Consider the following 67,146-nt stretch of genomic DNA (forward strand, 5'->3'; position numbering starts at 1 on the left):
AGCCTCTGCTCTGCCCTGGAGCCTCTCCCAGCTGTACCTCCACAGCCTCTGCTCTGCCCTGGAGCCTCTCCCAGCTGCACCTCCACAGCCTCTGCTCTGCCCTGGAGCCTCTCCCAGCTGCACCTCCACAGCCTCTGCTCTGCCCTGGAGCCTCTCCCAGCTCCCCCAGAGCAGCAGTCAGCTCCTGCCCTCTGCCTCCCCAGGGCCTGGCTCTCAAAGCTGCCTCCTCCTTGCCCCCTCCCCTTCCTTCAGCACTGAGCCCACTCGGAGCCACAGGTTACAAGCCCCAGGGAGCAGCTCAGCAGTTCAGGCTGCTGAATGCTGCTGCTTTGGAACAGCAGCTCTGGGTCTCCACAGAGGTGGGAGAGGCCCTGGGGCAGAGCTGCACCAAGCTCTCCTAGCCCTGGGGAGCTGAGCCCTGCAGCAGCCTCAGCTGCAGGCCACTCCCTGGGGAAATTCAGCCCTTTGGCTCAGGAGGATGAGAAGAGGCCCAGGGGTGGGGGGCTTGGGGGGCTTGGCAGAGTGGTGCTGAGGAACTGGTGCCCCAGAGCTCGGTGCCTTCCACCTGCCCCCCTCCCAGGCTCAGATCTCTGCCACCACAGCCATTGATTCGTGGGGAGATGCTTCCCCTCCCGAGTTTCTCCTCCACCTTCCCCCACAGCAACTCTTCCTCTGGACACATTTGCCAGTCCCTGGCTTAATAAAAGAAGCAGGCAGGGAGTGAAGCACAGCCCCCAGCAGGCTGAGAACCTCCACACACACACTCCCAAATGTCACTTTGGAAGTTTAGCACTTCATCTTTTTTAGCTGAGAAGGGTAAAAGATCCTCCTCGATGCAAATTAGCTCTGCAGCAGAGATGCCAAAGCTGCTTTTGCTTCCTCCCCCAGTCGTGGTAAGACTCAAAGATTGCTGCATGATTAAGCCCTGGCAGCTTTCCCTCCCCTCCCTTTTCTCTCTTTTCTCCCCCCTCCCCTAAAACAAACATGAGATCATGGAAATAAAGGCTCTGGGGAAGTGAGGTCCCTCCTGCTGCTGGGAGCTGGAAGCTCCAAGGGACCCCAGGTCAGCAACTGGAAAGAGCAGCCCTGCAGCCTCCCCCTGCCAGGCCTCCCATCAGGCTGGGAGGGCTGCAGGAAGGAGGCTGGAGGTGAAGTGGAGAGAGGGAAGAGGCTGGAGCTGGGGTAGGGATGCTTGGGGAGGGGGCAAGTGCAAAGGGCCTCAGCAGCAAAACCTTCTCCTGGCTTGGGGACCTCCTCTGGGCACTGCTCAAAGGGCAAGCTCAGCTCCTTTGGTTCCCAAGCACAGGCTGGGGGTGGGTTCAGACCCAGCCCAGCAGCCACAGACTGTGCTGAGCTGCTCCAGGGTGGATGAGGTTGGGTTCAGACCCAGCCCAGCAGCCACACACCAGGCTGGGCTGCTCCAGGGTGGATGAGGTTGGGTTCAGACCCAGCCCAGCAGCCACACACCAGGCTGGGCTGCTCCAGGGTGGATGAGGATGGGTTCAGAGCCAGCCCAGCAGCCACAGACTGTGCTGAGCTGCTCCAGGGTGGATGAGGTTGGGTTCAGAGCCAGCCCAGCAGCCACAGACTGTGCTGAGCTGCTCCAGGGTGGATGAGGCTGGGTTCAGACCCAGCCCAGCAGCCACACACCAGGCTGGGCTGCTCCAGGGTGGATGAGGTTGGGTTCAGAGCCATCCAAGCAGCCACACACCAGGCTGGGCTGCTCCAGGGTGGATGAGGATGGGTTCAGAGCCAGCCCAGCAGCCACAGACTGTGCTGAGCTGCTCCAGGGTGGATGAGGTTGGGTTCAGAGCCAGCCCAGCAGCCACAGACTGTGCTGAGCTGCTCCAGGGTGGATGAGGATGGGTTCAGACCCAGCCCAGCGGCCACAGACTCTGCTGAGCTGCTCCAGGGTGGATGAGGTTGGGTTCAGAGCCAGCCCAGCAGCCACAGACTGTGCTGGGCTGCTCCAGGTTGGAGCTGCAGTGTTTGTCCTTCCCCCACCCAGACCAAACCGAATTCGTTCTTTGGGCTCTCTGCCGCTCCCGGGTGCTGCAGTTCCAGTTTCACTTCAGCAGGGGCCGGGAGGCTCTGGCTGCAGGCAGAAGCTGCTGGCCTCGCTCCCCGGGCAGCGGAGAGTTAAACCTTCCCCCCGGAGCTTCTCCTCCGGTGTTTCCCAGCTCTCCCCTTCGCATCCCGACTCCGGGCAGCTTTGGAGCTTCTCTCGCTGCAGCCTGCTTCAGTAAATATTTAGTCAGCAATTAGTCAGAAGCTTTCCTTCTTCCTTTCAAGTGCAAAGTCCTTTCGTGCTGCAGCCGTCCCCGGGCGCTGCTGGAGCGGAGAGGACCCCGAGCCGCAGGCTCGCCCTGCGCGGGGGCTGGGAGGCAGCGCTGGAGTCCGCCCGGCCCCGGGGCAGGGCGCTCGGCAGGGCCCTTCCAGGCCCTGTGCCTGCTGCTCCAGGAGGCAGAGCTGGGAGCTGGGGGCAAGAGCAGGAGAAGGAGAAATGTATCAGCCCAAATTGATTCTTCTACAGTCCAGGCACACGCAGGCAGGCTGGGGAAGGCGCTGCTCAGCATGCGAGTCGCTGCTCTTGCCCACTTAGACAGCTCCCTGATAGCAAGATTGATGGCTTCCTGGCACAGATGATTTCTCACTGTTGACCATAATGGGACTCCAGATGATTACTCAGATGGAGACATCTCTACTCTGCATCAATGTTTGGGCAGATGAGTTCTGCCAGAGTCCTAAGTGACTCTGGGCCCTGCCTGCACCCTGCCTCCCAGGGTTAATCACTCAGTGCATTGGACAAGCTCAGGAGGAGAGGATTCCCTCTGTGGCCAGCAGAGCCAGGGAGCTTCTCCTCCCCTCTGCTCTGCCCTGCTCAGACCTCACCTGCAGCACTGCAGCCAGCCCTGGGCTCCCCAGCTCAGGAGGGACAGGGAGCTGCTGCAGAGAGCCCAACAGAGGCTCCCAGGATGAGTGAGGGACTGCAGCACTGCCCTGGGAGGAGAGGCTGAGAGCCCTGGGGCTGCTTAGGCTGCAGAGGAGAAGCCTGAGAGGGGATCTAAGGAATGCTTCTGAATCTCTGAGGGCTGGGGGGCAGGAGGGAGGGGACAGGCTCTGCTCAGCTGCACCCTGCCATAGGCCAAGGGGCAAGGGATGGAGACTGCAGCCCAGGAGGTTGCAGCTCAGCAGGAGGAGGAACTTCTGCCCTGGGAGGCTGCCAGAGCCCTGGAGCAGGCTGCCCAGAGAGGTTGTGGAGTCTCCTGCTCTGGAGCCTCTCCAGCCCCACCAAACAACTTTCTCCTCATGTTGAGCTGAAACCTTCTCTGCTCAAGCTTGAACCTGCTGCTTCTTGTCTCATTAGTGCACAGCACCCACAAGAGCTTGGCCCTTTGACCCCCAGCCCTCAGCTATTAGACATTGATCAGATCCCTCTCAGCTTTCTCCTCTCCAGACCAAACAGCCCCAGGGCTCTCACTCTCTCTTCACAGGGGAGATGCTCAAGGCCCCTCAGCATCCTCCTGGCTCTCCCTTGGACTCTCCCCAGCAGGTCTCTGTCCCTCTGGAACTGGGGGCCCAGAACAGGACCCAGGATTGCAGCTGTGGTCTCAGCAGGGCAGAGCAGAGGGGGAGCAGAACCTCCCCAGCCCTGCTGGCCACACTTCTCTTGCTGCACCCCAGGCTCCCCTTGGCTCTCTTGGCCCCCAGGGCACATTGCTGTCCCTTGCAGAACTTGCTGCCCCCCAGCACCCCAAGGTCTTTCTCCATGGAGCTGCTTTCCAACCTGTCCTGGTGCCTGCTGCTGTTCCTCCCCAGATGCAGGACCCTGCACTTGTCCTTATTGCGCTCCAGGAGGTTTGCCTGCAGCCAGCTCTCAGCCTGTGCAGCTCTCCTTGGATGGCAGCACAGCCTGGGGGTGTCAGCCACCCCCTCCCCAGTTTTGTATCACCAGCAGAAGGCAAAGGCTGCACAGGGTCCACCTGTGGCAGCAGAGGAGCTCTGGGGGGCTGGGGCTGCCTGACCCCAGCAATCTTGCTCTTCATCTGCTCTTGACACTTCTGTGTGGGATCAGGAGCCACTTCCCCTGGTCTGTGAGCTGCTGCACAGCAGGGAGCTGCAGGACTCACCCACGGGGGGCACACAGCCCTCCCACACAGCCTGACCCTGCTATTTCTGCCTGAAATGTCAGCTCTCAGTTTAGCAACCCCCTCCTGCCTGGAGCAGGCTGAAGGACTGGGATCCATCAAGGCAGCACCCCAGGCAATGTGGGTGTGGGACCACAGCTCTGGGGGTGCTGCAGCTCAGGAGCAGGCAGCCTGAGCTCCACTCCTCAGATGCTCTTGCAGGCTGCTGCCTAGAGACAAGTGTGCAGCCCCAGGGCTCTGCATGCAGAGGATCCCAGGGGCACAGCCTGGGGGGGTTGGGAGGGGACCCCCGGGGATGCTCCAGCCCAACCCCCCTGCTGCAGCAGGGTCACCCAGAACAGTTTGCCCAGGATGGAACCCAGCTGGGTTTGGAATCTCCCCAGGGAAGGAGCCCTCAGAGCCTCCCTGGGCAGCCTGCTCCAGGGCTCCAGCACCTGCAGAGGAAAGAAGATCCTCTCTGGACTCACAGAAGGGTCTGGGCTGGAAGGGAGCTCCAGAGCTCAGCCAGCCCAAGCCCCTCTGCACCCAGCAGGGACATCCTCCCCGGGAGCAGGCTGCCCAGAGCCCTCTCCAGCCTCCCCTTGAGGCATGGAGCCTCAGCCACCTCCCTGGGCAGCCTGCTGCAGTGTTCCAGCAGCCTCCTGGGGCAGAACTTGTTCCTCACATCCAATCTCAGTCTGCTCTGCTCTCCCTTCAAACCATTGCCCCTGGGCCTGTCCCTGCAGGCCTTTGGGAGCAGTTCCTCTGCAGCCTTCCTGCAGGATCCCTCCAGGTGCTGGCAGCAGCTCTGAGGTGCCCCTGGAGCCTCCTCCTCTGCAGGCTGCACAGCCCCAGCTCCCTCAGCCTGTGCTCCCAGCAGAGCTGCTCCAGCCCTGGCAGCATCTCTGTGGCCTCCTCTGGAGCCCCTCCCTCAGGTCCAGGTCCTGCCTGCATGGAGGGCTCCAGAGCTGCCCCCAGGCGAGCCCTGGACCCCCCAGCACACAGCTCCAGCCTGTCTGGGCAGGCAGGGCCTGGAGCACTGCAGCCTGTGTGGGACACAGCCTTCCCTGCCTGCAATTTCCTTCCCCTGCCTCCTGCTCCATCCTTATCTGCAGCCCTGCTTTGCTATCAGCGATCTGCACCCCCGGGGGGGCTGTGCTGTGCCTGCTCTTCAGGAAGCTCCCTTCAATAAGCTGGGAGATGGAGCTCCTGCTCTTTGTCACACTCAGGCAGGTTTGCCAAGCCCAGACTCATCCTCTCAAGCCTCTGTCTGCCTGCCCTGGCCGAGGGAGGCTCTGGCAATGTGCTGTCAGATCTGGAGCCCCCCAGGTGATCTGGCTGCCCTCACAGACAGACAGACAGACATCCAACCACCTCCTGCCTGCCCCTGCCTTGCCCCTGAGCCTTGGCCTCAGGGTCACCAAGGGTGCTGGCACCCTGGGAGAGGCTGCCCAGGGAGGGATGCCTCCTTCCTGGGGGTGTTCAGGCCAGGCTGGCTGAGCCCTGCAGCATCCAAGGCTAGCTGAGAGGAATGAACTCCCAGGTGCCCTCCAGCCTGAGCCGTTCTGGGACTGGAGCAACTCTCTCCTGAGGGAAGAGTGAGAGAGCTGGAGCTGCTTGGTGTGGAGAAGGCTGAGGAGGACTTGACCAATGCCTGCAAACACCTGAGGTGTGGCTGGCAGGGGCAGGGAGCCAGGGCCTGCTCAGTGATGGGCTGAGGAGCAGTGGAGCAGAAGCTGCACCTCAGCAGGAGCTGGAGCTTGCCTGGTGTGAGGCTGCTGGAGCCTGGGGCAGGCTGCCCAGGGAGGTTGTGGAGTCTCCTGCTGCAGAGCTTCCAACCCCACCAGGATGTCTCTGTGCCCTGCCCTGGGTGCCCCTGCTCGGGCAGGGGGCTTGGGCTGGGGGATCTCTGGAGCTCCCTCCCAGCCCCTAACCCTCTGGGATGGTTGTGGTGGCTCTGTGCTGCCCACCCCTCCAAACACCACCAGCCCTGGGCAGCAGCAGCCCTGCCACGAATGCCTTGTGCCAGGTGATCTGTGCCTGGTACCAACAGGCAGAGCAAAGGCAGCTCCCAGAGAGCTCTCCCCGGGGCAGCCAGCTGCAGGCAGAGAGGAGCTGCTGTGGGCAAGGCAGGGGAGAAGCCAGCCCCAGCCACGAGAGCTGCTTGTGCCTGGGCTGTGCTCTGCGCAGGGGGCAGAGCTGCCTCCCTCCTGGTGGCCGGGGGGAAGCTGCTCCAGCAGGCACTGAGTGAATCACTTCCCATGCGCGGCCAGGCAGCGCCGGGGGCTGGGCTTGGCTGCCTTGCGGCGGCAGAGATCACCTTGAGCAGCAGGCAGAGCAGGAGCTAAGCCTATTGCCCCCTGCTGCAGACGCTGAGGCGCTGCCCGGTGTGTGGAGCACACAATCCCACTCTGGGTTGCATGCTGGGGACATAAACTGCCAGCACTGGACACCAGCAGCAGCCCTGAGCCCAGCAAGGAAAGCTCACTGAGGGTGCTCCAGGTCACTGCAGCTTGCAGCTGCCTTGGGCAGCTTCTTCTGGGGGTCTCCCTTCCTCCCTTCCTTCCTCCCTCCCTCCCTCAGGGCCCTTTCCCCATTACTTCCCAGCTTCTTCCACTTCATCACTCACTAAAAGGCTTTCAGAGCTCAGCAGAAACATTTGGATGCAGCATCTCCTGCCCTGAGCTGCTCCTGGGGCTGGGGGCAGCCCTGGCACCTCCCCTCTCACACAGCAACCCTTCCTTCACAGCCAGGGCGAAGGAAATCCTTCACTGGCAGCTGCTTGAAAGGGCTCAGGGCTGGGATGGGCACCAGGCAGGTGCCAGGGGCTCCCCAGGAACCTCTCTGCATCCCAAAGGGAAGAAGGGAGAGAGGCTGAGGGGGTGGGGAAGAAACTACCCCAGCTGGGATGGAGAGAAGAACAATGCCATGGGTGTGCCAAGCTGCCCTGAGGGGCACAAAGTGCCTCAGTGAGCAGGGGCTGAGCTGGGCAGGGCCAGCTCCGGGCAGGGCCAGCTCCGGGCAGGACCAGCTCCGGGCAGGGACAGCTCTGGGCAGGGACAGCTCCGGGCAGGGACAGCTCCGGGCAGGGACAGCTCTGGGCAGGGACAGCTCCGGGCAGGGCCAGCTCTGGGCAGGGGCAGCTCTGGGCAGGACCAGCTCTGGGCAGGGACAGCTCCGGGCAGGGACAGCTCCGGGCAGGGACAGCTCCGGGCAGGACCAGCTCCGGGCAGGGGCAGCTCTGGGCAGGGACAGCTCTGGGCAGGGACAGCTCCGGGCAGGGACAGCTCCGGGCAGGACCAGCTCCGGGCAGGGCCAGCTCCGGGCAGGGACAGCTCCGGGCAGGACCAGCTCTGGGCAGGACCAGCTCCGGGCAGGGACAGCTCCGGGCAGGGACAGCTCTGGGCAGGGACAGCTCTGGGCAGGGCCAGCTCTGGGCAGGGACAGCTCCGGGCAGGGACAGCTCTGGGCAGGACCAGCTCCGGGCAGGGACAGCTCCGGGCAGGGACAGCTCCGGGCAGGGACAGCTCTGGGCAGGACCAGCTCTGGGCAGGGACAGCTCCGGGCAGGGACAGCTCTGGGCAGGACCAGCTCCGGGCAGGGACAGCTCCGGGCAGGGACAGCTCCGGGCAGGGACAGCTCTGCTCTGGCTCACAGCAGGACCCAGCTGCTCTGCATCCTTCCTGACCTGACTTTCTGAGCTGCTCAGGCCCTCTGCAGAGCACAGGCTGGGCAACACTCTCCTGCAATCCACAGCCCCTCAGGCCAGGCAGGGCCCTGGGGCTGGCAGCAGGCAGGGAGCAGCTCCTGGCTGAGCCCTTTGCCCCTTCAGGCCTGGGTGGCCAAGGCAGCAGGCAGGGCAGCACTGAGCAGCAGCCATGAGCTGCCTCGCTGGGGATCTCTCTCCTGCCCAGCAGGGCCCCGCGCTGGGGGCATCACCTACCGCTGCAGCTCTTAATTGCCACTGCTAATTGCCGGCTGCGAGCCGCCGGCTGCCGCCCGCCGGGGAGCCCAAGGTGATAAAGGGAAGAGAACAAAGCCGGCAGGCAGCTGCAAAGCCTGGGGGCTGCGGGGCAGCAGAGCCCCGGGGGTGGGCAGCCTGGGGGCTGCGGGGCAGCAGAGCCCCGGGGGTGGGCAGCCTGGGGGCTGCAGGGCAGCAGAGCCCTGGGGGTGGGCAGCCTGGGGGCTGCAGGGCAGCAGAGCCCCGGGGGTGGGCAGCCTGGGGGCTGCGGGGCAGCAGAGCCCCGGGGGTGGGCAGCCTGGGGGCTGCGGGGCAGCAGAGCCCTGGGGGTGGGCAGCCTGGGGGCTGCGGGGGAGCAGAGCCCCGGGGGTGGGCAGCCTGGGGGCTGCGGGGGAGCAGAGCCCCGGGGGTGGGCTCTGGGGACACGGCGGCTCCCTGGCAGCACGGCCAGGTCCGGCAGAACCTGGCAGCCCAGCAGCTGGAAGAGCCACGGCTGGGGACAGGGCAGAGGCAGCTGGGGGAGGAAGGAGAGAGGCCAGGGGTTGGAAGGGCAGCTGAGGAGGGCTGCAAGGAGCCTGCAGGGACTGTGCCCAAGGCCGGCAGGGACAGCCCCAGGGGCAGTGGCTTCAAACCAGAGCAGAGCAGATTGAGATTGGAGGTGAGGAACAAGTTGTGCCCCAGGAGGCTGCTGGAGCACTGCAGCAGGCTGCCCAAGGAGGTGTCTGAGGCTCCATCCCTGGAGCTCTCCAAGGTGATGCTGCAGAGGGCTCTGGGCAGCCTGCTCCGGGGGAGGATGTCCCTGCTGCCTGCAGATGACTTTTGGAGCTCCCTTCCGACCCAGGCTGTCCCTGGAGCCTTCTCTTCTCCAGGCTGAACAACCCCAAAGCAGAGGCCCGGGTGGGGCACACCCCACCTGGTGATGTGAGCCACCAGGGGGGCAGGGAGGCAGAGGGGGCAGCTGCAGGGGGGAGCAGGCAGCACAGGGGAGCCTCAGCTGCCCCCCAAGGCATTGCAGCCCCTGGGGGCATCTTCAGCAGCAAGCTGAGGGATGCCCAGGCTCAGGCCTCTCCTTCCCTGCCCACTGTGCCAGGAGGGCTCTGTCCCTGCTGCCTCCCATCCCCATCCCTGTGCTCCTCAATCCAGCTCCAGAATGCAGCTCCTGAGCCCAGCTCCCATCTGCTGCTGAGCCCAGGCTGGGCCTTGCCCAGTGCCTGCCCCAGCAGCAGTGGTGCCAGTGCTGCCCTCCTTGCCCCCAGGGCTTGCTTCCACACTGCTCTGTGGCTCTGGGTCTCTACCCCATGGCATTGTTCTTCTCTCCATCCCAGCTGGGGTAGTTTCTTCCCCACCCCCTCAGCCTCTCTCCCTTCTTCCCTTTGGGGTGCAGAGAGGTTCCTGGGGAGCCCCTGGCACCTGCCTGCTGCCCAGCCCAGCCCTGAGCCCTTTCAAGCAGCTGCCAGTGAAGGATTTCCTTTGCCCTGGCTGTGAAGGAAGGGTTGCTGTGTGAGAGGGGAGGTGCCAGGGCTGCCCCCAGCCCCAGGAGCAGCTCTGCCCTCAGCAGCTCCTGCCTGCCCCAGAGCAGAGAGCCAGCCCTCATCTGCCCTCCCAGGGCCACCTTCCCGTGGAGCTGCTCAGGCTGTGCCCTTCTGCCAGCCTCCATCTGAGCCCCAGGCTGGGGATTTGTTTTTAGGTAGCTGAGAGAAGTGTTGAGGAGCAGAAGGGCTTCAGCCTCCCCTTGAGCTCCCCACAGCAGTGTCCCCATTTGGGTGGCAGCTCCGTGTTGGCTCCCAGCGCTTTGGGAGCCTGTTAGCACTTCCCAACCCATTTAGCATGGCTTAGGTAATGCTCTTCTACTCATGCTTAAAAACAGAAGCTGATGTCAGATCCCCTGCCAGAGCCTTTTATGGCTTGTATCTGTCAGCTCCATGCTGAGGGAGCCTTCAGTGCCTTGGAGCTCAGCTGTTCCCTCAGCCTGTCCTGCCCTGCCTTGCTCACGCCACACACAGAGGTCCTCAGCACCAAGATGAAACCTGGAACCTCTCCTGACCTCCTCTGCAGAGCCCTGGGCTGGCTTCCTTCACCAGCAGGCTCCAGCTGAGCAGGAGGAGAAACTCCTGGCAGCGGTGCCCAGGGCCAGCACAAGGGGCAGAGGGCACAGACTGGCACCCAGGAGGTTCCATCTGAGCTGGAGGAGAAAGTTGTTTGGTGTGAGGCTGCTGGAGCCTGGAGCAGGCTGCCCAGAGAGGTTGTGGAGTCTGCTCTGGAGAGCTTCCAACCCCCCCTGGGCACTGTGCCCCTGGGCAGGCTGCTGGGGGAGCCCTGCTGGAGCAGGGGCTGGGGCTGGGTGGTCTCCAGAGGTCCCTCCCCACCCCGCTGGGGGTTTTGTGATCCTGGCTCTGATCCCAAGGGTGCCTCAGCACCAGGTGATGCCTGGTGTGCCCCTGCCAGCCCCCCTGCCACAGCACTGCCCCCAGCCCCAGGCAGGCGGCTGATGGCCTCCCCCTGGCAGCCCTGCTGGGCCCTGTGGCTGCCCCCAGCCCAGGAGCAGCCTGCCAGGGCTGTGCTGAGTGCCCAGGGAGCCTCCCACAGCCAGCACACCGCCTGAACTTCATCCCCTCGGGTAGCCTTCAGCCCCCTGCCCCCTCCAGGCACCGGGAGATGGCTCAGCTGATGCTGCAGCCCAGCTCTCAAGTGGGCTAAGAGAAGACCAAACAGACCTGGGGGAGGGAGGAGGGGGAGGAGAGCCTTAAAATAAAGTTGTTGGGGGAAGTAAAAAAAGCAAGCAGGCAGCCTCCAGAGTGGCTGCTGGGGAGGTGGGGGAGCCCTGAGCTGCCCAGATGACAGCAACACAGCCCCTGGGCTCTGGGGGGCTGGAGAGGGGTCCCCAGGGGGGCAGGCAGGCCAGGGGCAGCCTGGCTTGGGTGGGCAGCAGGGCCAGGAGGTGACCACCCCCTGTGCTCAGCACTGCTGAGGCCACACCTGAGTGCTGGGCTCAGCTCTGGGACCCTCACTCCAGGAAGGACCTGGAGGGGCTGGAGCCTGTCCAGAGCAGGGCAATGAGGCTGCAGAAGGGCCTGGAGCCCCTGGCCCGCGAGGAGGGGCTGAGGGAGCTGGGGGTGTTGAGGCTGCAGGAGAGGAGGCTGAGGGAGAGCTCCTTGCTCCCTCCAGCTGCCTGCAGGGAGGTTGCAGTGAGGAGGGGGCAGCCTCTGCTCCTGGGTGCCAAGGGCCAGGCCCAGGGGCAATGGCTGCAAGCTGCAGCAGGGGAGGCTGAGGCTGGAGCTCAGGAACTCTTTGTGCCCTGGAAGGCTTCTCAGAGCTTGGCAGAGGCTGCCCAGGGCAGGGCTGCAGTCCCCATGCCTGGAGGGGTTTCAGCAGCTGTGGAGCTGTGCTGAGGGCCATGGGCTGGTGGTGCCCCTGCAGGGCTGGGGGGGCTTGGAGCTCTCTCCCCACCAGCTGGATGCTTTCTATGACTCTGTGCCAGGAGCAAGCCCCAGAGCAGGGCTGGAGAGTGCTGCCAGCTCGCCCTGCACAGCTCCCTGGGGCTGTGTTCTCCTCCTCCTGCTGCCAGGGCCATTAGGAGCTGCCTGTAAATGGCTGGGGCTGGTGAGCTGCTAATTGAGTGAAGTTGGCTGCCTGGCTCTGGAGCTGCTCTGTGATTAGCTCAGGCCACTGCCCCCCTCCAAGGGAGCAGCACAGGAAGAGGTTTCCCCGGGTCAGGCCAGGGCTGCTCAGTGCTCTGCCAGGCTGGTGGCCCCAGCCCGAGGCACTCCCCACAGCTCTCTGCCTGCTCCCCTGGGCAGCCTGAGAAAAGCCAAAGGAGGACAAACCAAAACCCAGGGCAGGAGCTGGGATCAGCCTCCTGAAAGCCCAGGGAAGGGCAGCTCAGGCCTCCAGGTCCTGCTGAGTGTTGGCTCCCTGTGTCCCCAGCTGTCCCCACAGGCTGGCAGCCTGCTTGCAGAGCTCCTCTCAGGGCACAGTGTCCTTCCAGGCTGGAAATCCCCTGGCCCTGCCCTGTGCCTTTCTTGCTGTGGCTCCCCCAGCTCTGCAGACCAGGCTGAGCTGTCCCTGGCTCAGCCTCTTCCTGCCCAGGACACGACTCAGACTGCTGGGAGCCGGCAGGGAGGTCTCAGCTGGAGCAGAGAGCTCCTGGGCTGCCCACAGGAGGGCTGATGGCTCCCACTGCCCTTCCACTCACATGCCTGAGGTGCCAGCAGAGCCAGCTCTGGACCTGAGGCTGGGAGCAGCCTGCCTGGCTACCCACAGCAGCAGGGGGGAGCGTCAGGCCCAGCCTTGTGGAGCCTTCCCTTGGCAGGGGGGCACAAGGCTGCATGGGCTCCAGCACAGCCTGGGAGCAGCTGGGTGGTGCTGAGCTCCTTCCCAACCTCAGGGGCTGCACAGCAGGGGAGAGGCTCAGCCTGGCCTGGCTGGGGCTGTCCCTGCTGAGTGTGGGGAGGTTGGACTGGAGGAGCTTTGGGGGCCCCTTCCAGCCTGGCCCACTCTGTGCTTCCCTGGCCCCGAAGGAGAATACTCTGGCAGCATGCAGGGAGTGACCTCTGTGTCCTGCAGCTCAGACTGGCAGAGTCTGAGGCCAGCCTTGCACTTCCAGCACCACAGACCTCCACACAGAGGCTCTGCTCCCCTCAGTAGTGTGCAGGCTAAGACCTTTGCCTGCACCACCCCAAAGGAGAGGCCAAGGGGAGGCATGAGGCAAAGCAGAGCTGGGGAAGGGCTGGGGAGAGGCAGCTGCAGGCAGGGGCTGGGAGCCAGCAGGGGCCAGGGGCTCCAGGCCCTTCTGCAGCCTCACTGCCCTGCTCTGGACAGGCTCCAGCCCCTCCATGTCCTTCCTGGAGTGAGGGTCCCAGAGCTGAGCCCAGCACTCAGGTGTGGCCTCAGCAGTGCTGAGCACAGGGGGGTGGTCACCTCCTGGCCCTGCTGCCCCTCCTGCTTCTAGCACAAGCCAGGCTGCCCCTGGCCTGCCTGCCCCCCTGGGCACTGCTGGCCCCTGGCCAGTGCCTGCCACCCAACACCCCCAGGGCCCTCTCCAGGCTGCAGCTTCCCAACCATCCCTCCCCAAGACCAAGCTGCTCCCAGTGCAGCCCCGGAGCTCAGGCTGCTGCCTGAGGAGAGCCAAAGCCCCCGGGGTGGAGGAGCCTGGCTCCCCTGCCAGCCCAGAGCTGACTTGGCAGCCAGAGGAGCAGCTGCCAGGGCTGGGCTGGAGTCGTTAGCAGGATCAGAGCCCTGCCAGCGCAGCAGGAGCCGGGGAGGGAGACCTGCTCTGGGCCCCCCAGCTCCTGCCGCTGTGCTGTGTCTGTAGTGAAGCACAGACGAGGAGCTGCTCCCCGGGGCAGAGGCTCCCTTCAAGGGCTGCAGCAAATCAAGGTGGCAGGGGGGATCCAGCGTTGTGGCTTGCCACTCATCCTCTCCATGACAGCCCCGCGGCAGGCAGGGGGCTCCCCGCCCCGCGGGGGGGATGGGCAGGACCTGCACAGCACGGAGCTCAGCCACGGCCCCTGGCACAGGGGCAGCCGCTGCCAGCCCCACAGAGGGCTCTGCAGGCAGCAGGATCCGGGGGCTGGAGGGAGCTGAGCTCACGACAAGCTTCAGACAGGCTCGGGGTTGCCTTTGGGCCCTCCTCATCCTCACCTCCCTGCTGTCTGGGAGCTGTGGTCCATGAGATGTGGCAGGGCTGGGCACTCAGGGGAGGCAAGCCAGGAGCTGAGCAGCATCCTGTGGCTGCAATGAGCCCCCAGCAGCCACAGCCTGCCCCAGGGGACGCGGTGGAGGACACAGGACCAGGAGCTGGTGGCCAAGTCCAGACCAAAGGACACATCCCAGGGCAAGGAACCAGCAGTGGGGCAGGCCCAAGGTGAGGCCACAAGCCTGAGCTGCTGTGGGGTGTCACAGAACAGCCAGAGAACAACCATCAGGGCTGGAAGGGACCTCAAGGATCATCCAGCTCCAGCCCCCTGCCATGGGCAGGGACACCTCCCACCAGCCCAGGCTGCTCAGGGACTCATCCAGCCTGACCTGCAACTCCTCCAAGCAGGAGGCAGCCACAGCCCCCCTGGGCAACCTGTGCCAGAGTCTCAGCACCCTCACTCTTCCCCATCTCCAGCCAATGCCTTCCCAGACCTCCTCACCTGGGAGGCTTCCCCTTCCTTTTCCCCTTCAGCACCCTTGGTCCTCCCCAGCCTCACCCCCATGGCCAAGGTCAGCCTGGCAAGGGCAGGGAAGAGCAGGGCACACAAACATTGGGAAAGCCCTGAGGAAAACACAGCCTGGAGCAGCCTGGGCTGGAGCAGTCTGGCCTGGAGCAGCCTGGGCTGGAGCAGCCTGGCCTGGAGCAGCCTGGGCTGGAGCAGTCTGGCCTGGAGCAGCCTGGGCTGGAGCAGCCTCAGCTGGAGCAGCCTGGGCTGGAGCAGTCTGGCCTGGAGCAGCCTGGGCTGGAGCAGCCTCAGCTGGAGCAGCCTGGGCTGGAGCAGCCTGGCCTGGAGCAGCCTGGCCTGGAGCAGTCTGGCCTGGAGCAGCCTGGGCTGGAGCAGCCTCAGCTGGAGCAGCCTGGGCTGGAGCAGTCTGGCCTGGAGCAGCCTGGGCTGGAGCAGCCTCAGCTGGAGCAGCCTGGGCTGGAGCAGCTCTGGGCTGGAGCAGCCTGGGCTGGAGCAGCCTGGGCTGGAGCAGCCTGGGCTGGAGATTGCAGCCTGTCCTGCCCCAAGCAGATGGGAGCTGTGAGCCCCCCACGCCTCAGAGCCAGCTGGGGCTGCAGCTCCCTGCCTGCCAGGGGCTGCTGGGGAGCCTGCGGGGAGCCTTGCAGTGACCTGCTGCTCGCTGCAGCACCAGGGGTGGGGGACAGCTGCCGAGGGATCAGCAGCGATCGATTCCCCTCCGGGCGCCAGGACGGGGCCGGGGCTCGGCGAGGAGCTGCCGCCGGGGTCCGCAGCCTCTGGCGGCTGCCGCAGGAGGCTCCGGGACTGAGGGGCAGGGCAGGTAACCCTCCTGAGGGGTCCCGGCACAGCCGCGGGCCCTGCCTGCCAGCCCTGCAAACGCCTCATGAATGCTGCATGGAGCAGCGGCTGCTGCAGGCTGCGTGGCAGCAGCGGGGAGGGGAGAGCAGCTCTGCCCTCCTGCAGCCTGCCTGCAGCTCCCCTGCCCACGGCAGGGCTGCGCTCCACTGGGGGCACCAAGCAGCCCAGCACCCTGCCCTGCTGCTGCTGCTCACGAGGCAGGGCAGGGTGCCCCTGGAGACCCAGCACAGCCCCCCCCACCGTGCCCAGGCTGCTGCTGGGAAGGTTAAAGAGCTCAGCCAAGGTCTCATCCTGTGCCTGTGCCCCTGCTGGGCACTGCTGCTCCCCTCAGCTGTCTCCATCGCTTCACCACCAGGGTCAGAGGCTCACCACAGCTCCTCAGGCAGGGCCATGGTGGTGTCTGGGGGCCTGGGGAAGACCTGCTCCAGGGCTCTGGGAGCCTCCCAGGGCAGAAGTTCCTCCTCCTGCTGAGCTGCAACCTCCTGGGCTGCAGTCTCCATCCCTTGCCCCTTGGCCTATGGCAGGGTGCAGCTGAGCAGAGCCTGTCCCCTCCCTCCTGCCCCCCAGCCCTCAGAGATTCAGAAGCATTCCTTAGATCCCCTCTCAGGCTTCTCCTCTGCAGACTAAGCAGCCCCAGGGCTCTCAGCCTCTCCCCATAGTCCCTCAGTCCTCCTGGCAGCTCTCCCCTGGACTCTCTGCAGCAGATCTCTGTCCCTCCTGAACTGGGCAGCCCCAAACTGGCTGCAGTGCTCCAGGTGAGGTCTCAGCAGGGCAGAGCAGAGGAGAAGGAGAACCTTGCAGGTGGACCCTGCCCCAAGCAGAGCCCTGCTGCAGATGGTGTCCCCCACACCCCCCCCCCCCAGGCCACCCCCCAGCCCCTGACTCATCCCAGCCTGTGCTGGTGCCGTGCAGAGGGTGGCAGCCTCTCCCAGGCTGTGATTTCATCCCCCCAAAGGTGTCCCTGTTCCTCCTGCTCACTGACAGCTGGGCCTTTTTTGGTACCTGCTGCCCTAGAAGGAGGCTCTGAGGGCTGTGCTGAAGTTGGGTCACTGGCAGATCTGAAGCTCCTCAGCCTTCCATGAGTGGGCAGCTCCTGCCTCTCAGTCTCCAGGCTCCCTATTTATAGCTGCCCTGGGAAGCAGGCCCATTAAAGCCTCCCCTGCCTCAGCACTTCCCCACGTGGTGACCCAGTTCTGGCACAAGTCAAGGGGGGTCTCTAATGAGCTCTTGCTGTCCTGAGTCAGGTTGGGCTGTCTGGGGCTCAGCTGCAGCAGGAAGGCCTCTGCAGAATGTCACAGGCTGCCTGCCCTCCCCCATGGCTGTGCCCAGAGCTTCTGCTGCCTCTGCACCAGCAGCCCTGGCAGCCAGGGGCCAGGATCAGCCCTGGCAAACCTTTGCCTCTCTTGCCTGCTCCCTGTTCTCCAGCCCACCTCCACCTTCCAGCAGCTGTGGGGTTCTTTGATCCTTCCCTGGGGCTGGGCAGGCAGGAGAGCAAAGCTCTGCCCTCCCTGGGGCTGGGCAGCAGGAGAGCAAAGCTCTGCCCTCCCTGGGGCTGGGCAGCAGGAGAGCAAAGCTCTGCCCTCCCTGGGGCTGAGGATGCAGGAGAGCAAAGCTCTGCCCTCCCTGGGGCTGAGGATGCAGGAGAGCAAAGCTCTGCCCTCCCTGGGGCTGGGCAGCAGGAGAGCAAAGCTCTGCCCTCCCTGGGGCTGAGGATGCAGGAGGGCAAAGCTCTGCCCTCCTGGGGCTGGGCAGGCAGCTCCATTCCCTGCCCCATTCCCTGCCCCATGCCCTGCCCTCTCCATGAGGATGGGCAGGCAGGGGAGGGGGCAGAGGATCAGACCTCTCCACCTGCCGTGAGGAGCTGTGGGCAGGGACAGCACTGAGGTCTCCCTCAGCCTCCTCTCTTTCCCACCAACCATCCCCAGCTCCTCATCGGATTCCTTCTCCTCCAGCTGCACTGCAGAGCCCACGGCTCCGGGGGGCTGGGCTCACACTTCCCACTGCTCTGAGCGTCCTGAGACATGAGTCACACACTCATGGAACGGCTTGGAGGGGACCTTGAGGATCCTCCAGTCCCATCCCCCTGCCAGGGGCAGGGACACCTCCCGCCGGCCCGGGCTGCTCAGGGCCTCATCCAGCCTGGTCCTGAGCAGCTGCTGGGAGGGGGCAGCCCCAGCCCCCGCGGGCAGCCTGTGCCAGGCTCTCCCCCATCGGGGGCTGTGCCTCCTCCTCACCCTTCAGTGCCTCCCCGAGCCTGGGGCGTGAGGAGGGCAGCAGCCTCCCAGAGGCCACCTCCGACCCATCCCAGCCAGGGGAATTCAGCTCCGCTCGGGGGGGAGGCGGGGGGGGGGGGGGGGGGAGGGGGAGACCAAAAAAAAGGTAAAAATGATTAAAAAAAAAAAAAAAGACCTCTTTTATTGTCTCCTTTGTGTTTGCTTTGCCTAGTTGTACACCAGCAAAATAGAAAGCATCTCTGCGGGCTCCGCCGAGGGCCGGGGGCAGCATTCTTCAACAAATGCTGCCGGTAAACACTGCGCCGGGGGGCGGGGGGAGGGGGCAGGGGGCTGGGGGACTGCCAGAGGCAGGCCCGGGGGTGGGGGGAGCAGGGCAGGGCAGGGCAGGGCAGGGCAGGGCAGGGCCGGGGGGGGAGGTTAGAACAGCATCAAATTCACCACCCCTGCGCAGGGCAACCTGCAGCGGTGCTGGGGGGAGCTCGGGGAGAGGCTTTGGGCCACCCCTTGCAGAGCCTTCTGCTGCCTGCCAGGGCAAACCCACCGCCCCCCAACTCCCCTCCCCGCCGCCCCCTCCCCTCCCCGCCGCCCCCTCCCACCCCCTGCCGCAGCCGAAGCTGCTCCCCGGGGGCCAAGGGCAGTCCTGGGGACCGAAGGGATCCAAACTCACAGGGCACAGGGCAAAGAAATTCTGTACAGCTCCGGGGGGAGGGGAGGGGAGGGGAGGGGAGAGGCTGGGGGAGGGGGGAGGGGAAATGTTGCCTCTTGTTTTTGTTGTTCTTTTATTTGTTGTCTGAGTTTTGTTGGCTTTGTGGTTTGCTCTCTCTGTTTTGTTCTGGGGTTTGCTCTTTCTTTGTGTTCAGTTCTTTGTTTTGGGTTCAGTTCTTTGTGTTTTTAGTTCTTTGTTTTTAGTTCTTTTTAGGGTTTTTTTTTGTGGTCTTTCTGGGTTTGTTTCTCTGTCTGCTGGGGGGGGGTTGGGGGTATTTTCGTTGCTGTTTTATATCTCTCTCTCTCTCTCCCAAGGCATCCAGTTATGGTCTGTGTGTGGCTAAAAGCTCCCCAGGGCCGGGCCGGGCCGGGGGCATCTCTGCTTTATCCTTTAGCAACGTTTAGGGAGGTCAGCAAAAAGTCCCTGTGTGAAAAAATGTCCTCAACCCCAGGAAGCCTCCAACACCCCCCCAGCCCCCCACCCCCCACCCCCCAAAGCGACCCCCAGAGTCGATTTCAGCAGCACAAGAGCAAGCTCCACAGCAAGGGGGGGATCAGAAGGCCGAGGCTGAGCTGTAGCCGGGGGCTGTGCCCCGGCTGGGTGAGGCGGCACTGCGCCTTGGATCTGTTCTTTTTGGAGCAGCCCTGCCGCTTCCTGGTGGGCACCGTGGAGGGCTCCATGGGCTCGGGGAACTCCGGCCTCAGCTTGGTCAGGGGGGGCTCCACCATGCTGGGGAAGGTCCCGAAGGGGGAGTCGTTGATCTGCTTGTTGCTGCCGTTCTTGGAAGGGTCTGCCTCCAGCTGCTTGGGCTTGGACATGTTCTCCTTGTCCTTCACGGGGTTGTAGGAGGAGGGCCGGTGGCTGTGGGAGGAGGGCCCCGACTTGCCTTTGGCTTCGTAGATGAAGGACTTGTCCATCTCCGGCTGGCAGCACTTGGGGGAGCCGTCGCGGGCGCCCAGAGGCGGCACGCCGGTGGCCAGCTTGCCGGACCTGGTCTTGGTGCTGAAGACGCTGGTGCGGATCTGGTTGAGGGAGTCGGCGCAGCCCTCCAGGTCGGAGCTCTGCAGCTTCTTCAGGTCCCTGCCCGCCAGGCGGGGCGGGAGGTGGCACTCCAGCTCCGAGGAGGAGCCCTTGAACTGCTTGAACCAGTTCCAGAGGGAGCGAGCCTGGCAGTCGCAGACCCACTGGTTGCCGTTGAGGCGCAGGTACTGCAGGGAGACCAGGGGGGCCATGGTGTCCCCCGCCAGCACGGTCAGGTTGTTGTTGAAGAGGTACAAGGTCATCACCTTGCCCAGGTCGTGGAAGGCGCGGGGGTGCACCAGGCTGACCCTGTTCTGGTGCAGCAGCAGGCGGTCGAGGTTGACCAGCCCGCGGAAGACGTTCTCCGAGAGGCTCCTGATCTTGTTGCCGTGCAGGAACAGGTAGGTGAGGTTGGCCAGGTCGAGGAAGGTGTCGTCCAGCAGCACCTGGAGGTTGTTGTCCTGCAGGTAGAGGTACTGCAAGGAGAAGAGCCCCCGGAAGAGCCCCGTGGAGAGCTCCAGCAGCCCGCAGCGGTCCAGGTGCAGGGTGTGGAGGTGCACCAGCCCCCGGAAGGTGACGGGGTTGATGGCCCTCAGGTTGGTGTTGTCGCTGAGGTCCAGCTCCTCCAGCTTGCTGAGCCCGTAGAAGGCGCCGGGCTCGATGAGGCTGATGTTGTTGGAGTGCAGCCAGAGGATGCTCATGTTGCGGCAGGAGCTGAAGCTGGTGGCGCGCACCAGGGGGATCCGGTTGCTGTGCAGGAAGATGCGCTGGCTCTGCACGGGGATCTCGGCGGGGATGGCTGTCAGGCCCTGCTGCTGGCAGCTGATGGTGATCTTCGGCTCGCTGTAGCATACGCAGGCCCCGGGGCAAGACTCCACTTCCGGCTGGATGTTCAAGCAAAGCACCAAAATCAGCAGTTGGCTTCCTGCGGGGGGACAGGAGACAGCCCGGGGGTCAGAGAGCTCCCGCGGCGCCTCGGGGAGGAGCCTCAGCACCTCCCTCCCTCCCTCCCTCCCTCCGCTGCGGGCTCCGCCAGCAGCAAGCAGCAGACACCTGGGCAGGAGGAGAAGGAGAGCACAGCAACCCAACTGCTCCACCACCCACCCCACAGCTGCACCACGGAATGCAGCTGGCGGGGAGAGAGCTCCAAGCCCCCCCAGCCCTGCAGGGGCACCACCAGCCCATGGCCCTCAGCACAGCTCCACAGCTGCTGAAACCCCTCCAGGCATGGGGACTGCAGCCCTGCCCTGGGCAGCCTCTGCCAAGCTCTGAGAAGCCTTCCAGGGCACAAAGAGTTCCTGAGCTCCAGCCTCAGCCTCCCCTGCTGCAGCTTGCAGCCATTGCCCCTGGGCCTGGCCCTTGGCACCCAGGAGCAGAGGCTGCCCCCTCCTCACTGCAACCTCCCTGCAGGCAGCTGGAGGGAGCAAGGAGCTCTCCCTCAGCCTCCTCTCCTGCAGCCTCAACACCCCCAGCTCCCTCAGCCCCTCCTCGGGGGCCAGGGGCTCCAGGACTGTGCTTGGGGGACCTTTGCCTCTGCCACAGGCACTCTCAGCACAGCTCAGGAACCATGGCTGGTGCCTGCTGGTGCCCCTGGCAGGGGCTCTGCTTGGCAGCTCTGTGCCCCATTCCCACAGAGCCACCAGCTCCTTGCTTCTTGGGAACATTGGACTCTCCAGAACGCTTTGTCCAGCCTGGAGAAGACTGAGAGGAGACCTTCTCAGCTCTGATCAACATCGAATGGGTGGGGGGCAAGAGACTGGGGCCAGATGCTGGGCAGTGGTGCCCAGGGAGAGAACAAAGAGCACAAACTGAAACCCAGGAGGTTCCATTTAGACAGGAGGAGAAAGTTGTTTGGTGTGAGGCTGCTGGAGCCTGGAGCAGGCTGCCCAGAGAGGTTGTGGAGTCTCCTGGTGTGGAGAGCTTCCAACCCCCCCTGGGCATTGTGCTGCTGGGCAGGCTGCTGTGGGTGCCCTGCTGGAGCAGAGGGGTTGGAGTGGGTGAGCTCCAGGCTGCTGTGGGTGCCCTGCTGGAGCAGGGGTTGGAGTGGGTGAGCTCCAGGGGTCCCTTCCAGCCTCTGCCAGCCTGTGAAGCCAAGCAGAGGTCCCCAGAGTGCACTCAAGGTGTCAGAGATGGAGCTCCTGTGACTTTCCCACGAACACTTCCAGGCTTTCCCTGCAAGAAACAACTCCGAGGGGTTCCCAGAGTAGCTCAGAGGGCAGCTCTGCCTGGAGAAGTCCTGAGGCCAGGAGCATCCTTCCCTTCGCTTGGGCAAACCTCCACGGGAGGCAGAGGAGAAAGCAGCCCCCAGGGCTGCCTGATTTGGGCTTTCCCCAAGCAGGTCTTGTGTGTCCCAAGAGTGCAGGCAGCACCCAGGGGCTGAAGAGCCCCCGGGAGGAGCAGGTTTCTTCCATGCCGATGCCCTCCCCAGGCTGCCCAGGAGTCAGAGGCAGGCCCCAGGCCCCCGGCAGGGAGCAGCCTGCGAGCCCTGAGCTGAGCCTCGGCGCACTCCAAGGAATTCCCCGCGGGCAGCTGCCGAGGCTGCGGCGCCCAGGAGAGGCAGGAGGCTCCTCTGCTCCCCGGAGCGGGTGGGAGAGGAGCGAACAGCTCAGGCTGCAGAGCTCAGGGCAGCCTGCTCGGGGCAGCTGCGGAGCATCCCCGGCAGGCAGCGCGGGGAGCAGCGGCGCTGCGGCACATCCCGGCTGCCTCCTCCTGTGTTGACACCTCACATCCCATTGTGTGGAGCGCAGGGGCCGACACCCCCTCCGGAGGCATCTCACACCTCCAGGAGGGGCCCCCGGGGAAATGAAAGCGATGCTGACAACTCCCTGGGCCGGCAGCGCTTCCCTCCAGCTGATAATGAGAAGCTGCAGCCAGGGAAACGACTTCCGCGGAGCCTCTGCCCCGAGGCAGGCGATGGGGGCCGGGGTGGCACCGACCTGCGGCATCCCCCAGCTCCAGCGGAGCAGGGCTGGGACTGCAGAGCCCACGGCAGCGCTGCCCCCTGCCTCGGCCACCCCCACAGGGGCTGCAGCCCAGGCTGGGGACCCCAACCACAGCCCCGGGGCTCCCCACAGCCTCAGAACTGGTGTGTGGGAAGGCAGAGAGTCACTCCCGGGGAGAGGGAGCGGCAGGACAGCGCTCCCGGCACGGCCCCAGCCAGGGGAGGGGAAGAGCAGCAGGGGGCAGGGCACAGGGGGCAGGGGGACAGCCTGGCACAGCACAAGCCACACACAGGGCAGGGGGAGAGCCTGGCACTGCACAAGCCACACACAGGGGGGCAGGGGGACAGCCTGGCACTGCACAAGCCACACACAGGGGGACAGCCTGGCACTGCACAGGCCTGCCCTGTGCCACCCCCTCAGCCATGCTCCTGCACACAGGAGTCCCTCAACCCTCCTGGTAGCCTCTGGGGGACCCCAGCTGGAGCTGGGGGTTCTGGGGCTGGCGGCAAGCAGCAATCTTTGGGCTCCTGCAGCTCACAGCCTCTGATGCCAGGGGCCCTGGGACCGCATCCAGAGCCATTAGCCTCTGGGGCTGCGGTGCTTGGCATTCCTCTGGCACACAGCCCCAGCCTGGCCTCTGCCAGCCAGGGCTGCAGCAGCAGACATGCCATTTGCAGTCAGAGCTGAAAGGTCATCTCTGCACTGCATCCAGGCAGGGGCAGAGGCAAGGCAAGAGCCATTCCCTCGCTCGGAGGGGTTCATCTTTTCCAGCTAAATCATCCTCCCTTGGTGTGACTGGGGACTCAATACTGCAGGGATGTCTTTGAGGGGAGGAGGTGAAAGGGAGTTAAATCATCAGCAGCTCTTGGACTCCATCCCCACAAGCCCCCAGAGGCTTTGGGCTGCTGCCTCCTCAGCAGAGCTCAGGGCTGAGCTCCTCACAGGAGCTGAGTGCAGCACAAACCTTGCCCAGGGCAGCTCCATCCAGCCCTGGGGCAGCAGCCAGGGCAGGCCCAGCCGGCCCCAGGCATCAGCCAGGGCAGCTCCTGGTGCTCCCCACCCCTGCCAGGGGCTCTCCAGGGCTCCCAGCACCTTGGCAGCAGCTCTGCTCCCACCCAGCACCACATGGCTGTGCCTCTGGCGGCTGCCAGGGTGCCCCTCAGCAGCAGCAGGGAGAGGAGGGGAAGGTGAGAGCTCCCAGCAGATCTCGGTGCAGCTTCCCCAGCCAGAGGAGTTCCAGCTGCTGAACTCAAAGGCTTGCTGGGAGCCACGGAGGTGTGGAGGAGCCTGCAAGGAGAGGTCAGCAGGCACGGGGGGGCTGTGTGACAGCAGTGCTAGAGGCAGGTCCTGCACCCAGCCACGGGAGAGAGCCCTCAGGGTGAGCCCAGGGCTGCAGGGGGTCAGGCCAGGAGCCCCTTGGGCTGGGCTGGCCCCGGGGGCAGGAGCAGCTGTGGCTGGCAATGGCCCTGGGCAAAGAGTGACCCAGGGCCTGCCTGAGGCAGCAACTCTGTCTCCTTGGAGCCTTCCCTCCACTCTCCCAGGAGTTCTCCAGGCCCTAGGTGATGAATCTTGCTGCAGACAGCTTTGCTGTGCCCCTCCAGCTGCTGCTGCTGCTCTTCACTGCAGGGCTGGGAGGCAGCCATGGGAAGCTGCCTGAGGTGCAGCTGCAGCAGGGGCTCAGAGAGCCACAGAATGATTGAGGCTGCAGAAGGCTTTCAGGTCGTGGAGGCCAAACATTAACCCAGTGCTGGCAGCACCCAAGCATGGCCCCAGTGCCACAGCTGCCCAGGCCCTCCAGGGGGGGTCACAGAGCTGCCAGGGCTGGAGGGGACCCCAAGGCTCAGCCAGCCCCAAGCCCCTGCCATGGGCAGGGACACCTCACACCACAGCAGGTTGCTCACAGCCACCTCCAGCCTGGCTGCAAACACCTCCAGGCAGGAGGCTTCCACCACCTCCCTGAGCAGCCTGTGCCAGGCTCTCACCACCCTCCTGGGGAACAACTTCTTCCTCACAGCCAATCTCAACCTCCCCACTTCTAGTTCTGCTCCATCCCCCCCCAGTCCTGTCCCTCCCTGACACCCTCAGCAGTCCCTCCCCAGCCCCCTGCAGCCCCCTGCCAGTCTGTGCTGTGAAGCCCCAGCAGCCCCCAGCTCTGGGCCATGTTTCTGCAGACACCCCTGGGCAAAGCACTGCCTCCAGAGGCAGCCAGCTCTGCTTCCCTGAGCTGAGGCTCCCCCCCAGGAGCCCACAGCCCCTCAGGAGTGCTTCCAAGCCTCCTTGCTGGGAGCAGGGAGCTGCCTGCACTGCCTGCGCTGCCTGCAGGCCCAGCCCTGTGCTGCTGACTCACGGCAGGGGGAGGCAGAGCTGCAGATGGTTTCCACACCTGCTCCCCCCACAGCCATCTGGGCCTGCAGCCCCCCCTGGCAGCTGCAAACTGCACCCCCACGGCCTGCCCAGCCCTGGCGCTGCCCCCTGGCAGCAGGCAGCTCCTCTGCTTGCTCCTCCTCCCCCCGGACACTCAGCTCAGGCTCTGCTGGCAGCAGCTGCTGTGTGCAGGTGGAGGAGGCAAAGAGCCTGGCAGGGAGAAGGAGCTGCAGGAATTTCCCCATCCCCTTGGGGCTGGCTGCCTGCACAGGCACACAGCAGCCTGGCAGCTTGGGAGCTGCTCCCCAGGGGCCAGGCTGTGCTCAGCAGCTCCACCAGCAGCAGGATGGGGAGAGGGAAAGGTTTCAGTGGCAGCTGCAGGCAACAGGCAGGTCTGAGGCACTGGGACAGCTGGAGAGCAAAGCAGGAGAGCAGATGGGTGGCTGAGGATCTCCTTCCTCTAACCCTGGCTGAGCTGACTGCTGCAGCCAGAGCAGTGTGGAGGGAGAGGATCCTGCCCTCTGCTCTGCTGAGACCTCAGTGCAGGGCTGGGGCCAGCTGTGGGACCCCAGCACAAGAGAGACCTGGAGCTGCTGGAGAGGCTCCAGAGGTGACCAGGGGCTGGAGAACCTCTGCCATGGGCACAGGCTGGGAGAGCTGGGGCTGGGCTGGGGAGGAGAGAAGGCTGCAGGGAGAGCCCAGAGCTGCACTGCAACATCTGCAGGGGAGCTGCAGGCTGGGCAGGGACTGCTCAGGAGGGGCTGTGGGCAGAGCACAAGGAGCAAGGGTTGGGAACTGGAGCAGGGCAGGCTCAGGGTGGACAGCAGGAGGAAGTTGTGCACAGGGAGGCTGGGGAGACACTGGGACAGGCTGCCCAGGGCTGGGCTTGAGGCTCCATGCCTGGAGACATCCAAGCTCAGCCTGGCTGTGTCCCTGTGCAGCCTGCTGCGGCTGGAGCTGTCCCTGCTGCCTGCAGGGGGTGGGCAGGATGCCCCTGGGGGCTCCCTCCCAGCCCAAGGCACTCTCTGGAGCTGCTCATCACTCTCTCTGTGCTCTCCAGACCATTCATGGCCAGTGGAGTGCTGCAGGGGGCTGAGAGCAGAGCCCTGCAAAGCCACTGCTGCCAGCAGCTTCCTCAGCAGTGATCCTCCCAACAGCAATCCCAGCTGCAGAGCTTTCAGCTGCCTGTCCCTGGATCCCAGGCAGCCCTGGGCAGGGACACCTCACACCACAGCAGGCTGCTCACAGCCACCTCCAGCCTGGCTGCAAACACCTCCAGGCAGGAGGCTTCCACCACCTCCCTGGGCAGCCTGTGCCAGGCTCTCACCACCCTCCTAGGGAACAACTTCTTCCTCAGCCCCAAACCCTTCCCCTGGGCCTGGCTCAGACCCCCTCAGCAGAAGTCTCTCTGCAGCCTTCCTGCAGGATCCCTTCAGGTCCTGGCAGCAGCTCTGAGTCCCCCTGGAGCCTTCCCCTCTCCCAGCCCCAGCTCCCTCAGCCTGAGCCCACAGGAGATGTTCCACTGCCTGCAGCAGCTCTGTGCCTCTGGGCTGGGCTCTCTCAGGCAGTTCCCTGAGCTCCTGCTGGGGCTGAGGGGCCCAGAGCTGGGCACAGTACTGCAGCTGTGGCCCCAGCAGGGCAGAGCAGCTCCTTGCCCCCTGGCTGGAGCCAGCCCGTGTCCCTCCTGCAGACAAAGCTTTCTGAGTCCTCAAAGCCCCTTTACTGCCAACCTCTTTCAGCTCAGTTTCAGCTCAGAGGTCACCTTGGGTGTTTCCCACTGCCAGAGGCAGGCTCTGACATTTGCTGCTCCCAAACCCAGCAGCTATTTCTCGCTGCTCTCTGACGTGGCCAAGCCCTGGTGGAGGTGACGCAGCCTCAGCCCTGCTCTGCCTGCTGCTGCCCAGAGGCTCTCAGCAGGGCCCTGCTAATCCTGGGCTGGGAAGGGCCCTCAGGGCTTCCTTGTGACGAGCAGGGGGTGGGGGCTGAGGCTGAGCCTGCTCCTAATCCCTGCCTGAACGGGAACCAAAAGAGCTCCATGCCCTGTCCATCCTCCCTGGCACTCTGCCCAGCCCCCCCAGCCCCCATGCCCGGGGAGCAGCAAGGGGAGCAGCAAGGGGCTGGGTCAGGGGCAGCTCCTGCAGTGCCAAACCTCCCCAAGAGCTGCCAGTGCCTGGAGTGCAGCTGCCACAGAGCCCTCAGCTCAGCTGCCTGGGAAGCTCAGCAGCCAGGGCCAGCACTCATGGCTCCAGCTGCTGCTGCGCCTCCCTGGGGGCTTCCTTGGCCAGCTGAACACGAAGGAGCTCGCAGGGATGCCCCCTGGAGTCCTGCTGCCCAGCAGGAAAGGGCCTGGGGGTGCTGGCTGGGATCAGCTGAACAGGAGCCAGCAGGTGCCCAAGGAGGCCACCAGCACCTGGCCTGGATCAGCAGTGGGGAGGCCAGCAGCAGGGCAGGGATGGGGCCCTGAGAGGACACAGCTCAGACCCTGGGGTCAGGCTTGGGCCTCTCACACCGAGGGCTGGAGCTGGCCCAGAGAAGGGCAACAGAGCTGGGGCAGAGTCTGGAGAGCAGGGCTGGGAGCAGCAGCTGAGGGAGCTGGGGGGGTTCAGCCTGGAGGAGGCTGAGGGAGACCGCACTGCTCCCTGCAGGTCTCTGGGAGGTTGGGCTTGGGCTCTGCTCCTGAGTAGCAAATGAGAGGAAATGGCCTGGAATTGTGCCAGGGGAGGTTCAGGTTGGACAGCAGCAACAATCCCTTCCCCAGGAGAGCTGTCAAGGCCTGGCCCAGGCTGCCCAGGGCAGTGCTGGAGCCCCCAGCCCTGGAGGGGCTTCAGAGCTGTGTCGATGTGGTGCTGAGGGACAGGGTCCAGCAGCGACCTCGGCAGCGTTGGGCTCTAAGGTCTCTTCCAGCCTAAAGCATCCCAGGGCCCTGCAACCACCCCGGGCCCGGGGCAAGGAGCTGCAGCCTGCTGCGCCGCTGGAGGATGCTGGACAGCTCCCGGGCATGGCCTGGACAGCTCCGGGCACCGCCGGGACAGCTCCGGGGCACCGCCGGGACAGCTCCCGGGCATGGCCTGGACAGCTCCGGGGCACCGCCGGGACAGCTCCGGGGCACCGCCGGGACAGCTCCCCCCGGGCACCGCCGGGACAGGGCAGCTCCCCCGGGGCACCGCCGGGACGGGGCAGCTCCCCCCGGGCACCGCCGGGACGGGGCAGCTCCCCCTGGGCACCGCCGGGACAGCTCCGGGCACCGCCGGGACGGGGCAGAGCCCCCCCGGGCACCGCCGGGACGGGGCAGAGCCCCCCCGGGCACCGCCTGGGCTGCAGCCCCGAGAGCTGCTGCCGGGAGCTGACCTGAGCTGGGTGATAGATGGAGAGGAGAGGAGGAGGTGTGCCGGGGGAGGCCATCAGGACCATCGTTAGACCCAGGCTCATTAGGCACTCTCTCGTTAACGATCTGGATGAGGCTGGGAGGGGAGAGCAGGTTAATGGAACCTGCCCCTGCTGAGCTGAGGAAGCTCTCAGCACCGGTGGGGACAGAGGTGTGACAGGGAGGGCTGGGGGCAGAGCCTGCCTGGCAGACACAGCCAGGGAAGCAGAGCCAGGGAGCTTCTCCTGCCCTCTGCCCTGCTCAGACCTCACCTGCAGCACTGCAGCCAGCCCTGGGCTCCCCAGCTCAGGAGGGACAGGGAGCTGCTGCAGAGAGTCCAACAGAGGCTCCCAGGATGAGTGAGGGACTGCAGCACTGCCCTGGGAGGAGAGGCTGAGAGCCCTGGGGCTGCTTAGTCTGCAGAGGAGAAGCCTGAGAGGGGATCTAAGGAATGCTTCTGAATCTCTGAGGGCTGGGGGGCAGGAGGGAGGGGACAGGCTCTGCTCAGCTGCACCCTGCCATAGGCCAAGGGGCAAGGGATGGAAACTGCAGCCCAGGAGGTTGCAGCTCAGCAGGAGGAGGAACTTCTGCCCTGGGAGGCTGCCAGAGCCCTGGAGCAGGCTGCCCAGAGAGGTTGTGGAGTCTCCTGCTCTGGAGCCTCTCCAGCCCCATCTGGCTGTGTTCTGTGTGCCCTGTGCTGGAGTCTCTGCTCCTCTATGCCAGGGGGTTGGCCTGGATGACCTCTGAAGGTCCCTTCCCACCCCTAGCACTCTGTGAGCTGTGATTCCTGGGGACCAGCCAGGCCCTGAGGAGGAGGAGGAGGATGTAGGAGCATCCCAGCACAAGGAGAGGCCTTCAGAGACCCTGTGGGCCTTGCCCCTGCCCTCCTCTGCTCCTCAGTGCAAGGCCCCAAGCTCCAGGCTGTGCTTGGGCAGCTCAGCAGCCTCAGGAGGGCTGCTGGGAAGCTCCAGAGGAAGGGAGGGGGAGGCAGCTGAACTCTGCAGCTCATCACCACAGCCAAGTGGGTTCAAGAGGAGGCTGAGGACTCTGAAGGGCTGCAGCAGCAGCCAAGCCTGCAGAGGGGAAGGTGTGGAGCCTGCCTCTGCCCTGACTAACAGAACGAAGGAGGCAGAGGAGGAGGCAGGAGGTGAGCCTGAGGCAGGGCAGAGAGCAGAAGGGAGCAGCTCCTGCCTTGGGCAGGACACAGCTGGGCAGCTCCCAAGCAAGAGATGCTCCTCTGAGGAGGGGGAAGGCTCTCTGCCTGCCTCTGCTGTCCTCCCCTTTCCCTCAGGACCCTCACACTGCTGCCTGCCTCTGGGCAGAGCACCACCCCCTGCCCTCAGCAAGGGTGCAGCACCTTGGGGGGGCCTCTGGAAGCCCAGAGCCTGCCTGGGCTCCTAACTCCCTCTCCTCTGGCAGGAGCATGAGCAGGCTTCACCCCCAGGCTGCCAGGGGCTGCAGAGTGACCCAGGCTGGGAGAGACCTCCAAGTGCATCAGCTCCAACTGATCACCCAACCCTCACTGATCAGCCAGCCCCTGGCACCAAGGCTGCTCCTAAACACCTCCAGGGGTGCTGACCCCAGCCCCCCGGGCAGCACTTCCCAGTCTCTCTTGCTGGGAAGAGCTTCCCCAAGGTGAATTTGGGGTTCCCTCCATGCTGAGCTGAACCCCAGAGGTGTCCCAGCCCCACAGCTGCAGGGCACCAGTGGAGGTGACAGAGACCACAGCTCCCTAGGGTCCACAGGGTGCTAGGGGGTGGAAGGGACCCCCAGAGATGATCCAGGCCAAGCCCCTGGCAGGGCAGGAGCAGAGACTCCAGCACAGGGCACACAGCACACAGCCAGGAGGGGCTGGAGAGGCTCCAGAGCAGGAGCATCACAGTGTCACAGCATCACCAAGGCTGGAAGAGACCTCAAGGATCACCAAGTCCAAGCTGTCACCACAGACCTCATGACTAAACCATGGCACCAAGTGCCACATCCAGTCCCCTCTGGAGCAGCTCCACACCAGCAGGCTCCACAACCTCTCTGGCAGCCTGCTCCAGGCTCCAGCAGCCTCACACCAAACTCCTCCTGCTCACAAGGAGCCTCCTGGCTGCCACTCTGTGCCCTCTGCCCCTTGCCCTGTCCCTGGGCACCACTGAGCAGAGCCTGGCCCCAGCCTCTTGCCCCCCACAGCTCCTTTAGCTCCTGCTGAGCATTGCTCAGCTCCCCTCTGGGGCTGCTCTGCTGCAGGCTCTCAGCCCCAGGGCTCTCAGCCTTGGTGCTCCCAGAGCTGCTCCAGGCCCTCAGCAGCCTCCTGGCTCTCCCCTGGGCCCTCTCCATCAGGTCCAGGTCTCTGTTCTGCTGGGGGCCCTGCAGCTGGACCCAGCCCTGCAGGTGAGAGCCTCCTGAGCTGCTGCCTGGCTCTGCTGAGCTCTGGGCAGCCTTGGAGCAGAGGCAGGAGCTCAGCACCGCGTGTGGGCGAACCCCCAACGTGTTCCTCTGTTCCTGACACCTTCACAGCATCTCTGCTGAGCATCACACCTCTGAGAGAGACAACTGAGAGCGAGAGGCAGGTGTCCAGGTCTGTCCTGGCTCTGTCTTCTCACCTACAGCCCACTGTGGAGCAGCCCTGCCCAGGAGCCAGCTGGCAGGTCCCTGCCAGGCCCTGCTAGCAAGCAGCAGCAGAGCAGGAACCATCCCTCAGAGAGCAAACTTCTCCCCACAGCTCCCTGCCTGCTGCCTCCTCACAGCCCTCTGCCTTCTGTTCCTCTGTGTTGCTGTCTGGAAGGACTGAAAAAAGAAGCTGAGGAGAGGCCAAGAATAGCAAGGAAGCAAAGGCTCAGTTTGGAAACTGAGCACAGTGTGGAGCTGAGCTTTCTGCTCTGCCCTGCCCCCCTCCCCTCCCCACTGCTGCCCTCCCAAAGCCAGAGCAAGGCCCAGCCCTGCCCCAGCACCCTGCAGGATCCCAGAGCCTTGCAGCCTCCTCTCTGCTTCCTGCCTGGGTGAGGCCTGGGAGCTGTCAGAGCAGGGCCTGGTTTCCATAGCAAACCCAGATGGAGAGGCTCAGCCCTGCTCCCACCACAGCTGAAGGCAGAGAAGCAACTTGCTCCCCCAGCACAGGGAGATGTCCACAGGGGCCTGGGCAGGCTGCAGAGCTGAGCCCAGGGCAGGCTGCAGAGCTGAGCCCAGGGCAGGCTGCAGAGCTGAGCCCAGGGCAGGCTGCAGAGCTGAGCCCAGGGCAGGCTGCAGAGCTGAGCCCAGGGCAGGCTGCAGAGCTGAGCCCAGGGCAGGCTGCAGAGCTGAGCCCAGGGCAGGCTGCAGAGCTGAGCCCAGGGCAGGCTGCAGAGCTGAGCCCAGGGCAGGCTGCAGAGCTGAGCCCAGGGCAGCCTCCAGAGCTGAGCCCAGGGCAGCCTCCAGAGCTGAGCCCAGGGCAGCCTCCAGAGCTCAGCCCAGGGCAGCCTCCAGAGCTGAGCCCAGGGCAGCCTCCAGAGCTGAGCCCAGGGCAGCCTCCAGAGCTCAGCCCAGGGCAGCCTCCAGAGCTGAGCCCAGGGCAGCCTCCAGAGCTGAGCCCAGGGCAGGCTGCAGAGCTCAGCCCAGGGCAGCCTCATGAGGCTCAGCCAGCCCAAGGGCAAGGTCCTGCAGCTGGGGCAGGGCAGTCCCAGCACTGAGCCAGGCTGGGCAGGGACTGGCTGAGAGCAGCCCTGGGGGAAAGGCCCTGGGGGTGCTGGGGGAGGAGAAGCTCAGCAGGAGCCAGCAGGGAGCACTGGCAGAGCCTGGGCTGCAGCAGCAGGGAGCACTGGCAGAGCCTGGGCTGCAGCAGGGAGCACTGGCAGAGCCTGGGCTGCAGCAGCAGGGAGCACTGGCAGAGCCTGGGCTGCAGCAGCAGGGAGCACTGGCAGAGCCTGGGCTGCAGCAGCAGGGAGCACTGGCAGAGCCTGGGCTGCAGCAGGGAGCACTGGCAGGGCCTGGGCTGCAGCAGGGAGCACTGGCAGGGCCTGGGCTGCAGCAGCAGGGAGCACTGGCAGAGCCTGGGCTGCAGCAGCAGGGAGCACTGGCAGGGCCTGGGCTGCAGCAGCAGGGAGCACTGGCAGGGCCTGGGCTGCAGCAGCAGGGAGCACTGGCAGAGCCTGGGCTGCAGCAGCAGGGAGCACTGGCAGAGCCTGGGCTGCAGCAGCAGGGAGCACTGGCAGAGCCTGGGCTGCAGCAGCAGGGAGCACTGGCAGAGCCTGGGCTGCAGCAGCAGGGAGCACTGGCAGAGCCTGGGCTGCAGCAGGGAGCACTGGCAGAGCCTGGGCTGCAGCAGCAGGGAGCACTGGCAGAGCCTGGGCTGCAGCAGCAGGGAGCACTGGCAGGGCCTGGGCTGCAGCAGCAGGGAGCACTGGCAGAGCCTGGGCTGCAGCAGCAGCCAGCAGGGAGCACTGGCAGAGCCTGGGCTGCAGCAGCAGGGAGCACTGGCAGAGCCTGGGCTGCAGCAGCAGCCAGCAGGGAGCACTGGCAGAGCCTGGGCTGCAGCAGCAGGGAGCACTGGCAGGGCCTGGGCTGCAGCAGCAGCCAGCAGGGCAGGGAGGGTTACAGAGAGCAAGAGGAATGATTCCTCTCCTCCTTCAGCACCTCCTGCACCTGCCAGAAATGGTCCTCAGCAGCTGTGAGGTGCTGGCAGCCCCTGCCCCAGCCCCTGCCCCTGCCCCAGCCCCCTGCCCCTCCAGTGCCCCAGCAGGGCTCAGCACCACCTGAGCTCCCAGCTGCCTTTTGCCTCTGCCCCAGGACCTTCCCTTGCCCCTGGGGGGGTGAGGGGAGCCTGTCCTGCAAGCCCCCTGCCCATGGCTGGCAGCAGGTCCCCAGGCCCTGCACAGGAAGGCACTTGCAGAGTCACTTCCAAGCGGAGCCAGAGGAGGAGGAGGCTCTTTGAGGCACTACTGAGGTGCCAGCTCTTTGCTGTGGAGCTGCACTGGGAGCCCATGGGGAGTGACTGCGTTAATTAGAGAGCAAATGACCCCCAGCCCACCACAGGGCCCCCCCAGCCTGGGCAGCCCTTTGCTCACTGCACTGAGGAGCTCCAGACTGCATCCCAGGCCAGGCCAGGAGGGCACAGGCTCAGCATGCACAGGATCACAGCAGGGAAGGGCTGGAGGGGAGCTCCAGAGAGCAGCCAGCACCAGGGCAGGGCACCCAGGGCAGGGCACCCAGGGGCACAGCCAGGGGGGGCTGGGAAGGCTCCAGAGCAGACTCCACAACCTCTCTGGGCAGCCTGCTCCAGGCTCCAGCAGCCTCACACCAAACAACTTTCTCCTCATGCTCAGGAGGAGCCTCCTGGGTCCCAGCTCATCCCTGTGGTTCCTTGTGCTGGGCACCACCAGCCAGAGCCTGGCACCCCCCTCCTGACCCCCACCCCTCACTGATCAGATCCCTCTCAGCCTCCTCCTCTTCAGGCTCAGCAGCCCCAGGGCTCTCAGCCTTTCTCCTCAGCAGAGCTGTTCCAGGCCCTTCCTCATCCTCACATCCTCCTCTGGACTCTCCCCAGCAGGTCTCTGTCCCTCTGGGGCTGGGGGCCCGGAGCTGGGGGCAGTGCTGCAGGGGTGGTCTGAGCAGGGCAGAGCAGAGGGGCAGCAGACCCTCCCCAGCCCTGCTGGGCACTCTGCTCCTGCTGCAGCCCAGGCTGCCAGCAGCACTGGGGAGGGGGTTTGCCCCCCACTGAAGCCAGCAGGAGCTGGCACCCCTGGCACCTCACCCCTTGGGGCCTGTTTGCTGCCCAGCCTGTGCCAGCCCCTGGCAGCTCAGCAGTGCCAGGGGCAGCTTCCACTCCGCTGCCTTCCCCAGGCAAGAGCCCAGCAGCCTCTGCATCCTTCATGGACAGCCTGAGGAAGCTCATCTGGAGAACCCTCCAGTCCTCAGAGCCTCATTTCCTGCTGCATAAATAATCCAGCAGCAGCAGAGAAACAAAGAGAGAGAAGAGAAGCAGCCCCCCAGGAAGGCCTGAGGAGGATTCCAGCTCCCAGCACACCCTGAGGATCCTTGGCAGAGGCTTCCCACCACAGCCCCCAGCTGTGCTGCTCCAGCTCTCACCTCTCCTGCTGCGGGCAAGGGGAGAGGAGCTGAGAGCTGCAGGCAGGGGGCTGGGGCTGGGGGCTGGCCCCTGCAGGCGTCAGCACAGCTTCTGATGAGCACAGCCTGAGCCCTGCCTGCACCCAGCCTGCCTGCACCCTGCACCCAGCCTGCCTGCACCCAGCCTGCCTGCCCCCAGCCCCCAGCCTGCCTGCACCCAGCCTGCCTGCACCCAGCCTGCCTGCACCCTGCACCCAGCACCCAGCCTGCCTGCACCCAGCCTGCCTGCACCCAGCCTGCCTGCACCCTGCACCCAGCACCCAGCCTGCCTGCACCCTGCACCCAGCACCCATCCTGCCTGCACCCAGCCTGCACCCAGCCTGCACCCAGCCTGCCTGCACCCAGCACCCAGCCTGCCTGCCCCCAGCACCCAGCCTGCCTGCACCCAGCACCCAGCCTGCACCCAGCCTGCCTGCCCCCAGCCCCCAGCCTGCCTGCACCCAGCCCCCAGCACCCAGCCCCCAGCCTGCCTGCACCCAGCCTGCCTGCACCCAGCACCCAGCCTGCCTGCACCCAGCCTCCCTGCACCCAGCCTGCCTGCACCCAGCCCCCAGCCTGCCTGCACCCAGCCTGCCTGCACCCAGCACCCAGCCTGCACCCTGCACCCAGCCTGCCTGCACCCTGCACCCAGCCTGCCTGCACCCAGCCTGCCTGCACCCAGCACCCAGCCTGCCTGCACCCAGCCTCCCTGCACCCAGCCTGCCTGCACCCAGCCTGCCTGCACCCAGCCCCCAGCCTGCCTGCACCCAGCCTGCCTGCACCCTGCACCCAGCCTGCACCCTGCACCCAGCCTGCCTGCACCCAGCCCCCAGCCTGCCTGCACCCAGCCTGCCTGCACCCTGCACCCAGCCTGCCTGCACCCAGCACCCAGCCTGCACCCTGCACCCAGCCTGCCTGCACCCAGCCTGCCTGCACCCAGCACCCAGCCTGCCTGCACCCATCCTGCCTGCACCCAGCACCCAGCCCCCAGCCTGCCTGCACCCAGCACCCAGCCTGCCTGCACCCAGCCCCCAGCCTGCCTGCACCCATCCTGCCTGCACCCAGCACCCAGCCTGCCTGCACCCAGCCCCCAGCCTGCCTGCACCCAGCCTGCCAGCCTGCCTGCACCCCCTGCAGCCCACCAGCATCACCAGGAGTCCTCCAGCCCCCGAGAGGAAGTCCCCAGCAGTCTGCCCCCCAGCCCCGAGCCCAGGGCTGCCAGCTCAGCCCCAGCGCTGCCCTCCCTGCCTCTGGCAGCCCCGGGGCTGGCACAGCCGCGGGAGGTCCCCCCAGGAGTGCTTCGCGGGTGCCCCACTGCCGCACCCCCCCCAGCTGGGGGGGCCGAGGCTGGCAGGGGCACCTGCAGCCCCGCTTTGGGCAGAGGGGGGCTCCTCGAGGCTGGGTTTGCAGCTGCAAGCCCCCAGCCCGGCCCCGGGGCCAGCCTGGCACAGCAGCTCCGGGCAGGCTGCCCCCTGCCCCAGCGCCACCTCTGGCCTGCGCGCTGCGGGGCCCAGAGGGATTTGCACCGCGGTGCAGCAAAGCTGCGAGGCAGCAGCTGGCAGCTGGGCTCCGATCTGCTGGGCACCGCTGGCACCGCTGGGCAGCACCGGGCACCGCCGGGCACCGCTGGCACCGCCGGCACCGCCACCTGCAGGGGCTGATTTCAGCCCTGCCCTGCTCCGCAGAGCCAGCAGCAGGCAGGGAGGGAGAAGCGGAGCTGCAGGACCTCATCGGAAGCCTTTCCTCAGCACAAACATTTGCCCTGCTCTCGGCTGGGACCCCCAGGCACACGCTGAGAGCAAACAGGAGCCCCCCGCCCCCTGCCCGCCCCCTGCCCCGCTGCCATCCGAGCTGCGCCTGGAGCCTGGGTCCCGGCAGGGAGGCAGCGAATGGGAGCTGCCCCCGGAGGACGAGGAGGACAGGCAGAAGAGGGCAGAGCCTGGGGGCTGGGCTGCCCCTTGGCTTCCCCACGGCACAGGGGGCTGCAGGTGGGAGCCTGCCCCACGCACAGCCCCCACGGGCAGGGACGAGGGGCAGGCAGGCAGGGAGAGAGGTGCCAGAGCCCCCCCAGCGCTGCTGCCCAGGCTCCGGCGGCACGAAGGGGGTGGGGAGGTGACAGCCCCAGCCGTGGGCAGCCCCACAGCCCTCTCCTGCCCCCACAGTGTCCCGGGGGGGTCCCCAAGCCTGCAGCAAACGGAGCTGCTCCCTCCCCATGCCTCAGAGGACCACTCCCGGAGCTGCTTCTGTCCCCAGGCTGTGGCCCTCTGAGGCAGGGGAAGGAGCAGCTCCGCGGGCTCCAGCCTGGGAGAGCTGCAACGTGGAGCAAGGGAGCAGACAAAGGCCCCGAGCGAAGCTGGCCATGAATAATGCATGGGGGAGGGAGGTGCCGGGTCCCGGGGGAGCCAGCCCGGGGATCCGCGGAGCTGGAGGAGTTTGCAGGGCTTCAATTATGCAGATTGACAAATGTCTCCAGGCTGGGAGAGGCTGTGAGCCCTGCCCGAAGAGCAGGAGGTGGCAAGAACCGGCCCCTGGGCCAGCTGCCAGCCACAGCTGGCAAGGGTGAGCCTGGCCCGGGCCCCTCCACAGCCACCACTGCTCCTGAGAGCCTCTCCTCAGCCTCCCAGCTGCAGCAGGCACAGAGCCTCAGAGCTGCTCCTCAGCCTCCCAGCTGCAGCAGGGCCCCCGGGGCTGCTCCTCAGCCCCCCAGCTGCAGCAGAGCCCCCGGGGCTGCTCCTCAGCCCCCCAGCTGCAGCAGGGCCCCCGGGGCTGCTCCTCAGCCCCCCAGCTGCAGCAGGGCCCTCGGGGCTGCTCCTCAGCCCCCCAGCTGCAGCAGGGCCCCCGGGGCTGCTCCTCAGCCTCCCAGCTGCAGCAGGGCCCCCAGGGCTGCTCCTCAGCCTCCCAGCTGCAGCAGGCACAGAGCCCCCGGGGCTGCTCCTCAGCCTCCCAGCTGCAGCAGGGCCCCCAGGGCTGCTCCTCAGCCTCCCAGCTGCAGCAGGGCCCCCAGGGCTGCTCCTCAGCCTCCCAGCTGCAGCAGAGCCCCCAGGGCTGCTCCTCAGCCTCCCAGCTGCAGCAGGGCCCCCGGGGCTGCTCCTCAGCCTCCCAGCTGCAGCAGGCACAGAGCCTCAGGGCTGCTCCTCAGCCTCCCAGCTGCAGCAGGCACAGAGCCTCAGGGCTGCTCCTCAGCCTCCCAGCTGCAGCAGGGCCCCCGGGGCTGCTCCTCAGCCTCCCAGCTGCAGCAGGCACAGAGCCTCAGAGCTGCTCCTCAGCCTCCCAGCTGCAGCAGGGCCCCCGGGGCTGCTCCTCAGCCTCCCAGCTGCAGCAGGGCCCCCAGGGCTGCTCCTCAGCCTCCCAGCTGCAGCAGGGCCCCCAGGGCTGCTCCTCAGCCTCCCAGCTGCAGCAGGGCCCCCGGGGCTGCTCCTCAGCCTCCCAGCTGCAGCAGGGCCCCCGGGGCTGCTCCTCAGCCCCCCAGCTGCAGCAGGCACAGAGCCTCAGAGCTGCTCCTCAGCCTCCCAGCTGCAGCAGGCACAGAGCCTCAGGGCTGCTCCTCAGCCTCCCAGCTGCAGCAGGCACAGAGCCCCCGGGGCTGCTCCTCAGCCTCCCAGCTGCAGCAGGCACAGAGCCTCAGAGCTGCTCCTCAGCCTCCCCTCAGGACCCCTCCTCATGCAGCAGACTCAGACCCTTGAGGACATCACCTCCTCCATCCCAGCCTCATGCCCCTGCCAGCAGCCCCTTGGCTGCCAGGATGAGCCAGCCCAGGAGCAGGCAGGAGCAGGCAGGAGCAGGCAGGAGCAGGCACCTCAGGGCTGCTGCCCCCTCAGGGCCCACCAGGAGCCACCTGCCCTGCCCACCAGCCAGCATCAGCCACCTCCAGCAGGCACAGAGACCTCTCCCACTGCTCAGCTCAGCTGTGAGCAAGGCCCAGGGCTGTGTGGGAGCCTGGGACACTGCCTGCTGCATGGCTCAGGGCCTGCTGCTTGGTTCTTTGTGGCTGGTTCGTGGCCCCAGCCCAGCCCCCAAAGGACGCAGCAGCCTTGTGCTGAGGGCTGCTCCCCTCTGCCAGGCAGGTGCCAGGGGCACAGTGGGGCCTTTGCCCCTGGAAGTGGGGTTTGGCAGGGCCCAGGCAGGAGGAGGCCCTGCTCCTTCCTGCCTCAGCGCTGGAGAGAGGCAGCAGGATGCTCTCATCAATCATTGATGAGGCTTCTGCAGCTCACTTAGGAACCTGATTTATATTTCCTCTCAATTTGCTGCCTGGGAATTGTTTGCAAACAGCCACGTGGCTGAGCAGGCTGGGGCACAGCACAGCCTCTGCAGGCTCCACTCCACAGCAGCACACAGCCACAGAGCCACCCAGCCCGCAAGAGACCTCAGGGACCATCCCCTCCAGCCTGGGACCTAACCCCCAGCACCTCCTGACAGCCAAACCCTGGCTCCAAGGGCCACAACCAGGCCTGTCCTGAGCACCTCCAGGGCTGGGGACTCCACCACCTCCCTGGGCAGCACATCCCCAGGGCAAATTCCTCTCTCTGAAGAACTTTCTCCTCCCCTCCAGCCTGAACCTCCCCTGGCACAGACTGAGACTGTGTCCTCCTGTTCTGGTGCTGGCTGCCTGGGAGAAGAGCCCAACCCCCCCCCGGCTACAACCTCCCTGCAGGGAGTTGTGGAGGGCAATGAGGTCTCCCCTGAGCCTCCTCTCCTCCAGGCTAAGCAACCCCAGCTCCCTCAGCCTCTCCTCCCAGGGCTGTGCCCCAGACCCCTCCCCAGCTCTGTTGCCCTTCTCTGGACACCTTCCAGCAGCTCAACCTGAGGAGCCCAGAGCTGGACACAGGACTCAAGGCACTAACCAGTGCTGGGCACAGGGCAGGATGAGCTCCCTGCTCCTGCTGGCCACACTGCTCCTGACCCAGGCCAGGATGCCCTTGGCCTTCTTGGCCCCCTGGGCACACTGCTGGCTCCTGTTCAGCTGCTGCCCACCAGCACCCCCAGGTCCCTCTCTGCCTGGCTGCTCTCAGCCACTCTGCCCCCAGCCTGCAGCTGCCTGGGGTTGCTGTGGCCACAGTGCAGCACCCAGCTCCTGGATGTGTTCAGCCTCCTGCCCTTGGCCTCTGCAGTCCCCTCCTGCCCTCCAGCAGCTCAGCTCCTGCCCCCAGTGCAGGCTGCTCAAACATCCCTGCAGAGGCCTTTGTCTGCCTGGGGGTTGCTGGGTTGGGCTCTTGGGACCTTGATCTCCTTCTCCTGGGTTATAAACTCAGTGCTGCTGGAGCAAAGCCAATCACTGACCAAACCCAGCCCCCACCTGCAGGAGCAGCAGTGGCCTTGGGCAGGGCTGCAGTCCCCATGCCCGGAGGGGGCTCAGCAGCTGTGAGCTGTGCTGAGGGCCATGGGTTGGTGGTGCCCCTGCAGGGCTGGGGGGGCTTGGGGCTCTCTCCCACCAGAGCTATTCAGTGAGCAGTCAGCAGCTGCCAGCCTGCAGCACAGGAGAGGATGCTGGGTGCCCCCAAGCAGAGCCATGGGGCTGTGAAGGTTGGGTCCCTTGGGCCCCTCCTGCAGTGGGGATTCACTGTGCCCAGGGTGCTGCTCTCAGCAGGCTCTGCTCAGCCCCCCCCGGGCACCCAATCCCTCTGCTGGCACAGGGCCAGCAGTGCCAAAGGCTCTGCAGGGACCCTTCCCCATCCCACCCCTGGCCTATGCCCCTGGGCTGCCCTGCCCCCCAGCCTCACCTCTGCCACAGCATCTGCCGGGGGCAGAGCCCCCAGGAGCAGCTGGAGGACGCCAGAGGCTCACTGCACACCTCCTGAGCCTCCTCCCTCTCCCTGGCAGGAGAGCTTTGCCCATTCAGAACAAATTGATTCCTCCTCACCCCCCAGAAGGGATCTGGGCTTCTAAAGCCTGAGCAAAGCTGCTGGGAGGCTGCTGGGCACACCAGCAGCTGCTTCCAAGCCAAGCACTGGAAAATGAGCCTCATTCCCCCAGCCCCAGGGAGCTGGGAAGGCTCTTCCGAGGCACTGAGCTGCTTGAGCAGCCAAAGCCCCAGCAAATCCCACCTGCAGGCTCCAGGGGATGTGGCCATGGCAGAGCTCCTTGGCTGGCTCCAGAGGAGATCCTCAGTGCAGCAGCACAGAGCTCACTGCTCAGGGAGGGTCTCTGTGCCGTGCCCAGGAGCCAGCAAAGGGCTCAAGAATGCCACAGGAAGCCTGGGCTGTGGGGAGTGGGGCCAGAGAGGTTCTGCTGCCCCTCTGCTCTGCCCTGCTGGAATCTTGTGCCCAGCTCTGGGCTCCTCAGCTCAGGAAGGACCTCAGGGAACTGCCTGGGAGAGCCCAGCCCAGAGGCACAGAGCTGCTGCAGGCAGTGGAACATCTCCTGTGGGGCCAGGCTGAGGCAGCTGGGGCTGGGAGCTGGGAGCAGAGCAGCCTGAGGGCTGCCCTCAGTGCTGGGGATAAAGCTGTGCAGGGCTGGAGCCAGGCTCTGCTCAGGGCTGGCCAAGCACAGCACCAGGGGCACTGGGGGCAGCTGGAGCAGAGGAGGAGCCACAGGAGCAGGAGGGAAACCTTTGTCCCTGGGAGGCTGCTGGAGCCTGGAGCAGGCTGCCCAGAGAGGTTGTGGAGTCTGCTCTGGAGCCTTCCCAGCCCCCCCTGGCTGTGCCCCTGGGTGCCCTGCCCTGAGTGCCCTCTGCAGCTCCCTTCCAGCCCCTCAGGCTCTGTGGCTCCTGAGCAAAGCCTCCCTTGGCCTCTGGCCCTGCTGCTGCTCAGCACTTCCAGGACTAACCTTAGGAAACAAACTTCTTCGGGGGGGGGGAAGGAGGAGAAGCCTCCCCAGAGGAGCTGAGGAGCTGCTGAGCAGCTAATTAAGGCAAGAGGCAGAAAGGCAGCAGTGGAGCAGCAGGAGGAGCTGAGCTGGGAGGCAGAGGCAGCTCTGCAACATGAAAGGAAGGAAAACTAATTGAAATTTTAAAAGCAGCTTTTTTTTCCTCCTCTCTTTTTGATTCCCTTCCCCTCCCCCCTCCCCCCCCAGCTGCTTTCTGCTTCCCCTGATCCCTCTGCACAGAGCAGCCCTCTGCAAAGCCAGGCTGAGAGCAGAGCTCTGCCTGCCTGGATCCCCTCCACAGCCTCCCCAGCTCCTCCCCAGCCAGGCAAGGACTGCGTGGAGCAAGGCACACCCCAGGGCCTTCCTCCCCCTCCCTGTGCTTCTGGGCCAGGCAAGGGAAGGAGCCAAGGGGGGAGCAGAAGCTTCAGGCCACGCAGGGAGGTTGGGGCAAGGAGAGCAAAGCTGACTCCAAGGCAGCAGCCCTGCCCAGCCAGGGCACCAGGGAGCTGTGAGGGGGGGAAAGGACCTCCAGGGTCACCCACAGGCAGCCTGGCTGGGAGCAGCAGTGCTGTGTGCAGCAGGAGCAGGGAGGGGACTGCCCCCAGGGACAGCTTCTGCTTCCCACCCCCCAGCCTGGCTCCTGCTCCCCCCCAGCAGCTCCCCCCCAGCCCAGCCCCAGCCAGCCCCGTGGGGGCATTGGAGCAGTCAGCAATCATTGCCCTAACAACCAGGGGCCACCAGGCCCCCCGGCCTTTGGAGTCAGCACCAGCAGCACCCAGTGTGCTCCAGGGGCACTCAGCAGGCTCCAGAGGAGGATCCTCAGCCCCGAGGGGCTCAGCTTGGGGCTGCTGCCTCTCCCGGGGGCATTAAAGAGGGCAGGGGGTGGGGAGGGCCAAGTGGCCACAGCTGGGCTGGGAGGAGGCTCCAGCAGAGCCCAGGAGCTGTGGGGCTGAGGGCAGGTGGGGGCAGGGGGTGGGGAAGGGGCAGGTCTGGAGGGGAAGGAGAGGGGGGGCTGCCAGGAGGGGGTTTAAAGCCCTTCCTGTGCCACAGAGCTCTCCCAGGGCACAGCTGCAGCCCAGGGCTGGCTCTGCCTCCAGGCACAAGGCACAGCCCCAGGGTGGCTTCCCCAGGGAGAGCTTTGCAGCACTGCCACTGTGCCTGGAGGGGAGAGCTGTGCCCTGCACAGCAGCAGAGCAAGCTCCAGCCAGCAGCAGCCCTGCAGCTGCTCAGGACAGGCCTGGATGTGGCCCTTGGAGCCATGGGTTGGCTGCCAGGAGGTGCTGGGGGTTAGGTCACAGGTTGGGCTGGGTGAGCCCTGAGGTCTCCTCCAGCCTGGCTGATTCTGAGAGGCTGGGCAGGTGAAATCCCATCCCATCCTGTCCCATCCTATCCCATCCTATCCCATCCTATCCTACCCTATCCTATCCCATCCCATCCTGTCCTGATTCTGAGATGCTCTCTGGGCTGCACTCTGTGGCTGCCACCCCCCCTGGGGGGCAGGTCTGGGGGGATCTGAGCCCACCCTGGCTCTGACCTCTCACTGCTGCCCCAGGTCTGCCTCCACTCAGCCTCCTGCACAGCAGCTTTGTGCCCTGCAGGGCAGGAGCCCGGGGCCCAGCCTGGCAGGCAGCAGCCAGGAGAGCAGCAGCAGAGGAAGGAAACCTCGCTGGGCTCCGGCTGGCTGTCAGGGGAAGGCAGTGACCCTGCAGCCCCCTCCCCGGCCTGGCCAGCAGGCGGCGCTCTGCAGCCCCACAGCCACCGGGGGGGGCCCGGACCGGCCCCAGGCCAGCGGCAGAGGCAATCTCGGGGGTCTGGCTGGGGGGGGGAGGTGAACTCAGAGCTCAGCAGGCCCCCAGCCGGCTGCAGCACATCTCCTGCTCCTCACAATGCAATCCAGCTGCTTAATTATTGATCAGCTGCCATGCAAATAGGGATGAGAGCGGGGGGGGGGGGGGGGGTGTGGGGAGCTCATTGTTCCTGCAGGATAAATATTTAAGATGCTCCAGAGCAGCATCAATTATTGAAGAGCAGCTCCTGGCACTGCTGAGGCTTCCTGAGAGCAGCTCCCAGCTGCAGTGCCAGCTGCTGGGGTGGGCAGAGCCAGCTGCCCCCAGGGGGCTGCAGGGGAGGCAGAGGAGGAAGGAGGCCAGAGGGAGCCTGAGCCCCAGCAGCAGCTCTGCAGCCCCCCTGCTCCTGAATCTGTGAGGGCTGGGGGGCAGGAGGGAGGGGACAGGCTCTGCTCAGCTGCACCCTGCCATAGGCCAAGGGGCAAGGGATGGAGACTGCAGCCCAGGAGCTTGCAGCTCAGCAGGAGGAGGAACTTCTGCCCTGGGAGGCTGCCAGAGCCCTGGAGCAGGCTGCCCAGAGAGGTTGTGGAGTCTCCTGCTCTGGAGCCTCTCCAGCCCCACCTGGATGTGTTCTGTGTGCCCTGTGCTGGAGTCTCTGCTCCTCTATGCCAGGGGGCTTGGCCTGGATGACCTCTGGAGGTCCCTTCCCACTCTTCACATCCTGTGAGCCCAGGACCCCATGGTCCCTCCTGGCCCCCAGGGCTCATTGCTGCCCCGTGCAGACCTTGCTGCCCCCCAGCACTCCCAGCTCCTTCTCCCTGGGGCTGATCCCCTCCCAGGCTGTGCTGCTGCAGTTGTTTCTTCCTGCCCAGCTGCAGGGCTCTGCTCTCATCCTTGCTGAGCCTCTTTTGGCTCCTCTCTGCCAGCCCTCAGCCTGTGCAGGTCTCCCTGAGTGGCCTCACAGCCTCCCAAGGACAGCACCTTCCCCCCCCTGCTGCCAGTGCTCAGTGCCTTCACCCCCAGGCTGCAGCCACAGATTCCTCTTCTCCATCCTCAGCAGCCCCCAGGTGTGCCCAGGCCAAGCCCTCAGAGGCTCCCAGTCAATCCAAAGTCCTCAGGAAATGCCCTGGCAAGGGCCTGGGAGAAGGTTTTGTCCTCAGAGCCCAGCTGGCAGCCCAGAGCCTTGGGATTAGTTGCAAGCCCAGCAAAGAGGAGGGAAGCCAAAAATAAACACAGCAAAGGCAGAGCACTTCCCAGCACAGAGCCAGGGCCAGGGACCCCTGGGGATCACCCAGCCCAAGCCCCCTGCCCCAGCAGCACCCACAGCAGCCTGCCAGGAGCACAGTGCCCAGGGGGGGTTGGGAGCTCTGCAGAGGAGGAGGCTCCACAGCCCCCCCGGGCAGCCTGCTCCAGGGCTCTGTCACAGAAGTGCTGAAGGTGGAAGAGACCTTTCTGATCCCCAAGGCCAAGCAGTCCCAGCCCCAGCCCTGCTCTCAGCCACTGCCCCACGGCCCTCAGCACCACATCCATGCAGCTCTGGAGCAGCTCCATGGCTGGAAGCTCCCCCAGCTCCCTGGGCAGCCTGGGACAGAGCCTGAGAGCCTTGCTGGGAAGAGATTCCACCCCACACCCAACCTGCCCCTGCCCCTCAGGCTGCTCTGCTCCAGCTCCCAGCCCCAGCTGCCTCAGCCTGGCCCCACAGGAGATGTTCCACTGCCTGCAGCAGCTCTGTGCCTCTGGGCCTCAGCACCCCCAAGGCTCTTTCTGCAGGGCTGCTCTCAGCCCCCTCTGCACCCAGCCAGGATTTGTGCCTGGGCCTGGCCTGAGCCAGCTGCAGGCCCTTGCCCTGTGGCCTGCTGACCCTCCTGCAGCTGGCACTGGCCACACTGCTCCAGCCTGCCAGGACCCTTCTGGATGAGCTCCCCCCACCTGCAGCCCTGCTGGCTGGAGCAGACCCTTGCCTGCAGAGGCTGAGGGACTTGGCTGCTCTCCATGAGCTCCACTGGTGCCCAGAGCCAGCCAAACCTGGCTGCCCAGGCTGCAGGCGTGGGAATGAATGCCCTGAGTGCAGCTGGCACCATGCACCTGCAGGTTCACTGTGGGCCTTGTGTCTGTGCCTGCATCCCCCCAGGCCTCCACACTCTGCTGAGCTCTCCTTTCAAACCAAGGGGAGGCCAACCTCAGGTTGTTTCACCTTCATCTCAGCTAAAGCCTCCCCAGAGGAGACCTGACCTCGCTGGGCACAGCCCTGAGCAGAGCTGTGCCACCAGTGCCCACAGGGGCCCCAGGCAGCTGCTCTCTGGGGGAGCAGGGTCCCCACAGAGGCCCCAGCCCTGCTGGCAGCAGAAGAGCCAAGGGAAGCTGCCACACTGAGCTCAGGGAAGGGAAGTGCCCAGGAGCTTTCAGGCCCAGGGCACTGCAGACCCCCCCAGGGCAGCCCTCCCCAAAGCAGCTCCTGCCTGGGTGCACCTCACAGCCTGCAGAGCCAGGTCACAGCATCCCAGCAGCACAGATCCCAGGAGCAGAGGAGGTCAGGGTGGGAAGGGACCTCAGGAGATCATCCAGGCCAAGCCCCCTGGCATAGAGGAGCAGAGACTCCAGCACAGGGCACACAGAACACATCCAGATGGGGCTGGAGAGGCTCCAGAGCAGGAGACTCCACAACCTCTCTGGGCAGCCTGCTCCAGGGCTCTGGCAGCCTCCCAGGGCAGAAGTTCCTCCTCCTGCTGAGCTGCAACCTCCTGGGCTGCAGTCTCCATCCCTTGCCCCTTGGCCTGCAGGGTGCAGCTGAGCAGAGCCTGTCCCCTCCCTCCTGCCCCCCAGCCCTCAGAGATTCAGAAGCATTCCTTAGATCCCCTCTCAGGCTTCTCCTCTGCAGCCTAAGCAGCCCCAGGGCTCTCAGCCTCTCCTCCCAGGGCAGTGCTGCAGTCCCTCACTCATCCTGGGAGCCTCTGTTGGGCTCTCTGCAGCAGCTCCCTGTCCCTCCTGAGCTGGGGAGCCCAGGGCTGGCTGCAGTGCTGCAGTGAGAGGCGCTGATGCTGGTGGTGCAGCTCCACACCACGCTCCTGCAGCCCGGAGCAAGCCCTGCCCAGCCCCGGGGGCTGCTACTGCTGGTGCCCAAAGCAGCCTCAGGCAGCAGCAGGAGGCCACTGCTGGTGTGCAGCCTGCTGGCTCTCGCAGAGGCTGCTGAGCTGCGCAGGAGGACAGAGAGGCCTCGCCTGCCCCGAGGGGAGCAGCTGCAGGGCAGGGATGCTGCTCTGGCGCCAGGCACAGCGCCGGGCTGTAACCCCGAGCCTGCGGCTGTGCCCCGTGCCCGGCCCGGGCCGCTGCGCCGGCAGGGACACCCCGCGGGGCAGGAGGCTCCAGCGCAGAACCTCTGCTCCGAAGGGAAAGGACAGACAGCCCTCTAGTGTAAAGTCACCGCCAGCCACGGCAGCAGGGGCACGGCAGCAGGGACACGGCAGCGGGGGCAGGGCAGCGGGGGCAGGGCAGCAGGGGCAGGGCAGCAGGGGCACGGCAGCGGGGGCAGGGCAGCAGGGGCACGGCAGCAGGGGCACGGCAGTGGGGGCACGGCAGCAGGGGCACGGCAGCTGGGGCACGGCAGCGGGGGCACGGCAGCGGGGGCAGGGCAGCAGGGGCACACCCCAGTTCCAGAGGCAGGGAACTGCTGGGGAGAGCCCAGGGGAGAGCCAGGAAGCTGCTGAGGGGCCTGGAGCAGCTCTGGGAGCACCAAGGCTGAGAGCCCTGGGGCTGAGAGCCTGCAGCAGAGCAGCCCCAGAGGGGAGCTGAGCAATGCTCAGCAAGAGCTAAAGGAGCTGTGGGGGGCAAGAGGCTGGGGCCAGGCTCTGCTCAGTGGTGCCCAGGGACAGGGCAAGGGGCAGAGGGCACAGAGTGGCACCCAGGAGGTTCCTTGTGAGCAGGAGGAGTTTGATGTGAGGCTGCTGGAGCCTGGAGCAGGCTGCCCAGAGAGGTTGTGGAGCCTCCTCTGGAGCCTTCCCAGCCCCCCCTGGCTGTGTTCCTGTGACCTGACCCAGGCATCCCTGCTCTAGCAGGGGGCTTGGAGTGGATGCTCTCCAGGGGTCCCTTCCAGCCCTCCCCATTTGTGGTGCGACACATGCTGAAGCTCAGAGCAGCTCATCCCCCATGGCTCCGTGGTAATTAGCACTAATAACTGCTCCTCTGGCACAGCCCATGCCCGGCACGCTCATTATCCCATGCCCTCGGGTGCTGGTGGGGAAGGCGGCCGGCAGCGCACGGCAGGCTGTGCCTCCCTGCCCGGCCCGGGAGTCCTGCAGCACCATGGAGAACAGCCAAGGCCTGCGCAGGGCGAGCCGGAGGGGCCAGGGCTGGGCTGGGGGCGCCAGGGCTGGGCTGGGGGCCCCAGGGCTGGGCTGGGAGCCCCAGGCCCGGCTCTAGAGCTCTCTGAGCCACTGCTGCAGTAGAGCAGCATCTCCAACCTCCAGGCTTCTGCAAGGAGCGAGAGAGGAGCAGGGCTAAGCTCTGACTTGGCGCTGGAAGGGCACAAAGCTCTGCATCTGGAGCAGAGAGAGCTTCCTGCATCCCCAGCAGCCTGCACTGTGAGCAGCACTCTGCCCTGCCAGGGCTGGGAGCTGTGGTGGGCACCAGGGCAAGCAGGAGCCAGTGCAAGGACTTCCCACGGCTGTGGGCTGTGGGCTGTGGGCTGTGGGCTCCCTCTCTGCCCAGGGCTGGGGAGGAGGCCCCTCCAGTGCCCAGCTGTGTCCCCCTGGGGCCAAGACTACACCACAAAGGTTCAGGTGTCCAGGAGAGGCTTCCAGCAGAGTGCTCTGAGTGCCACTGCTGTGGGACCTGCTGCTGGGAGAGCTGTGGGCAGAGGGCTCTGCCAAGGGCTTCCTCTACCAATGCTGCCAGGACATCAGACACCTGGGCAGGAGGCAGCAAGGCCTGCAAGGGTCTCTGCCCTCCTGAGTGTCCCTGCCAGGGACCCCCTCTCAGGTCCTCCTTGGGCACGTCCCCCATGGCCTGCTCCTCAGCTCTCAGGGACAAGCACTCGCTCTCAGCAGGCATGGAGCCAGGCACTGCACACCACCACTGCTGCTCCACCCCTGCCAAGCCCAGCAGCAGAGCAGAGGTGTCCCAACCTCCCCAGAGACACTCACGGCTCTGTCCCAGCACAGTGACAAAGGCCCCGAGCCAGCCTTGGCCACACAGACCGAGGAGTCTGCGCCAGGGAGGAGGGGAGGATGCCTCCATCCTTGGAGATGCCCTTCCTGGCCCCTGCCCTGCCTGGCCCCTTCCCTGCCCCTGCCCTGCCCTGCCCTGAGCCCAGAGGGTTGCACCCTGCTGCTTGCCAGGCAGCAGGCTGATGCCTCAGACCTCCTGAGCCACCAAGAGCCAGAGCAATCTGCCAGCACTGGGCCATGCTCTGCAGCTGCTTGTGTAGCTCTTCAGCCTCCCTGCACGCCCAGCAAGGCACAAACCCGACCCCAAGTGCTTTGGTAACCCCTTGCTCCCAGGAGCAGGCCCTTGAGAAGGCCAAGAGCTGCTGCAGCTCCTGGGCAGCTGTGAGCTAGAGAGCAAAGGCTGGGAGGGAAGCAGGCCAGGCAGAGCTGCTCTGCAGGCAGCAGTGCCCTTCAGGAGAGTCTCCTGGGCCTTGTCACCTGCCACTGTGTCACTGCTGAGGCAGTGACAGAGCACAGAGCTCCACACCCCAGCCCTGGCTCCCTCGGGAGGTAGCTCAGCATCCCCCCCCAGGCTTTCAGCCCAAGCCAAACCCCAGCAGGGCTCAGGGGCCTGGCTGAGGCTGCAAAGCAGCCAGGACCTCTCTAACAGCACAGTGAATGTGGGCAGCCTGTGCATGGCCACGGGCAGCTGGCTGCTGCCTGCCCACAGCCTTCCCACACACTGCACACAGCCCACAGGGACAGCTCTGCTCCCAGCCACCAGCTCAGCACCACCACAGGGCATCAGCAGCCACCCCAAGCTCGGAGTCACAGAATGCCAGGGGCTGGAAGGGACCCCCAGAGATCACCCAGCCCAGCCCCCTGCCAGAGCAGGGCACCCAGGGCAGGGCACCCAGAACACATCCAGGCAGGTCCTGAATGCCCCCAGAGAGGGAGACTCCACCACCCCCTGGGCAGCCTGCTCCAGGCCTCTGCCACCCTCACAGGGAAATCTTCCTCCTGCTTCCATGGAGCTTCTGTGCCTCAGCTTCCACCTCTGCCCCTGGTGCTGGTGCTGGGCAGCCCCCAGCAGCGCCTGGCTCCAGCTCTTTTGTCTCTATAAACATGACTGAGGTGCCACAGAAACATGAACGTGTCCCCAGAGGCAGGGCAGGGCAGCAGCACAGGCTGAGGGCAGCTTGCAGCCCTCAGCAGAGCCTGGGCAGGTCCCTGCAGCCCCCTGGGCAGCTGTGGGAGGATCCCTCCCCCCTCTGCTCCTTTCAGCTGGTTAGGACCTCGCAGCACCATTGTCTCCTCCTAACTCAGGAGCTGCAAGCCCAAGCATGGAAGAGGAGGAGGAAGTGGAGTTTGTGGATCACAAGCCTCCCTCCCCCCCGGGTCTGTCTGGGATGGAGAAGCCCTCACAAATCCATCTGGCTCTAGGGCACAGGGACAGCAGGGAGGTGCTCAGTGCCACTCCCAGCCCTGAGGGCCTGGTTCCGTGGTGCTGCCTCTCACCACACCTCCTGGCTGCACTGGGGGACACTCCTGCTCCACCCTGTGCATGCCTCCTGCTCAGCATTCAGAGAGATGTCTTAGAGAGGCAGCAGAAAGCACTGCAAATCCAAGGGGAAGAGAATGTGCTGCTAGTTAGGCTGACTCCTTCCTGCCCCCTTCAGTTCCACCTCCTCCTGGATGTGCACAGTGAATCTTGCACTGGGCTGCAGCTCCAAACACTCCACCAGGATGCAGCTCCAGACACTCCACCAGGATGCAGCTCCAGACACTCCACCAGGAGGGGGTTCCAGTCCTTCCACCAGGATGCAGCTCCAGACACTCCACCAGGATGCAGCTCCAGACACTCCACCAGGATGCAGCTCCAGACACTCCACCAGGAGGGGGTTCCAGTCCTTCCACCAGGATGCAGCTCCAGACACTCCACCAGGATGCAGCTCCAGACACTCCACCAGGATGCAGCTCCAGACACTCCACCAGGATTCAGCTCCAGCCATTCCACCAGGATGCAGCTACAGCCCCTCCACCAGGAGGGGCTTCCAGTCCTTCACCAGGATTCAGCTCCAGACCCTCCACCAGAAGGGGCTTTCAGCCCCTCCACCAGGATGCAGCTCCAGACATCTCCACCAGGATGCAGCTCCTGCTTCTCCAGCAGGATGCAGCTCCAGACAATCCAGCAGGATGCAGCTCCAACCCCTCCACAAGGATGCAGCTCCAACCCCTCCACAAGGATGCAGCTCCAGCCTCCCCAGCAGGATGCAGCTCCAACCCCTCCACAAGGATGCAGCTCAGACACTCCAGCAGAATGCAGCTCCAATCCTTCCACCAGGATATAGTTCCAGTCCTTCCACCAGGATGCAGCTCCAGACAATCCACCAGGATGCAGCTCCAGCCTCCCCAGCAGGATGCAGCTCCAACCCCTCCACCAGGATGCAGCTCCAGCCTCTCCACAAGGATGCAGCTCCAACCCCTCCACCAGGATGCAGCTCCAGCCTCCCCAGCAGGATGCAGCTCCAGCCTCTCAAGCAGGATGCAGCTCCAACCCCTCCACCAGGATGCAGCTCCAGCCTCTCCACCAGGATGCAGCTCCAGCCTCCCCAGCAGGATGCATCTGGCACAGCAGCCATGTGCAGGCTCAGCAGAGATCAGGGCTCAGCCCTTGGCAGTCTCCCTTCTCCTGCTTTGTTCTGAGGCTCAGGCCCAGCTCTGTCCTCCTCTGCCTGGAAGCTCAGGGGGGTGGGAAGGGAAGGGAAGAAAGATGCTGAGCTTCCCAGGGCGGGCAGCAGCTCCCCATGGCCAGCAGCAGAGGGCTGCAGGGGGCAGAGCAGCACGCCTGAGAGCTGCCTCCAGAGCCTCCTTCCCCTTCCCTGCCCCCAGCTCACATCTCTGTCGCTGCTTCCCAGGCAGGGAAGGAGGAAAATTCTCAGAGGTGCTGCCAGATTTTGCAGATTTTGCTTTCTGCTGTGGAAGGCTTAATGGCCAAAGGCCCTGCTGGTGCCAGAGGATTACACAGGCACAAGGCCTTCATTAAGCTCCAGAAAGACACAGCTACCTTGTAAGGACAGGCTGGGGGAGCTGGGGTTGTTAAACCTGCAGAAGAGGAGGCTCCAGGGAGATGTCATTGCAGCCTGCCAGCACTTCAAGAGGGCCTACAGGAGAGCTGGGGAGAGATTTTCCCAGCGCCTGCACTGAGAGGACAAAGGAGCAAAGGCTTTGAACTGACAGAGGGGAGGTCTGGGTTAGATGTGCAGGTGGTGAGACACTGGAACAAGCTGTCCAGAGCTGTGGCTGCCCCCTCCCCCAGAGTGTTCAAGGCCAGGCTGGATGAGGCCCTGAGTGACCTGGGCTGGTGGGAGGTGTCCCTGCCTGTGGCAAGGTGGGGTTGGAACTGGATGAGCTTTGAGGTCCCTTCCAACCCAACCCATTCGGTGGCTGGCAGCAGGCTGACTGTCACAGAGCCACCAAGACACCCGTGGGGATGTCAGCTGTGACCCTCCACACCCCCAGCCGGCTCCCAGCTCCACAGTGAGCCTCCAGGACAGCCACTGCCCTGCCCTCCCCTTTCCAAGCCCCCCCGGGCAGAGCGGGCAGCAGCCGAAAGCAGAGGCACTCATCTCGGCAGTGTCCCTCTCCTTTTCTCCCCTTGCCCTTCCCACCAGCGCCTCCTTCCCGCTGCCCGACAGCGCAGGCTCCCGGGAGGGTTTTGCTGCGGGCCAAGCCCAGGGCCTCGGGGCGCAGGAAGGAGGTAATTAACGGCGGCTCGTTAAGGCAGGGCTGCCGCGCTCCCCGCGCTGGTGCCGAGCAGCTCAGGCGAGGCTGCCCACAAGCCACAGCGCCGCTTCTAATTAACTTCTTTTCTGTAGCAGTTTCCTCTGGGGCTGTCGGCAGGGAAAAGCCCACAGGAGCAGCAGGGACTCAGCACCAGCGGCACTCGCACAGCACCCAGGCGCACGGCAGCGTGGGGCCACCCCCACCTCTGTGCTCCTCTGTAGCACACCCCTGCGAGAGCCCCTTCAGATGCTCCCCCAGGGGTCGGGTCTGAGGTGCGTGGTGCCTGGGGGGAGCCAGGCAGCCCCTCGAAACCACGCTGAGGTGACCCAAGAGAGGGCAAACCAGCGAGCTGGGCTGGTGGGAGGTGTCCCTGCACACGGCAGCGGGGTTGGAGCTGGATGATCTTGGAGGTCCCTCCCAACCCAGCCCATTCCACGGCTCTGTGACTGTGTGAAGACGAGCACTGCCCAGCCAGGAGGCAGGGAACGCTGCCCAGCTGGATGGTGCTTTCCCCTCGAGCAGAGGAGAGAGGCAGCTCTCACATCCGTGGAGCAGCAGCTCCGAGCTGGGTGCCAGGGCTCGTACTGCAGGGCTCTGTGTCTGGGAGGAGGTGTTCAATGGATTTGATAAAATAATAAGCGTGGAAAGCCCTCTCTCAACAGCAGTAAGCTGTGTTAATAAGCACTGAGCGCTGGGAACGCCAGGAGAAGGCTCTTTGCCTGTCGAGCTGCCTCTGGTGGCTATTTCTGGCTCGCCAGGCACTCCGAGTGCCCTGGCAAAGCCCGCGGTGGGAAATGTAGTCCAGCTGCAGGAGGCTGCAGGTCGCTCAGCTCAAGGCAGCCTCCCAGGGTTCGGAAGGGCTTCACAGCCACAGCTACCCAGCCCCTCCCGGCAGCAAGCCATGCACGGCAGCAGCAAACCCACCCGGAGCCCTCCAAGCCCTGTTCTATAAATACAGCCCCGGTGGCACAGTTCCTGTGTCTCATTACCTTCCACCGAGCCTCACATTCTGCTGGCAGCAGCCAGGAATTGTCACAGCATAGAGCAAGTGCTGTGCCGCAGCAGAAGGGTGAAGGGAGGTGGGGAGGGGGGTGGGGGAGGAAGGGAGGAGGTTGATCTGGGTGCCTGCACCACACCCAGCATCACCTGGACGCTGTCCTCCAGGAGGCCCAAGAGCCACAGCACCAGCAGCCTGTGCACAAGCACACAGCCGTGGGGCTCCAATCGATGGGCAGCACCCCCCACCCCCACCCCCCTGCAGCAGGCTACGGTGCAGCAGGCAGCAAATGGATGCTGAAATATAGATATCCCCCGGGGGGGCGGGGAAGACACACACACAGACCCCCCCACCAGAGAAGCTGTCTCTGCAACCTGCTCCCAAGGTGTTTCCCCAACCAGGATTAAATCGGCCGTTTCAGACGGCAAACCGAAGCGAGCTCCCCGAAGCAGGCGGCGCGCAGCCCGGAACAGAGCTCGGGAGCTTCCTTTGATCATCGCAAATTAATCAGCCACAGTGCCCTCCGAAACAGAACGGGGAGGCAGAGGAGGGGGAAATAAATAACTAAGGAACATTTGTGTCGCTGCCGGGGAGCAGGAAGCCTGCTGGAGATGGAAGGCGCACGGCAAGAGGCTCCGTGCGGAGCGGAGGCGCTCTGCATGCCAAGCACTCCCCCGGCCAGCAGCCTGGACAGCGGCGGAGCTCCTCCAGCGGCTCGGCTCCCGCAGCGGGGCTGCTCCTACAGGGCGTTGCAATGCTTTGCAGCCCGTGGGCTGGCTTTCCAGCAGACACACCTGGGTGGCACATGTTTCTCTCCAAGTGGTCTGGCCCTGCGGGGAGGGAGCCTCCTCCTCCAGACGCAGGGGTTTTTTCATTCCGGGTTTCGGTAGGGCCAAGCCACCGCCGTGCAACGGAGAAGCTCCAGCAAGCAGCGGGCGGCCCCCCCGGCCGCTGCCGCCAACGCAGCCCCAGCCCCGGGCAGCACAGACTGGCACAGAGCATCGCCAGGCTGCCAGGGCTGCTGAAAACCAGAGCTGTTCTCAGCCGGAGGAGCCGGCGCTCCAGGCCGGCCTTCCCGTACCCCCTGTGCCTCTGCGCGGAGAGCCGAGGTGGGGTCCCCCTGCGCTCTCAGTCCTCCCCATCCTCTGGCTAAACGATAGCGGGCGGAGTCGGGGTAGGGCAGAGCCCGGGAGAGGGGCGCTGCGGGGAGCACACCCCCCACGCCCGGCAATGGCACCCCAGCGTTCGCCATCCTTCAGGGTGCCCGGAGGGCGGCAAACTTCCCCGGCCCGGGAGGAGCAGGCTGGGAGCGATCGGGGAGCCGGGCTGGGCGCAGCGGGGAGCCAGCCCGTCCCCCTCCCCTCTCCCCTCTCCATGGCCACGGGCGCTGCGGTCCCGGTCCCGACCGCCTCCGCCGGAGCAGAGCCGCCCCGTGCCTCCGCGGGATGCGGGCTTGAGAGCGCGGGGATGCGGCGACGCTTCGCCTGCTCCAACTTCTGGGCACAGCCCGGGCACCCTGGGGCCGAGCCCAGAGCTGGGTGAATACGAGCAGCCCGCCCCGATGGGGGGGGCTGGGGGTGCTCAGCCCGGCGCACTCCTTCCACCTTCGCTTCCTTGCTCCGCGGCTGGAGCCGAGCCCGGGCGCAGCCTGGTACTCGCTCCCCGCACACCACACACCGGCCTCGCTTCTCCGCCGCTCGCCCCCACCCCGCGCCCTGCCCGCCGCTTCTCCCGTGCGGAGCTCCCAGCCCCCGCCGTGCCCCGCTCGGCCCGGCCGCGGCGTCAGGACCCTCACCCCCGCGGCGGGTCCTGGCCGCTGTCGCCTGCTCCGCGGGAGACAAAAGCCACCCATAAAGTTGGCAGCGAGGGAAGTTCCCGGCGCGGGGCGAAGTTGGGGAGGCAGCCGCCTCGCCCTGCCCTCCGTCGCCCTCCGTCGAGCCGCGGGGCTGGGGGACACCCCGCGGGGATGCGCCTACCTTCAGCTATCGCCCTCTTCATCTTAGGGGTCGGGGAAGGCACGTCCGGAGGCGCAAAGCGGAGCGGCAGCGGTACAATCCCTGGCCAGCGGCGCGGCTCCTCCAGTCAAACTTCAGCCCAGCGCGGGGAGGGGGCTCGCCCGGCGCCGGGGCCCTCGCTCGTCGAGGGGAGTGAGCAGCCCCCAGGCTGGAGTCAGCATCCAGGCGCGGCTCCCCCTCCCTGCCTCCTCCTCCTCCTCCCTCCGTCCGTCGTTCCGTCTGTCCGTCCTTCCTTCCTTCCTTCCTCCCTCCCTCCCTTCGCTGCTTCCCTCCCTCCCGCCCGCCGCCCGCACGGGGCCGGGGCTGCGGCGGATCCCGCGGCGGGAGCGCGGAGCCTGCTGCTCTGTGCCCCGGCAAGCGAGCGAGCGGGGCTGGAGCGGCGATGAATGTTTTATGGGATCATGTGGTTTGACGTGAGAGGAACCAGCCCCGATCGGATTTACTGGCGGAGCGGCGGCGGCGGGCGGCCGGGGCAAGCCGGTGCGGGATGAGGGAGGGGCCGCGCCGGGGGCAGACCGAGCGCAGGGGCCGCTCCGAGGCGGCGGCTCCGCGGCCGAGCCCCCGCCGTGCGGGCCCGGGCGAGGGCCGGCCCGGCTGCCTGCTCATTGCTGGAGGAGCGGTGCCACCTAAAGGAAGCGGCGAGAGGGACGCGCGGCCGGCTGCGGGCACCGGGCTCGGCCCTCGCCCCTCCGCCCCCTCCCTGGCCGCGCCCGGACCAGCCCAGCCCAGCACCCCCGGAGGGCAGCGGAGCCCCGGCTGCTGCTAGCCTTGGCGGCGGCTTCTCCGCGCTGGGCCCCCACCCCGGAGCCGGGCCGCGCTCCGGGAAGGCGGCGAGAGAGCCCCGGGCAGCAGAGGATGCTCTGGAGGAGGCCGGGGCTGGCCGCTGTGGTGGGGGCTGCCGCGTCCCGGGAAACCCCTGGAGAAGCCCTCAGGCTCCCGTCCGGAGGGAACAGCTCTGCCCTGCCGCCAGCACGGCTGAGCCCCCTCCCCACAGCCCGGCCCCTCGCGGGTCACCCTCCGTGCACAGAGGGACCGCAGCTCACCTCGGCTCACCCCGAAAGCAGGAGCTGCACACCGGCGGCAGCTGCAGAAGCTTCCCTCCCTCCTCGGTCCTGCGGAGCAGAGCAGGGCTCCCAGCACCGCCGGCTCCCGGCTGGCCTGGGGCGCTGGGAAGCTTTTCACTGAGGGAACTCATCTGCTCGGTGGGGAAGGAGGAGGGAAGGCAGGTGCCACAGGCAGGCGAGCATCTTCCACACGGTGCTCCATCCCTGCCAGTGAGAGGTTTCAGGCTGCTGCCAGATAGGTGTCCACCCCTCTGGCTATGTGTGTGTGCTGCTGGGCTCTCGAGCAGCCATTCCTCTCCTGCAGCTTCTCACCCTGGTGCTGACCATCCCTGGAGCAGTGTGCAACCACCACCACATCTCTTGAGGGCCTACCCATCTCCCACCTTCCTGTGCTGCCATTGTTCCCGGGTGAATCACAGCATGGCTCAGGTTGGAAGGGTCCTCAGAGATCATCTGCTCCAACCCCCCTGCCACGAGCAGGGACCCCTCTCAGCTAGACTCAGCTGCTCAAGGCCTCATCCAACCTGGCCTTCAACACCTCCAGGGAGGAGGCAGCCACAGCCTCCCTGGGCAGCCTGGGCCAGAGTCTCACCAGGCTCACACTGAAAAGCTTCTTCCTCAGCTCCACTCTGACCCTGCTCTGCCTCAGTTCCAAACCATTCCCCCTGGGCCTGTCTCTGGGGACAGTCCCTCCCTGCAGCATCCCTTCAGGTATTGGAAGGCAGCTTTGGGGTCCCCATGGAGCCTTCTCCAGGCTGAGCCAGGCAACTCTGTGCCCCATGGCCCATCTCACCCCACACAAACACCTGTGTGGTGGCTCCTGCTGGCACCACAACCACCTGTGGGAGGAAGACACAGGGTGAGAGGCAGGGGGGGCAGGACAGGTCAAGCAGAGGGAGCTGCTTCACCAAGAGTGGCCTTTAGTTATGCAAACAGCCTCAGCTGGCCACAGCTAGCAGGGAGGTTTGGCCTCCAGATGTCTTCCAGACACCTTTTTGCTGGCCATTGGCTACCCAGGTGTAAATAAAAACCACAGAGCAGGGGAAAAGGTCAACAGAAGGCCAAGGGAAGTGGTGTGCTGGGGCAGGGCTGGCTGGCACAGCTTCCAGCACCACAGCAGAAGGGCTGCAGCTGGCAGAGCTCTGGAATGGGCTCTGGGGGTCAGAGCAGGACCTGCCTCTCCTGCAGAGCTTTCGGAGCTTCAGTGCCCCCAGCAGAGCAAAGGGGAGTTTGGGTTTCCTCAGACCAGCACAGGCTGCCACGGGCAGCCAGGCTCTCAGGCACTGGCACTCTGCCCTTGGGGGCTGCCCACCTTTGTGGGGCTTGCTGAGGAACACCTGGGAGAAGGATGCAGTGTGAGCAGTGCCCATGCAGGGTGCTGGTGCCAGGGCTGGGCGTGCAGAGCCTGGGGGCAGCTCCCCCTGGAGCCTGGCTCAGAGGCAGGGTGGTGTGACCCCGGGATCCAGGCTGGTGAGGAGAGCTGAAGGAGGGTTTCTGAGGGCTGAGGGACACTGCCTCTGCTCAGCTAAGCTCTGTGGGTTTGGATCACACAACCAGGCACAGACAAGGTTCAGGCATCACCTGGGTACCTTGCCCTGCAACCCTTGGGAGCCTTCTCACCCTGGTCAGGCAGTGCACCCTGCCCTGCATCAGGCTCCTCAGTCCCTGACCACTTCCCTTTCTCCTGCTGGAGCTATCCACCCTCTGAAATTCCACCTAAAGGCGACCCAGGAGACCCACAGCAACCCAGACAGCCTCTGACATGGAAGTCTGATGCCTTGAGCCCCTCCATCCCCCTGGAGAAGGGAGATGGCACCTGGGGAGGACCTGGCTCTGAGCACTGTGCTTCTGCCCCTCCAGCCTGCAAGGGTGCAGGGATGAGTCCCTGGTCCTCCTCTTCCCCACACCTCCAGCCTGCAAGGGTGCAGGGATGAGTCCTTGGTCCCCCTCTTCCCCACACCTCCAGCCTGAAGGGTGCAGGGATGAGTCCCTGGTCCCCCTCTTCCCCACACCTCCAGCCTGCACACCTGATGCTGTCCCAGCTCAGGACTGCTCTCCACCTTGAGTCTTTCTGCCTTGCAGGCCCTGTTCCCTCTGCCTGCTCTACACTGGGGTGACCTCCAGCTCTGCCACCACCCACCCTGTGTCCATCCCTGCCCCTCACCAGGCTGTGCTGCACCCCTGCCCACCCTGCAGCCTTCCTCTGCCCCCTGAGTACTCAGCGTAGCAGCTGATGGAGCGAGGTCAAAGCCTGGAGCCTTCAGCTGGGACTGTGGCCTGCAACACAGCTGCTTCCTTTGGCTGCCTGGGCCAGGCTGCTCTGAAGGGACAGAGGGAATGTCTGGGAGTCCCAGGGATGAGGGAAAGCTGAGGTCCTGGAAGAGCCAAGGAGCATTCCCAAGCAACCTGCTGGCAGCACGCCTGGCTGATGGTGTGGGCACCTGGGGAGGGAGGGCGACCCAACCTCACCCTGCCCTTCCTGCAGGGACAGCCTGGGTGCCACGGGTTAGGAAGTGCTGCTGCTCTCTTCCACACACCTTCAGGCACTCCTGTTTCAATCGTGCCCTCTGACTTCACCCTCCCAAGTGGTGCACCGGGAGGGAGAGGTCGCCTGCGTGCCAAGCATCAGGATCTGCGCAGATGAAAGGGCCCCGGAGCTGCACTCGGCTGGGAGAGGGCTGGGAGGTGAGCTGGGGCACTGAGGAGTTAAGTGAGGCTGTAACCACAGGGCCCAGAAGTGCAGGTCCCGGCAGGGAGGCAGTGGCTGCCTGTGGCTGTCGGCTGACACTTGTGAAAGGTTAATCCTGAGCTGGAGACAGCGCAGCCGGGGGGGGGCTGCCCCGGCGCCTCCTGCGCCGCTCTGGGGCTGCTCGGAGCCCCACACCTGGCTGCAAGCACGGCGGCTGCCACCTTGGCAAGCCAAGCGGTGCTCTGCAGCAGGAGGGCGTCCCGGTGCCAGCTTCGCTGCCCAGGGGCAGGAGGATGCTCCTCCCTCGGCCGCGCCTGCGGGCCGGACGCTGCCGCTCGCCGCTCCCAGCAGGTCTAACCCCAGCCTGGCCAGGAGCGGGCGGAGAAGGAGTCTCCTCCTGGGGGACCCGAGGTGGCTTGCAATTAGAGCATGAGTAATTCCGTGCAGCTCGTTTGCAGCTTGGCACGGAGCCAGCGTGTGGCTGAGATCAAGAGACACCTTGCTTTGACTGGGTAATTACAGCTGCGTCTTCAGCTAGCGCTTCAGCACCTCCCATCAGTGCCCTGCCTGCCCATCCGGAGCCTGGAGGGCCAGCCCTGCCCTTGCTCTCCGTGACCCTCCTCTGGAGAAGAGCGGCTGCAGCCCGAGCCTGGGGCACAGCCCCGGGGCCTGAGAGTGCTGAGGGGAAGGGGGAAGAGAGGAGGATGTGGAGGGGAAGAGAGGAGGATGTGGAGGGGAAGAGAGGAGGATGTGGAGGGGAGGAGAGGAGGATGTGGAGGGGAAGAGAGGAGGATGTGGAGGGGAAGAGAGGAGGATGTGGAGGGGAAGAGAGGAGGATGTGGAGGGGAAGAGAGGAGGATGTGGAGGGGAAGAGAGGAGGATGTGGAAGGGGAGAGAGGAGGATGTGGAAGGGGAAGAGAGGGCACAGCAAGTGGGAAGCTGCTTCCCTTTGCCCTGCCCACACCCACAGGACCCCGTGGAGGTGACTCCTGAATCCCAGAGTGAAACAAAGTGCAGCTTCTGCCCCGGTGCTGGCCCAGTAAAGGCTTCTGCTGGCCAGGGGCTGGCACAGGGGGTGGTGGAGTCCCCCTCCCCGGAGGTGGCCATGGCACCTGGGGCTGTGGTGTGGTGGCCATGGTGGGGCTGGGCCTGTGGCTGCACTGGGTGACCTGGGAGGTGTTTTCCAACCAAAACACTTCTGTGGCTCTCTGATTCTTCCCTCTCTCCTCCTCTGCAGTGTGGCTGCAGCTGCCCTGTGCCTGCTGTGGCTGGGGGTGTCTGGAAAGGCCTCACAGGGGAGGAAGGAGGCTGAGAAGAGGGCACTGCAGGCTCAGTGTGTCTGCTGCCATGCCTGGCCCAGGAGCTGGGAGTGCCTGTGCTGGCAGGAGAGCCCAGCAGACACGAGCAGATGGTGCAGCAGGGGCACTCAGCAGGTTGGTGACTGTTACCTTCTCCACCAAAGATCCCTCTGGAGCCCTGGACAAGGCATCCTCCTGCTGATCCAAGAAGACTTTGTCCTGAAGGGATTTCCACCTGCTCTGAGGGCAGGCTCAGAGCCTCCAGCACAGGTGTGGAAGGGCTCCCCAGAGCCAGCACCCTGGAAGGAGTGACAGAGGTTATGGAGGATACCTCCCTGCTGCCTTCCAGCAAGGGCACACAGACCCTGGCTGGCTCCTGGAGGCCTTCAGCAGCTGGAACACAAACCCTGCCTCACCTGGAGCTGCAGGGGAGGCTGCAGGGGAGGCTGCAGGTCGGCAAGGCTCTGCTGCAGGCTGCCAAGGCTCTGCCAAGGCTCTGCTGCAGGCCAGCAAGGCTCTGATCCTTGGCCAGGTCTGCTCGAATGAGGATGAACTCTGCCTGCATGATCTCCCAGGGCAGCCAGCACAGCTGCTGGTCCACTTCTGAGACTGGCCTGAGGCACAGCAGTCAGCAGAGGAGCTGTGTGCTGGCAGAGGAACTCCCAGCAGGCCAGAGGGGCACTGGTGCAGTGCTGCATCGCTCTGCCTGCACACCAAGTGTAGATTCACAGCGCCACAGAGTGCCTTGGGCTGGGAGGCAGCCCCCAGGGACATCCTGGCCAAGCCCCTGCAGGCAGCAGGGACAGCTCCAGCTGAGCTCCAGGCTGAGCTTGGATGTCTCCAGGCATGGAGCCTCAAGCCCAGCCCTGGGCAGCCTGTCCCAGTGTCTCCCCAGCCTCCCTGTGCACAACTTCCTCCTGCTGTCCAACCTGAGCCTGCCCTGCTCCAGTTCCAAACCCTTGCTCCTTGTGCTCTCCCCCTTTGAGCAGGGCGAGGTTTGGCTCCTCCTCCGCTCCTGTCGGTGCCGTCCCGGCTGGGGCAGCCGCAGGGAGGTGCAGAAGTGCCGCTGGAGGAGGCTGGCAGCGAGCGAGCAGCGGAGCCGGGACCGGCAGCATCTCGCCCTTGCGGCCCGGCGCCGAGCGGCAGCAGCGCTCGCTGGAGGGAGGGGAGCAGGGCCTGACCCCCCCGGAGCAGCTCTGGCTGCAGCTCTGCAGAGCTCCCAGCAGGGTTAGCAAATGAGCTGCAGACAGGGAACTATCTACAAATAGTTTCCAATAATGAATGGAGGTGAGAAAGCTGCAGGCTGCTCCCCGACGAGCTGTAAACAGAGGGGAGGGAAAGCCCCCAGGAGGAATTATTCATCTCCCAGCACTCTCCCAGCTCAAGTCTCAACTTGAAAGCCTCCAGAGCCCGCAGAGATTGTCAAGGGGTGGTCCTCCTGCCTTGAGTGGTGCTGTGCTGGAGGAAGGCAGCGTGCTGGGGAGGCAGAGGAGGGGGGCCTGCCACCACTCCTCTCTCCCAGCTGAGGGGACTCGCTGCCCAGCATCAGCCAGCTCCACAGGCTGCCCAGGGACAGAGAAGGTAAGGCTACCCCAGCCCCCAGCAGGGGACCCTGCCCACCTCCTGCTGCCGTCAGCAGAGACACAGAGGAAAGAGAATCGCTCTGGAGCAGGAGCCACAGCAGGGGAGGGAGAGGAACCACAGGAGCCCAACATGGGAGGGGTTGGGAGGGACCTCTGGAGGCCACCCAGGGGGCACAGGGGGCACCCACAGCCTGCCCAGGAGGTCTCCAGAGGAGACTCCACAACCTCTCTGGGCAGCCTGCTCCAGGCTCCAGCAGCCTCACACCAAACAACTTTCTCCTCCTGCTCAGATGGAACCTCCTGGGTGCCAGTCTGTGCCCTCTGCCCCTTGCCCTGTCCCTGGGCACCACTGAGCAGAGCCTGGCCCCAGCCTCTTGCCCCCCACAGCTCCTTTAGCTCTTGCTGAGCATTGCTCAGCTCCCCTCTGGGGCTGCTCTGCTGCAGGCTCTCAGCCCCAGGGCTCTCAGCCTTGGTGCTCCCAGAGCTGCTCCAGGCCCCTCAGCGGCCTCCCAGCCTGCCCTGGGCTCCCTCCAACAGTTCTCTGCCTCCTGCACTGAGCAGCCCAGACCCAGGGCTCCAGATGTGTGCTCAGCAGGGCAGAGTGGAGCAGGAGGGGAACCTCCCTTGGCCTGCTGGAGGCTGGGGTGGGAGGGAGAGCATACAGCTAAGGGACAGGGGAGAGGGCACCAGGGAGACAAACTGCAGCTGCAAGCTGCAGCAAACCCTGCTGGAGGCAGAGCTGTGCCCCATGCTGGCACAGCACTCTGCTGCTGGGGGCCCACTCCTGGGGAGGACCTGGAGAGCCTTCCAGAGAGGAGGAGAAGCTGACCCTGGAGAAAAATGAGCTCCCTAAGAGCCTCCTGAGGTTTCCTGGGGGCACATCTGGCCAGCCAAACCCCACTGAGCTCGGCCACCCCTGGCAGGCAGTGGGGGCAGGGGGTGCCTGGGGAGCTGAGGGCTCGGCAGGGCTGGTGCAGGAGGAGCTGGCTGCAGAGCAGGAGAGCTGCACATGGTAAAGAGAAGCATATGGAGCTGGAGGAAGGTGCAAGGAAGGAAGCTGGGATGTGGCAGGGATTGTCTGCTCAGTCAGCTGCACAGGCTGCTCCCTGGGGGGGCTGGAGCCGCCTGTGGGTCCTCCTCTGCAGGTCACTCCAGGTGGGTGACCGCTGGCACCCAGGGGGCTGCAGGTGCCACAGGCTGCCTTTGCCTGGCTGCTGCTTTGTGTTCTAAGCTCTGTAGCGTGGTCAGGAGCCTTCAAAGCCCCGAGTGTGGGGAAGGAAAGGGGAGTGGAGTGCATGGAGGTGTTCCCAGAGGGTGTGAGGCACTGCTGCCTGCTTCCATCGGAGCTGAGCAAGGCTCTGGCGGAGGTCTCCCTGCCAGCACCCTGCGGGGGGCGCTGAGCTGACCTCTGGGAATGCAAAGGGGAGAGCAGAATTTTCCACCCCTTACCATGCCAAACGGGGCAGCAGGTCTGAGGGACAGGCCCTGGGGGGCAGGAGCTGGGCAGGAGCCAGCAGTGGGCACTGGCAGCACAGGAGGCCAAGGGCAGCCTGGGCTGCAGCCAAAGCAGTGTGGGCAGAGCTGGAGAGAGAGGATCCTGCCCTCTGCTCTGCCCTGGGCAGACCTCCCCTGCAGGGCTGGGGCCAGCTGTGGGACCCCAGCACAAGAGAGACCTGGAGCTGCTGGAGAGGCTCCAGAGGTGACCAGGGGCTGGAGAACCTCTGCCATGGGCACAGGCTGGGAGAGCTGGGGCTGGGCTGGGGAGGAGAGAAGGCTGCAGGGAGAGCCCAGAGCTGCACTGCAACATCTGCAGGGGAGCTGCAGGCTGGGCAGGGACTGCTCAGGAGGGGCTGTGGGGAGAGCACAAGGAGCAAGGGTTGGGAACTGGAGCAGGGCAGGCTCAGGTTGGACAGCAGGAGGAAGTTGTGCACAGGGAGGCTGGGGAGACACTGGGACAGGCTGCCCAGGGCTGGGCTTGAGGCTCCATGCCTGGAGACATCCAAGCTCAGCCTGGCTGTGTCCCTGTGCAGCCTGCTGCGGCTGGAGCTGTCCCTGCTGCCTGCAGGGGGGTTGGGCAGGATGCCCTGGGGGCTCCCTCCCAGCCCAAGGCTCTCTGTGACCTGCACTGCTCACCACAGGAGGGTTTGGATTCAGCACGGTGCCAGCATCACCTGGGCAGCAGCTGTGGCCAGCTGGACTCTTTCAAACCTTCTCTGCCCTGAGTCCTGCTCTGCATCCCAGAGGGCAGAGCCCCAGCTGGGTGCTGAGCTCAGCTCTGGTGGAGTTGTCCTTGCTCCAGCTGGGCAGTGGTTATCCCAAAGGGCCATGGCTGCCTCCAGTGCCAGCTGCTGGCCTTTGGGAGCTGCCCACCTCCCAGCCCAGCTCTCACTAAGCACCACCCCATGGGAGTGCTGTGCTGTTAGTGCTGCTCTGGAGCACAGGGGCTCCTCAGCAAGCTGTGTGCTGGAGCCACTGAGGCTTTGCAGAGAGCAGCTCAGCTTTACAAAGGTCATTCTGGCTCTGGGAGGATGCTGGCAGAGACTTCACAAACATCTCTGTCAAGGCAGTGGCTTTGCTCCCCTGAGGCAAGGCAGCAGACCCACAGTGGTGAGCAGGGAGCTGGGGACAGGGCTCACAGAAGGGTCTGGGCTGGAAGGGAGCTCCAGAGCTCAGCCAGCCCAACCCCCTGCACCCAGCAGGGACATCCTCCCCGGGAGCAGGCTGCCCAGAGCCCTCTCCAGCCTCCCCTTGAGGCATGGAGCCTCAGCCACCTCCCTGGGCAGCCTGCTGCAGTGTTCCAGCAGCCTCCTGGGGCAGAACTTGTTCCTCACATCCAATCTCAATCTGCTCTGCTCTCCCCTCAAACCATTGCCCCTGGGGCTGTCCCTGCAGGCCTTTGGGAGCAGTCCCTCTGCAGCCTTCCTGCAGGCTCCCTTCAGGTGCTGGCAGCAGCTCTGAGGTGCCCCTGGAGCCTCCTCCTCTCCACAGCCCCAGCTCCCTCAGCCTGTGCTCCCAGCAGAGCTGCTCCAGCCCTCTGATTATTTTTGTGGCCTCCTCTGGACCCTCCCCACCAGCTCCAGGTCCTTCCTGTGTGGAGGGCTCCAAAGCTGGCCCCAGCCCTGCAGGTGAGGTCTCAGCAGAGCAGAGCACAGTGAGAGGCAGAGGGTGGGCTTGGCAGCTGCCTCTGCCTAGAAGCCCTGCTGGGCTGGGTCGCCTCTTGAAGCCCCCTGGGTCAGCCATCCTCTGGTGTTTCATAAGAGGCTGAGGAGATGACTAAAGCCTGCTCCTGAGTGGTGTGTCCCCAGGGGAAGGGAAGTGCCCACGTAGCTGCCTAAAGAAGCTGCCTCTCAGCAGAGACAGAAGGCTGGAGGTAAACACAACACAGCTCTGTGGGCAGCCTCAGTGCCCCATGGAAATCAGCTCCTCTCACTGAGGATTCCACTGCTCCCCTGAGACACCCAGCACTGGCAGTGAGAATGCAGAGCCTGATGCCTCTGGGGCCTCTCTGCCACAAGCCCAGGGCTCCTGGAGGCCAGGCTGCCCACCCTCGATGAGGACAAGCAGGGCCCATGCCGGAGGCTCAGCAGAGTGCATCACGAGAGGAGAGATCCAACCACAGGAGCTGCAGCCTGCTCCGGCTGGAGCTGTCCCTGCTGCCGGCAGGGGCTCGGACAAGATGCCCCTGGGGGCTCCCTCCCAGCCCACTGCACTCCGTGAGGCTGTGTCCAGGAGGCTTCCACCTCCTTCCTTCCCACTCTGCTCCTTGTTTCCTCCCTGCCAAGCTGTGGGCAGCAGTGCCAGAGCTGATCCCACCTCAGCCTGCTGAGCAGGAGCACAGCCAGCCAAGCCCCCCAGGCACATGAGGCTGATCTGGCAGCCCTGGAGGGGGCTGAGCTCTCCAGGCTGGGGGCAGAAGGCTGCAGACACATGGTCTGGGGGAGGCTGTGCTGAAATGGGGCAGAAGCTGCCACCCCCACCAGAGTGCTGAGCTGTGTGAGCACAGCCGAGGTGCAGCAGCCCTGCAAAGGCAGAGGTGACAGAGCCCTGCAGGACACGGTGCTGAGCTCGGGTGCTGGGCACTGCTGTGCCCTGGCAGCAGGTTTGGCTTGGTGATCATTTGCAGCTGGCCTCCTGCAGCAGAAGGGCAATCTCTGCCTGCTGGTCTGACAGAGCTGTGGGTTGGGAAGGGGACAGGCAGCGGTGCTGGGAGCCAGCATGGACACACCAGCAGCCCCAGCTCCAGCAGGTGGCACAGAGGGCATGGGGTGGCAGGGCGAGGGACAGTGGCTTTGGGCTGGCAGGAGGGAGATCTGCACTGGGGAGTGAGGGTGGGGAGACCCTGGAGCAGGCTGCCCAGGGAGGCTGTGGCTGCCCCCTGCCTGGATGAGCAGGCTGGATGATGCCAGGCTGGATGAGCAGGCTGGATGATGCCAGGCTGGATGAGCAGCATGGATGATGCCAGGCTGGATGGTGCCAGGCTGGATGTTACCAGGCTGGATGAGCAGCATGGATGATGCCAGGCTGGATGAGCAGCATGGATGAGGCCAGGCTGGATGAGGCCAGGCTGGATGAGCAGCATGGATGAGGCCAGGCTGGATGAGCAGCATGGATGATGCCAGGCTGGATGAGCAGGCTGGATGATGCCAGGCTGGATGAGCAGCATGGATGAGGCCAGGCTGGATGAGGCCAGGCTGGATGAGACCAGGCTGGATGTTACCAGGCTGGATGAGCAGCATGGATGATGCCAGGCTGGATGTTACCAGGCTGGATGTTACCAGGCTGGATGATGCCAGGCTGGATGTTACCAGGCTGGATGGTGCCAGGCTGGATGAGCAGCATGGATGATGCCAGGCTGGATGGTGCCAGGCTGGATGTTACCAGGCTGGATGAGCAGCATGGATGATGCCAGGCTGGATGGTGCCAGGCTGGATGTTACCAGGCTGGATGAGCAGCATGGATGATGCCAGGCTGGATGAGCAGGCTGGATGATGCCAGGCTGGATGAGCAGCATGGATGATGCCAGGCTGGATGGTGCCAGGCTGGATGTTACCAGGCTGGATGAGCAGCCTGGGCCGGTGGGAGGTGTCCCTGGGCCCAGGGCAGGGGGGTTGGAGCTGGATGCTGCTCGGGGTCGCTTCCAGCCCAGACCATTCCACGATGATTCCAGACAGAAACTGCAGCCAGCAGGGGCTGTGGAGGACCCACCGAAGCTGCTGGGCCCGGAGGGGCCTGGCTGGAGGGGGGGTTCAGGGGGGGGCGGGGCGGCAGCCCCCTGCCCGGGGCAGCCAGGTCCGAGGTGCGGCAGCCGGCGGCAGCGCAGCCCCCCGCGGCAGAGCTGCGGCTGGCAGGCGGCAAAGCCAACGGCGTGCAGAAGGAGAACAGATTTTGGAGGGGAGGTGAGGGAAGCGCAGGGCCAGGAATAGCAGGGGAGGGTGGGCGGGAGGCTGACTCCCTGCTGCCTGCGCCGCCGAGCGCAGGACCGGCCCGGGGGAGCCGGCACCCAGAGCCCAGCCTGGCAGGGCGCTGCCGGCCCCCCGCGGGCCAGAGAGCAGGGGAAGGATGGGGCCAGGGCTGCCCACAGCTGCAGCTGCATCTCTCACCGAGATGCTCGGGGAGCGGCGCAGGAGCAATGGAAGAGGCCAGCCCCGGCCAGCCCCCGGCCAGCTCCCGGCCAGCCCCTGGCCAGCCCCTGGCCAGCCCCCGGTCAGCCCCCGGCCAGCCCCCGGCCAGCTCCCAGCCAGCCTCCAGCCAGCCCCAGGCCAGCCCCCGGCCAGCCTCCAGCCAGCCCCAGGCCAGCCCCCGGCCAGCCCCGGCCAGCCCCCGGCCAGCCCCGGACAGCTCCCGGACAGCCCCCGGCCAGCCCCCGGACAGCCCCCGGACAGCCCCGGACAGCTCCCGGACAGCCCCCGGCCAGCTCCCAGCCAGCCCCAGCCAGCCCCCGGCCAGCCCCCGGCCAGCCCCTGCTCAGTCCCCGGCCAGTCCCCGGACAGCCCCGGCCAGCTCCCGGCCAGCCCCCGGCCAGCCCCCGACCAGCTCCCAGCCAGCTCCCGGCCAGCCCCCGGCCAGCCCCCGGCCAGCCCCCGGCCAGCCCTGCAGATGCTGGCAGCGAGCACCCGGAGGAGGGCAGGGAGGGATGGGAGGACTCTGTCAGAAGCCCAAGTTCCTTCCCAGGCTCTGCTCCT

General features: G+C 65.5%; 1 protein-coding gene across 1 annotated transcript; it reads right to left on the reverse strand.

Annotated features, from left to right (window-relative positions):
* Positions 1 to 17,498: 17,498 nt before the first annotated feature.
* Positions 17,499 to 54,564, reverse strand: RTN4R (reticulon 4 receptor). The gene is made up of 2 exons (XM_068161890.1): positions 54,292 to 54,564; positions 17,499 to 19,992 (listed from the first exon to the last, which is right to left on the reverse strand). Exons 1-2 carry the CDS (start codon positions 54,311 to 54,313, stop codon positions 18,563 to 18,565), a joined length of 1,452 nt encoding a protein of 483 aa, XP_068017991.1. The 5' UTR covers positions 54,314 to 54,564; the 3' UTR covers positions 17,499 to 18,562.
* Between the last annotated feature and the right edge of the window lie 12,582 nt (positions 54,565 to 67,146).

The sequence above is a fragment of the Melanerpes formicivorus genome, unplaced genomic scaffold (assembly GCF_026170545.1).
Source record: "Melanerpes formicivorus ecotype bairdi unplaced genomic scaffold, bMelFor1.0.p_v2 SCAF_60, whole genome shotgun sequence".
NCBI classification, from domain to species: domain Eukaryota; kingdom Metazoa; phylum Chordata; class Aves; order Piciformes; family Picidae; genus Melanerpes; species Melanerpes formicivorus.

Excerpts from the sequence above, each read along its gene's own strand:
- RTN4R (XM_068161890.1), bottom strand. The coding sequence starts at position 54,313 with ATGAAGAGGGCGATAGCTGAAG. Across the intron at positions 19,993-54,291 it reads GAAGAGGGCGATAGCTGAAG|GAAGCCAACTGCTGATTTTG; the intron begins GTAGGCGCATCC and ends GTCCCCCCGCAG.